This window comes from Olea europaea, chromosome 11, assembly GCF_002742605.1.
Source record: "Olea europaea var. sylvestris chromosome 11, O_europaea_v1, whole genome shotgun sequence".
Classification (NCBI taxonomy): Eukaryota; Viridiplantae; Streptophyta; class Magnoliopsida; order Lamiales; family Oleaceae; genus Olea; species Olea europaea.
Window position 1 is genome coordinate 35,085,830 of NC_036247.1, and position 72,089 is coordinate 35,157,918.

The 72,089-nt window shown below is 35.4% G+C and overlaps 3 protein-coding genes and 1 pseudogene across 3 annotated transcripts; all 4 read right to left on the bottom strand.

Moving 5' to 3' along the window:
• Nucleotides 1–7,456: 7,456 nt before the first annotated feature.
• Nucleotides 7,457–8,218, bottom strand: LOC111404795. Its single transcript, XM_023033550.1, has one exon. It carries the CDS (start codon nt 8,216–8,218, stop codon nt 7,457–7,459), a length of 762 nt encoding a protein of 253 aa, XP_022889318.1.
• A 1,373-nt stretch (nt 8,219–9,591) lies between these two features.
• On the bottom strand, nt 9,592–10,353 carry LOC111404796. Its single transcript, XM_023033552.1, has one exon. The coding sequence runs from the start codon at nt 10,351–10,353 to the stop codon at nt 9,592–9,594; it is 762 nt and encodes a 253-aa protein (XP_022889320.1).
• Nucleotides 10,354–25,584: 15,231 nt separating this feature from the next.
• On the bottom strand, nt 25,585–27,251 carry LOC111404994 (phospholipase A2-alpha-like). Its single transcript, XM_023033712.1, has 4 exons — nt 27,001–27,251; nt 26,831–26,873; nt 26,631–26,756; nt 25,585–25,939 (listed from the first exon to the last, which is right to left on the bottom strand). The coding sequence occupies exons 1-4, from the start codon at nt 27,121–27,123 to the stop codon at nt 25,767–25,769; spliced, it is 465 nt and encodes a 154-aa protein (XP_022889480.1). The 5' UTR covers nt 27,124–27,251; the 3' UTR covers nt 25,585–25,766.
• A 31,481-nt stretch (nt 27,252–58,732) lies between these two features.
• On the bottom strand, nt 58,733–61,936 carry LOC111404798 (annotated as a pseudogene).
• Between the last annotated feature and the right edge of the window lie 10,153 nt (nt 61,937–72,089).

Below are 72,089 nucleotides of genomic sequence, written 5' to 3' on the forward strand. Positions count from 1 at the left end.
AACGTGGGCGGCCCTTTGAGAAAATAATTGATGAAAATAAATATTTAAATTTTAGAGAAAAACGATAATTTTCATTTCAAGTAGTTTCGGTCGACCGGTTGTAGTCCGGTTGACACTGCACAGTTTTCAGTGTTTCTATCATAACTTCTTCTCCCGAAATCCGATTGAGGTAATTCAAAGTGTATTAGAAAGCTAACTTAAAGAGCTACAACTTTTATTTAGATATCATTTTCCAAATCGAATGTTTCCTATATCGAAAATGGGTCTCGAATGAGACTAAAAATCTGAAATATACTTTAGTCATCCAATATTCATGTCTTAGTGCCACTAAGGTGTCTAGAATTATTTGGGGTTCTACAAAATATAACTCATTGCCAAGGCAATCAAATGAATAATACATTGGATATGTTCATTCACCCTGTTCATGTTCTTCCTATATATGCATACTTCCTGATATGGCACTTCTTGCATAAATCAGAATGTGATAATTGTTTCACCACTACTATCTTCGGGGCTATCCTTGTCATCGAATCAAGATCAATCATTAACATTGAATTGATATTGCTACAAGTTAACATTTTCTGTTACATGCCATGGATGTGCACCCAGGTACTTGAAAAGAGAAGAATTAGAAGACCCGCAGACAAACAAAAAGTAAACTATTTAGACTTCAAGGAATAGAATAAAACACATACAACAGTTTTAAAACGGTGCAGAGTTGTTCTTGTAAAATCTGCCAAATACCTTATTTGCTCTTTAGACGGTACTAATGAAATTGAGAAAATACAGCTAAAAATGGACACAAGTATTTACGTGGTTCACCCAATTTTGGCTACGTCCGCAGGCAAGTATAGGAGGATTTTACTGTAATATCCACACTTCCTTCTTCCATCTTTTCTCGAACAAAGTGATACTGGACTTGAATATGCTTTGTCCTCTGATGAAATGCTGGATTCTTTGCCAAATGCAAAGCGCTCTGACTATCACAAAATAGAGCAATCTTCTCTTGTTTGTGTCCGAGCTCCTCCATTAACATTTCTAACCAGATTGCCTCTTTGCTGGCTTGTGTAGCTGCCACGTATTCTGCCTCCGTTGTAGAAGTAGCCACGATAGACTGTAGTTTTGAAACCCAGCTTACAGCTCCTCCAGCAAGAGTAAACAAATATCCTGTGGTGGACTTGCTTTTGTCAAGATCACCTGCATAATCTGAATCAACATAGCCTTTGACAACAAAATCTGATCCTCCATAACATAATGTAGCATTTGAGGTACCTTTGACATATCTCAGGATCCTCTTTACAGTACTCCAATGCTCTTTACCAGGATTTGCCATGTATCGACTAACCACTCCCACTGCTTGTGCAATGTATGGTCTTGTACAGATCATAGCAAACATCAGGCTACCCACTGCTGATGCATACGGTACTCGAGACATCTCCACTTTCTCTGCTTCATTACTAGGACTCATACTTGAGGATAACTTGAAATTAATAGGAAGAGGGGTAGAGATTGGCTTACAATCTTGCATATTGAAGCGACGCAAGATTTTCTTCAAGTAGTTCTTCTGATTAAGCCAAATCTTCCTATTATTTCTATCTCGGTAAATTTGCATCCCTAGAATCTTGTTTGCTGGTCCCAAATCTTTCATTTCAAACTCCCTAGCCAACTGTGCCTTCAAATTTTCAATACGATCTTTGTTGGTAACATGGTATCAGAGCAAGGTTTTGTGTAGGGTCGTTGTTAAATCATAGTATTGGTGAAAAAAAATGGCGACAAAGTATGAGGATGAAAAGCTCAATGGGAACAATTTCTCATTATGGAAAATGAAAATAAAAGCAGTTTTGAGAAAAGATAACTGCTTGGCGACAATTGGACAGAGGCCCGTGGAGATCATTGACGATGTTAAGTGGAACGAGATGGATAGCAACACAGTTGCTAATCTGCACCTTGCACTAGCTGATGGAGTATTGTCAAGTGTGGCAGAGAAAAAGACGGCGAAAGAAATATGGGATATGCTGACAAAGTTGTACGAGGCCAAATCGTTACACAACAAAATCTTCTTGAAGAGGAAGCTTTACACCCTTCGGATGATGGAGTCAACTACGGTGACCGACCACATCACCTCAACACTCTATTTTCACAGCTCACATTAATGGAGCATAATATAGAGGTGGGTGAACGTGCTGAAATCTTACTTCAAAGTCTGCCAGATTCCTACGAACAACTCATCATCAACATTGAAACTCTAGTCTTCGATGATGTTGCAGCTGCTGTTCTTGAAGAAGAAAGTCGGCGAAAAAACAAGAAGGATTGAAGTAGTCAACAAAAGTGACTTTAAGTGGGAGAAATGTTGAAAATTAAAGCCACTAATGTTGACTAAAAAAAAAAATGACATTTTCCTGCAAGCATTTAATACAACAGGTGGTGGAATTTTCAGCCGCTTTCTTCAGGATTAAGACTCCCACATGCATGGCTATTAATTGCCCAACAAGTCTCCAACAAGCAACCTACCATCCTCTTGCATCACCACCTTGTTGGGAGTTTTTGGACCAAACAGTTTGAGACGGTTGCAGCCAAATTTCTCTATAAATAGAGAACCACCATGCCAAGTGAAATAAGCCAGCAAAGAGAGGAAAAAATAGAGAGAAAAGAAAAGAATAAGTGGAGAGAAAATTGTGAGTAGAGAGATAAAAATAGAGAAAAAAATTATTGTTTCTTCCTAAAGTATTTCCTACTTGGTTTTTCTATTACAAGAGAGATTAATTGTTGTTATCTCCTTGTATTTAGAGAGTTGTTGTAATTCTCCTATTACAGTAAAATCCTCCTATACTTGCTCGTGGACGTAGCCAAAATTGGGTGAACCACGTAAATACTTGTGTCCATTTTTAGCTGTATTTTCTCAATTTCATTACTTGTTAGCCAAAGTCGACCCACGCGTTTTCTCCCTAACAGGTACTGCATAATACTTGTGAAAAATTGAGAAAAAGCAAAATCCGTGTTAGGTCCAATGGACAGACCAAAACGATAATTTAATCAAAATGTAGGAAAGAGAAGAGTGCTTACATGTCCGCATATTTAATGCTTCCAAAGGATTTAATTTTCACTATCCTTTCCCAACCAGGAGGGGGCTGCGGATTGCTGGTTTGTTAATAGCTCAGCACCAAATGCAATCTCGTGTAAGATCCGTGGGATCACTACAGAAATGCGGACGCCATTCTCTGGCCGTTTTTCAAAGGAATTGGAGTTCATGGATGTGCTTATTAGATTCAGAATGGGGAAGAAAATGAGAGGTTTATTATTGAACCAAAATCACGTAAATGTAAGTACAAAGCTGTATAAATAATACAGAATTCCCGCCAAAAGATGACAGTTGGTTGACAGCTGGAAAACTAACTAAACAAACCATTCAGATGTACAATTGATCTAACTGAACTAACGGTGCTGTGTAGTTTACAACTCTAATACTCCCTCTCAAGATGTAGTGCAAATGTTCTTTACAGACATCTTGGATAACAAAGGAAGAAGTGTTGAAGCTGGAAGGGGTTTAGTGAAAATATCAGCAATCTGTTGCTGTGATCGAATAGGGAGGAGTTTAACCATTCCAGCTGCAAGTTTGTCTTGTATGAAGTGGCAGTCAATCTCGATATGTTTTGTCCGTTCATGAAAAATGGGATTTGTAGCAATCTGGATGGCAGCATGATTATCACAAAAAAGGACTACAGGAAAAGCTGTCACCATGCCAAATACGGATAACATTCAAGTTGAACTTTTAATAAAGAATACCCTTACTTTATGTAAATTTAAGTTTTTATTTTGGGATAAAATTATTTATAGTGTAAAATGATTTTTAGAGAATGTGTGGATAAAAAGTATGAAAAAATTATAGGTCTACATGTAAATTATGTTATTAAAAAAATTGTGATAGAAAATAAGTTTAAATAAAAAAGATTTTGAAATATGTTGCATGGATGAACTCTAAATATGTTATAATAGTTATAATTAAGTATGCAAACAAATAATTAACAAACAATTAGCTAATTAGTAACAAAGTTATGATAAATTAAGGGTTGGATGAACAAATAATAAGAAATTTTCTATCTTCATATTTCCAAGTTATAAAAAAAAAAAAAAAAAAATCCGGGGGGGGGGGGCCCCCCCCCCCCGGATTTTTTTTTTTTTTTTTTTAATTTGGAAAAAAAAAAAAAAAAAATTCACGGGGCGGGGCATCCCCGCCCCGCGACGGGGCGACCATTTATGCCCCGCCCCGCCCCGTGCCCCGCGACGGGACGGGTTTTTTTGCCCCATTCGGGGCGGGGCGACGCCGGGATGGGGTAAATTGCCATCACTAATGCCAAAGTCCCTCAATAGCTGGTTAATCCAAATGAGTTCACTAATGGTAGCAGCTAGAGCTTTGTATTCTGCTTCAGTTGAAGAGCGAGACACAGTAGATTGGCGTTTGGCTTTCCAAGATATTAAGGATTCACCAAGAAATAAACAGAATCTGGTGGTGGACTTCCGTGTGTCGAGACAAGCGCCCCATTCTGCATCTGAAAAGGTTGTAAGTTTGATGGGCAGGCTAGAATCAGATTTTACAGACAAGAATATGCCTTGACCAGGACATCCTTTCAAGTACTGAAGGAGATGGTGCACAGCTTTGAGATGTGGCATCCTAGGTTGAGATAGAAATTGGCTTAATTTGTGGACTTCAAATGTAATATCTGGACGTGAGATACTCAAATATATCAACTTTCCAAGTAAACGCCTATAGTGAGAAGCATTCAGTAGTAAGTCTCCATCATGATTGCTCAAAGAAATCTTGGGATCCATGGGTGTGTTTGTAGGTCTGTAGGCAAGATAGCCAGAATCTTCAAGTAGTTGTAGAGTATAGTGCCGTTGTGAAATGACAATTCGTGAGTTTGAACGAGCAACTTCAATGCCTAAAAAGTATTCCAAATCGTCCAAATCTTTCAGTTTGAACTGGGAATGGAGAAACTCCTTCATTGAGTTAATGGCTTGAACGTTTGGTCCAGTGATGACAATGTCATCAACATACACAGGTAAAGCCACATAATCATTTCCAGATCCTTTAGTGAACAAAGAATAATCGACCTTTGACTGAGTGAAACCATATTGAATTAGTGCTTGTGTAAATTTTGAATTCTATTGCTTGGAGGCCTGCTTTAGGCCATAAATGGATTTATGCAGCCAGTAAACCAGCCTCTCCCACTGTTTAGCAGTTTGGGGAACCTCATATCCAGGTGGAATGTCCATATAAACTTTCTCAAACAAGTCTCTGTTCAAGAAGGCATTGTTAACATCAAGTTGAACCAAATGCCACTTATGGTAAGCTGCTAGTGCTAGCAATACTTTGACAGTTACAATCTTCGCAACTTGGGAAAATGTGTCAAAATAGTCTAAGCCTTCTTGTTGGGTATATCCTTTAGCTACAAGGTGAGCTTTGTGTCTATCAATAGACCCATTGGACTTGTATTTAATCTTGAATATCCACCTGCAACCAACTGAATGCTTGCCATTGGGTAAAGAGACTACAGACCAAGTATGATTCTGCTCCATGGCCTTTAGCTCATCTTTCATGGCTTCACACCATTGAGGATGTTTGATAGCTTGGTGGAAAAATTGTGGCTCAACCTGAGATGATACATTTAAAACAAATTGTCTATGACGTGAAGATAGGTTTTTATAAGATATGAAGTGGTCAATGTGATAGGGTGGTTGGTCAGTAGGTTTGAGATTTTGTGAAAGCAAGTTACAATGATAGTCTTTTAGATATTTACGAGGTTTAGCAGTTCTTTGGGATTGACATGTGGCGGTTATAGGTTGAGGCTCAGGTATTAGTGGTTGATGAGTATGCTGGACAATATCATTTAGAGTTGGTGTTGATGCAGTGGATGATGATGGAAGAGATGATGGATCAGTAGAAGGTGAGATGTGAGTATGATCAGATGATTGTTTTGATAGGGAACAGGTAGCACAAAATCAGGGAAAGGATCCAAAAGATGATCATCTGTTGTGACAGTATGAAAGGGAAATATATTTTTATGGAATATAACATCCCTTGATAGAAATATTTGTTTTGTTTTCACATCATAAAGTTTGTATCCCTTGACCCCAGAAGGATGTCCCAAGAATACACACACTCGAGCTCGTGGTTGGAATTTGTTTCTATGGGCAATCAATGTAGATGCAAAGGCAAAGCATCTAAACACCCTCAGAGAAGAGTAGTTAGCAGGTTTGTTATGTAAGATTTCATAAGGTGTCTTGTGCTTCAATATAGGAGATGGATTTCTATTAATAAGGAATGTTGCAGTTAATACACAGTCAGACCAAAATTTTATGGGAACTCCTGACTGAAAAAATAGTGATCCGACCACATTTGAGAGATGTTGGTGTTTCTTCTCGACCACAGAATTTTGCTGTGGTCTTTCAAACGCCAATTCATTGGCATTGTCTGATCTGAACATTTTAATTTTAGCATTGAACTGAGTACTGACCATATTGAAAAATCTAGAAATTATACTTATAACATCAGATTTTTGCTTCAGCAGATATAGCCAAGTGAATCTTGAACAATCATCCACCAAATTTAAAAAGTATCTATAACCCAAGTATGAAGTGAACTGGTATGGCCCCCAAATGTAACAGTGTATGATGTCAAATGGATTATTTGAAAGGTTATTATTCGAATCAAATGACAGCCTTCTCTGTTTTGCAAGGGGCCAAATATAACAAGGCATGTGTTTATTGAATTTGGAAACATCACATAACAATTGATCCTTCAAGGAGTCTAGTTTCTTAAAGGAAAGATGGCCAAGCCTGTTGTGCCACACATTTACAGAAACATTGTTAAAAAAGAGATAGAAAGAGAATTCAGAACTTTGACATCAAGAACATATAAGTCTTGTAGTCGATCACCCCTGCCAATCATCTTCTTGGAGTGGATATCCTGAATGATGAAGCAATCATGAAAGAAACTCAATGTGAGTTGTGATCCAAGAGTCAAGGCACTAACTGACAGTAGATTAAACTAGAATTCCGGGACAAACAATACATCACGCAATACCAGTTTTGAATCATATATAGTTCTCATGTTCATGAATGCAGCAGCAATAGAGCAAATGTGCTTTGTAGCACTAGAATCTACTATCCAAATATCTTTGGAGGAAAGTATGGGATTAACAGACATAGAGTAACATATAACTGCAGCCTGAGATGCAATATTAGTGTCCTGGTGATCATTTTCTGTTGCACTGGAGCTGGATGCCAAGTGAGTGGACAACATAGACATCAACTGTTAGTATTGAGTAGAATTCAAGTTTTGAACAAAGTTCCCAATACCATGTTGTTGTATACTAGGTTGTTTGTCTTCATTTTGTGTAATGAAGGATGCAGATATCTGATTGACAGAGTTGTGACCAGAAGAGTTATCTTCTTAGTTTTAGCCTAGAGGATAACCGTGAGTTTTGTAACATTTATCGATGGAATGTCCATGGATATTGCATTGTGAACAATAAGCCCTCTCATTTTTCTTAATGTAACCTGTGCTTCCAGAACGTGGCTTATTGCTGTAAGCTCCAGATCCAGTTGTCATCTTGACATTGTCAAATTTAAAGGCAGATGCAGCTTCTCTATTCTGATAAGTGTTTATTTGTGTGCTTATCCTTCTTTGATTTTCCTCCTGAGAAACCAAAGCAAATACCTTATTAATTGGGGACAGTGGATCCATGAGTAGCAATTGGCCTCTGATTTGGGAGAATGAGTCGTGTAGTCCCATGAGGAATGCCATTATGTATTCCATCTGGTAGTAATTGTTCAATTCCTTCACTCCACCACAAGTACACTTACCACAGCTGCATGTTGGGTGATAATTGCTCAATTCCTCCCATATGGTTTTAAGCTTCGTGAAGTTAACATTGCTTTGATCTTGAGTTAAATTCATCAAGTCTCTTCTCAATTGAAATATGCGTGGACCGTTCTTTTGTTGAAACCTATCTTTGAGGTCATTCCAAATTTCATGTGCTGTGGATGCATAAATCACACTAGCAGAAATCTCCTTGGAGATGGAGTTAAGATTCCACGAAATTACCATATTATTGTTCCTGATCCATGCATTGATCAACTCAGCTTTTGAATCGGCTGGCTTTGTTATAGTTCCATTAATGAATCCAAGCTTGTTTTTCACGGATAATGCAATTATCATTGCTCGGTTCTAGGGGGCATAGTTTTCTCCTGTGAGCAGTTGTGATACCAAAACCAATCCTAGATTATCATAATGATGAAGGAAATAAGGGCTTGAAAATTCATCAATGGCAGACACACTGGTGGACGATCTAAAATCAGATCTATCTTAAGGTTTTGTCAACTCCATTTTAGATCTGAATCGACGATCAGATTAATCGAAGAGGATGAAAAGGATTGTGCAGAAGAAGACTTGCTCCGATACCACATTAGATTCAGAATGGGGAAGAAAATGAGAGGTTTATTATTGAACCAAAATCACGTAAATGTAAGTACAAAGCTGTATAAATAATACAGAACTGCCGCCAAAAGATGACAGCTGGGAAACTAACTAAACTAACCATTCAGCTGTACAATTGATCTAACTGAACTAACGGTGCTGTGCAGTTTACAACACTAATAGTTCTCTCGTATTTTCATGTACTTTTCCATTGTGAGGATGAGCTTCAATTTTGAACAAATGGAACATTGAACAGCAAAATTCTTTATAGATTCAAATCAATTGAGCATGCTGAATGACCAACGAAACTGGAAAATATTCAGCCTTCGAGTTATTCTATTCTTCCATTTTTTTCAATATCTGTTATTAAAGAAAGCACCATGCCACCATTTTATTATTTCTTTTATAGGATGACAACCTTTTCCAATCCTACTTACGTGGGTGTTTAACATATAAATATATGCGCTTTTGCATTTAAGTGATATTTTATAACATGTTTATTCAAGATGAAAATGAGAAATTTGCTGTGCGGTGCTCAAACGAAACACGTGCTATGCAAACACGATACACATGAATTATTTATAATAGGATATTTAATATATTTGATTTAATACTATTAATTTTTTTGAATAGATGTAATACATAATTTGTAAAGGGAAAAATAGAAGTGGATATGATCCGATTTGGTTTGGTATCAAAGGGAATTGATTCGAACCAAGTACCAATGAAAATCTTAGAAATGAAAACCATTGGTTCTATATCTAACTATGGAACCAACCTCACCAAACCAAGCAATTCGAGTTCATTCCAATCCGATTCTCTGAGTCATGTCAAAACTTCCATATTTGTGGATTCCCGATTGTGCCTTTCATGATGAATCGTTGTTCTATATTCTTACGTCAAAAATATGAGAACTCAATGGAAAATATGTCTCATGGCCAAGGCAATCAAATGAATAATACCATCAACTGTTAGTATTGAGTAGAATTCAAGTTTTGAACAAAGTTCCCAATACCATGTTGTTGTATACTAGGTTGTTTGTCTTCATTTTGTGTAATGAAGGATGCAGATATCTGATTGACAGAGTTGTGACCAGAAGAGTTATCTTCTTAGTTTTAGCCTAGAGGATAACCGTGAGTTTTGTAACATTTATCGATGGAATGTCCATGGATATTGCATTGTGAACAATAAGCCCTCTCATTTTTCTTAATGTAACCTGTGCTTCCAGAACGTGGCTTATTGCTGTAAGCTCCAGATCCACTTGTCATCTTGACATTGTCAAATTTAAAGGCAGATGCAGCTTCTCTATTCTGATAAGTGTTTATTTGTGTGCTTATCCTTCTTTGATTTTCCTCCTGAGAAACCAAAGCAAATACCTTATTAATTGGGGACAGTGGATCCATGAGTAGCAATTGGCCTCTGATTTGGGAGAATGAGTCGTGTAGTCCCATGAGGAATGCCATTATGTATTCCATCTGGTAGTAATTGTTCAATTCCTTCACTCCACCACAAGTACACTTACCACAGCTGCATGTTGGGTGATAATTGCTCAATTCCTCCCATATGGTTTTAAGCTTCGTGAAGTTAACATTGCTTTGATCTTGAGTTAAATTCATCAAGTCTCTTCTCAATTGAAATATGCGTGGACCGTTCTTTTGTTGAAACCTATCTTTGAGGTCATTCCAAATTTCATGTGCTGTGGATGCATAAATCACACTAGCAGAAATCTCCTTGGAGATGGAGTTAAGATTCCACGAAATTACCATATTATTGTTCCTGATCCATGCATTGATCAACTCAGCTTTTGAATCGGCTGGCTTTGTTATAGTTCCATTAATGAATCCAAGCTTGTTTTTCACGGATAATGCAATTATCATTGCTCGGTTCTAGGGGGCATAGTTTTCTCCTGTGAGCAGTTGTGATACCAAAACCAATCCTAGATTATCATAATGATGAAGGAAATAAGGGCTTGAAAATTCATCAATGGCAGACACACTGGTGGACGATCTAAAATCAGATCTATCTTAAGGTTTTGTCAACTCCATTTTAGATCTGAATCGACGATCAGATTAATCGAAGAGGATGAAAAGGATTGTGCAGAAGAAGACTTGCTCCGATACCACATTAGATTCAGAATGGGGAAGAAAATGAGAGGTTTATTATTGAACCAAAATCACGTAAATGTAAGTACAAAGCTGTATAAATAATACAGAACTGCCGCCAAAAGATGACAGCTGGGAAACTAACTAAACTAACCATTCAGCTGTACAATTGATCTAACTGAACTAACGGTGCTGTGCAGTTTACAACACTAATAGTTCTCTCGTATTTTCATGTACTTTTCCATTGTGAGGATGAGCTTCAATTTTGAACAAATGGAACATTGAACAGCAAAATTCTTTATAGATTCAAATCAATTGAGCATGCTGAATGACCAACGAAACTGGAAAATATTCAGCCTTCGAGTTATTCTATTCTTCCATTTTTTTCAATATCTGTTATTAAAGAAAGCACCATGCCACCATTTTATTATTTCTTTTATAGGATGACAACCTTTTCCAATCCTACTTACGTGGGTGTTTAACATATAAATATATGCGCTTTTGCATTTAAGTGATATTTTATAACATGTTTATTCAAGATGAAAATGAGAAATTTGCTGTGCGGTGCTCAAACGAAACACGTGCTATGCAAACACGATACACATGAATTATTTATAATAGGATATTTAATATATTTGATTTAATACTATTAATTTTTTTGAATAGATGTAATACATAATTTGTAAAGGGAAAAATAGAAGTGGATATGATCCGGTTTGGTTTGGTATCAAAGGGAATTGATTCGAACCAAGTACCAATGAAAATCTTAGAAATGAAAACCATTGGTTCTATTTCTAACTATGGAACCAACCTCACCAAACCAAGCAATTCGAGTTCATTCCAATCCGATTCTCTGAGTCATGTCAAAACTTCCATATTTGTGGATTCCCGATTGTGCCTTTCATGATGAATCGTTGTTCTATATTCTTATGTCAAAAATATGAGAACTCAATGGAAAATATGTCTCATGGCCAAGGCAATCAAATGAATAATATGTTGGATATGCTTATTCACCCTATCCATGTTCTTCCTATGCATACTTCCTCATATGGAACATCTTAGCTTAAATCAGAATGTGCCAATTGAACCACCACTGGTATCTTTGGGACTCTCATTGTCATCAAATCAAGATCAGTCATCCATTAGTCATTCACCATTCCAGTTTATACTATGCTTTGAAAATGTAGAGCATATTTAGTGTAGCTTGAATGAAGGAATTTGACAAAATAAAATTGAAGACAGAAAGTTTCATCATAACTATATAGAGTCAATCTAGAAATCAGAATGATAACTATATAGTTGAACACAAAATTAATTTCGTTGTCCTCAAACGCTATTTGCCTCCTTTCCAAATGCTTTTAATAATTTTTGGCAAACCGTTCGTAAGATTAAACAAGCCTTGATGTGAAGAACACCAAAAGCGAAGATGTAACTTCACAATGAACAAGTGAGAATTAGAATGATTATGTGATAATTTTCTCAATATTTGGAAGAACAATTTGGGGATAAATTTCAATGGAATTCAATATTTTTTTCTTGCACTTGGATCACTTATTTATAGGCATTGGCAAGTTTTTCATGAAATGGTGCAAAACAATGATGAAAAATCACCAATTTCAAATAAAAAGGTCAAAAACGGTTCTCAACGGTCACAAATATCAACCACGTGACTGCATGGTTATAGTTATGCAGCCCTCCCATTCTCGAGAGGGCCTCATGCGACGACATGGACTTAATCAATGCGGTCGCATGGTTAAACAATTTTTTTTTCTTGATTTTGAACAACAAGTAAATAAATTTCAACAATCTCCCACTTGTTCAAAATCTGGATTAATCACATAATCAAATTCAAAACTTATGCGTAAGACTTAGATATCTTTTGATTTGAATCTATTCATCGTGTAATTCTTATAAAGCATTATCAGAATTCCGAGTGGCTAGTGTGCTTTGAACCAATTATTCTTTGTGACAATATCGATGAAATCACACACACAACTGTTGAACTTTTCACTGGTTCTTCTAACTCGCTTAGCGCTAATATGGCCTTGCACTAATCCTATTTCATTGAACTTTTAAAGAGAGAAAACTACAACTCTCTAATGAGGTAACACTATCTTGAAGTTCACATAGGTGAAGTTCTTCTAGTATCTTTGTTACTTTTACAGATACTAGTACTTCGTACTGAATTTCATTAAGAGTTTATTTTAACTTATTCCTCTAACAGTAACAACCAATGCTATTTCCCATAGATGGTATTTGATTTATTTAATAGTGTTAAATCTATCCACTTGTCGAATAACTTGTTGTTACCTCTTGAACCTATATATATACTAGTTTAGTATATTTTGGTGAGGTGTTGCAGTTATTGGTGAATCTATTTGAGGAGTTTTAATCCCATTTTACTTGATGTTGATCTCACTAACTCTTTTGTGAGAGGTTTCGTAAATGGATTGGCTAAGTTCTCTCTAGATTTAACAAATGTAAGAGAAATTACTCCATGCTTAATTAATTTCCTTACATACTCGTGTCTTAAACTCATATGTCTAGACTTTCCATTATATATTTTGTTATATGCTCGAGGTAGAATGGCTTGACTATCACACAAGATAGGTATAGAAGAAATATCCTTTATATTTAAAGGTATTTCATATAATAAATCTCTTAGCTACTTAGAATCTTTCATGGTTTCGGTTAATGCTACAAACTCCGATTCCATAGTTGAATGAGTAATACAAGTTTTTTCTTAGACTTCCAAGAAATTGTACCTCCTCCAAGAGTGAATATCCAACCTAAAGTAGATTTATTTTCTCCTGCACTCGATATCCAACTTGCGTCGGTAACCAAGAACCCTACCAATGACCTTCCAATGTTTTGAACTTGGATTGCTCGTAAACCTACTTAGTTTACTTACAACAGAGCTACATCAGGTCTTGTACATTGTGATGCGTACATAAGACTTCCAATTGCACTTGCGTATTCTATTTGTGCAATTGTTCTACCTTCATTTTTTTATCAATTTAATATTTGGATCTATGGGAGTGTTAGCCTCCTTAATATTCAAATGTTTGAATTTGTTTATCACACTCTCAACATAGTGTGATTGACTTAATGTAAAACTCCTACTATCCTTTTTAACTTTGATACCAAGGATAGTATCAACTTCTCCAAGATCCTTCATTTTGAAAGTAGAGGATAGAAACAATTTTGTTTCTTTGATCCTGTCTATATTATTGCTAATGATTAGCATATTATCAACATATAGACATATGAACATGAATATATTATCATTCACTTTTGTGTAGAGGCATTTATCTACCGAATTGTGCTTAAATCCATTTGACATTATTTCAGAGTTAAATTTCTCATGCCACTTTTTGGGAGCTTGCTTTAGTCCATATAAGGATTTAATTAATTTGCACACCTTATGTTCATTTCCCAGTAGAACGAACCCTTCTGGTTGTTCCATATAGACCTCTTCTTCGAGATCTCCATTTAGGAAGACCGTCTTGACGTCCATTTGATGAACATGTATATCATAAATGGATGCTAACACAAATAAGATCCTGATCGAGGTTATCCTAGCTATGGGTGCATTTGTGTCAAAGTAATCAATTTCTTCTCTTTGACGATACCCTTTAGCCCCTAATCTAGCCTTGTAGGTAGAGCTGTCAATGGATTGGATTTTGATCCTAATACGATGAAATTAACGGGAGATAGATTTAAGGTTTCTAGTGAGCTTTTAAATATTGAAATATTCTTACTATTATTTTCAAATTTCTTAGCCACCATTATATCCTTGAAGAATTCCACATGTTTTGATTCTATTATAACATATGTTTCTAGATTTAATAATCTATAGGCTTTGCTGTTAAGAGCATATCCCACAAAAGCACATTTGATACTTCTAGGACTTAACTTGGTTCTCTTAGGATCCATATTCTTACAATAGGCAAGACAGCCCTACACTAATAACTAATATTTGGTTTTCTATTTTTTCAATTTTCATATGGAGAAATTTTATTCTTTTTTTTTTGTTTTTTTTTTTTTCAATTTTCATATGGAGAAATTTTTTTTTTTTTTTTTTTTTTTTTTATAGAAATCCTATTTGTTATATAGCAAGCACTAAATAAGGCTTCACCCCATAAGTTAAAGGGTAATTCAAAATTTAACAACATTGCATTTATCATTTTCAGAAGAGTTCTATTCTTTCTTTCTGCTAATCCATTTTATTTTAGGTGCAGAAGCTTGATGTATTATTCCATTTTGCTCACAAAACATGTTAAATTCATTAGAAAAATATTCCCACCTTCTTAAAGTCTTTAATTTTCTTCCTAATTGATTTTCAACTTCAATCTTATAAGTCTTAAATGCACTAAAGGCTTCATCCTTATATTTTAATAAGTACACATAGGTATATCTAGAACAATCATCAATAAAAGTAATAAAATATCTATTACCACCTCTAGTTAACATTCCATTCAATTCACATATGTCGGAATGAACAAGTTCAGGTAGTCTTGTTGTTCTTACTACGCTATGAAATGACTTCTTATCATTTTTTATTTAACACATGTTTCACATTTTTTCAAGTTGTCAATATCACATTGTATTAATCCACATTTCATCATTCTTTTCTTAGTATTAATTCCTATATGTACTAATCTACCATGCCATAAATTAAATGAATCAGTAACACATGCAAAATATTTAATTTTATTTGAGTTATCCTCAATATTACATAGTTTAATCATTTCTTCGGTGGAATAGCCCTTTCCAAAAAAGTGTCCATTATGGGTTAATACAAGCTTTCCAGATTCAAAAACAGATTTAATTTCAGGTTTTCTCAAGAGTACACTACTTGCTAAGTTTCTATTCATTTCCGGTACATGTAAGACATTTGTCAAAGTGAGTTTTTTTCCCAAAGAGAAAATGAGTTCCACATTTCCTTTGCCAATCACTTTTGATCTTCCTTCATTTCCTATTTGTATCTCTTGATTGTCTTCAATGCCATAATAAGTTTTGAAGAGAGACTTATCATAACATACATGAATTGTAGCGCATGTATCGTACCACCAGTCTGGAACTTTGCCTTGGATTGCATTAATTTCGCTCACCGTGGCGATAATCTCATCAATGGAATTCACTTGTCCTTCCTTCTTTTGTTGTTTCCCATGTCTACAATTCTTGACAAAGTGTCCTGATTTTTCACAAACATAGCAAGGTCCTTTGACTTTGTTTTTGAACTTTCCTTGATCTTTTCTAGGAGTAAGAAATTTTCCTTTCTTTTTAAATTTATTGGAGTTGTCCACATTGTCCACGGCATTGGTCTTTGAAGAGCCATCATAAGAATTTCAATCTTATCTCTTACCCTTGATTCTTTCTCAATATGAAGATGTTTTTGTATATCTTCCAAAGAAAAGTCTTCGAAATTGTGAAAAATCTTCTTCCTATATCCTTTCCAAGAACCAGGAAGCTTAGCAATAATTGCTCCCACTTAAAAAGTTTCGGGAAGTTCGATTTTCACCTCTTTCAGTTTGTTCACAATTATTTGTAACTCATATACTTAAGGCAATAATGGTATATTATCCAAAAATTTGAAATCAAAATACTTAGATATTAAGAACTTTTTGGTACTTTTCTCCTCGGCTTTGTATTTGCTTTCTAGCTCTTACTAGATTTCTTTTGTCGATGTAGTGTTGGTGTAGAGATTATAGTGGTGATCAGATAATGCATTTAAGATATGGCCACGACATATTAATTCGTCCTCTTCCCATCTCTTCCTTTCTGCGTGAATTTCTATGGTATTCTTGTCAGTTGCATCGGGAATGGGCTCCAATTTTGGAGCAAGTACGTAGAAAATTTTCAAGGCCGTTAACAGAAATTTAAGTTTATCTTGCCATCTTGTGAAATTTGCGCCATCGAATCTATCCAAGCGTACCAGGTCTTGATTCATCATTTTTATAGTAGCCAACGTAGATTCTGTCTCCATTGCAATAATAGTAATTAAATAATGTTTGAGATTGTTGAAAAATTAATGCAAAAGAGAAGGAGAAATGAAAGAAAAACAAAGGAAAAAAATACAGAATAAATAACGAAGACTTGAATACGAAATTAATCTCGCTGTCCTCAAACGTTCTTTGCTTCCTTTCCAAATGCTTTTAAGAATTTCCAACAAACCGTTCATATGATTAAATAAGCCTTGGCAAAGATTTAACTTCACAATGAACAAGTGAGAATTGGAATGATTATGTGATAATTTCCTCAATATTTGGAAGACAATTTGGGGATAAATTTCAATGGAATTCAATATTTTTTTCTTGTACTTGGATCACCTATTTATAGGCATTGGCAAGTTTGTCACGAAATGGTGAAAACAAGGATGAAAAGCCACCAATTTCAAATAAAAAATGGTAAAAAACGGCTCACAATGGTCACAAATATCAATCATGTGACCGCATAGGCTATGGCCATGCGGTCGTATGGGCTTAATCCATGCGGTCATATGGCTAAGCAACTTTTTTTTTCTTGATTTTGAACAAGAAATAAATAAATTCCAGCAATTGATAGTTACCATATCACTCCATATGATCATCAAGAATACCAATTTTCAAGTTCCTTTTTAAAATGAACTCTTGGATGATTCTTTTATTTGTGAAATGTGTTAAAAAGGTTACCAATATCATCTTTTAAGGTTTGGCTCTAATTTTTTGTGTTTCTGAATATGATTTTGAAGCTATGAATAATTTATTTGCTTATACAATAATATTATTTTATGCAATAATGCTATTCATAGTTTTAGAAATGCTAGAGCTGCTGCGTGCCCAATTTATCACACTATTTGGCATAATCAAACTTTCCGTATTATATTATCGAAAAACAAGGTTTTACCTGAAACATTCAATTTTATCATTTTGGCTATATAACACTAGCTTTTAGCTTATAACTTAAGGAATTGAAAAGTGGGAGCTTATTAGTTCATAATAGAGGATGCCTTTGGCCACCAAATAAATTGTGCCTCGGTCAGATGAGGACTTTCATTATTAATGAGATTATATTATTGCACGCTTGCTGTGCAGCAAACTGAAAAGAGAATATCTTGCTCAAAATTTCATATTTTTTAACAGGGAATTGGCCATTGCAGAGCATAACGGACAAGGAGTTATACTAAGTGCTGTTAGGCAATTTGTTGTCAAACAACCTCCCAGGAAATGATGTAACCTTGGTTTATTTATTATCCGTTGGCCTTGGCCATATAATTGAACTATATGTCGACACTATCATCGAGACAACCCAATCCAATTTTCTACAGACCGTTAGAAGCAACCTATTTTAATAGTGTTGCTCGTGGTCCGCCCCATTTACTTTGATGGCTACGATATTTATTTGGAGTCCATTATCTTTGTGTTGAGCCTTTTTTGGACCACTAAGTTAACCTACCCTAACTTACCTTTTTTGGTCGCTCCCTTAGTCTATAACTCTCGGCTCCTCTATGCCTCCAATAAGCCGTCTTCTCCACCTCTCTCTCTGTGATCTCTTCTCTGCTGATTTTCGGCCTCTTTTCTCTCAAGCAACCTGTGTGGTTTTCTCTTGGGCTATATTGTTTTCATCTTGGCCGACTCTTTGTGGGTATGAATAGCAATCGTAGGTGGGAAGAAGAAAAGTGAAAGTTGGGCGTGTCTCAATCGTGGTTGTGTTCGATTATAGTGGAAACTGAGCCCGGTATCACCTTGGATATTGCTGGATTTTGGCCTAACAACTGGTATCAGAGCGTTGTGGTAGAAGATTGGTTCAAAAATAGGGCAAAATAGCTAAGAGGAGCTCGATTTTTTGATTTTGGCCGAACTAAACTTTGTCAATTCCGACCAAATGTGACCTCCGTTGGACAAATGGAGGTCGAACCCATAACCAACAGGTGGAGGCACCTCCAGTAGTGAGGCGCGTGGCGATGGTGACAGCGGCACGTGGAGGAGCTCCTGCGTGGTTTTTTCGTGCCATCCATTTCACTTATTTTGATTCCCTGAACGTACTAATGTGTTTGGTTTAGTGTTTTAGGTTGTGCAAAAATTTTGGATGATTTTACCCCTAATTACAATCTGCATTTGTTGCTGAACGAACTGTTATATTTGTTGAATCTTTAGGGCGAATAGTAGTAGCCCTAAAGCAGCAAATTCGCATCTCTCGACATTACGGACTTAGATAGGTCCGCTTTGGTAAATTAGCTGAAACTTTTATATTTTGCACTAACAGATCATCGTGTGGGGTGATCATTAGGTTTGGGGGTTGCTATTGCTTGGCAACTATTGCTTGCGCTAGAAATTAGGGTTACGTGCTCTTAATTATTTGATTGAGTATTTGTCTTTTAGTTAAATTAGTATTTGAGCCTCAGTGATATAACTGTTGTGAAACTAATTATTTGTTAGACGTTGTTTTCTGTTGCATTGTTATTTTCGCTACTTATCCATTCCGTTAGAATTATCGCGACCTTACCTGTTTCAAACATTCATTTGATCTAAGACCCTGAATCTTACGAAACCCTGGGAATCTAGAACGGCGTATATTGTCTGAAACCCTAGGACTACTTTGTGTGGTTTGATTATGTTTTGTGCACTCTTTGACTATTGTGTAAAGATGATAACTCACAACTTTGATTTGGAGATTTTTAATGGAAATGGTGATTTTTCTATTTGGTAACAAAAAATGAAGATCATTTTAGTCCAACGAAAAGTTTCAAAGATCATTGAAGGCAATTTTTCAACTGATTTTTCACAAGAACAAAGAGAAGAAGTTGATGAGCTTGCTTATACCTCAATCATTTTACACTTGTCTGACACCATTTTAAGAAAGGTGGGTAAATTGAAAACCACTAAAAAATTTTGGAAAAAATTAGAAGACTTATATTTGCTTAATTCTACACCGAATAAATTTTACTTGCTCAAACGTTTTTTCAGTTTTAAAATGGATCCTTCAAAGAATCTCGATGACAATTTGGACGTGTTTAACAAATTGGTGCAAGATATAGTTAATTGTGATGAGGCTGTGTCCGAAACTTATAAGGCTATAATTTTGCTCAATACTATTCCTAATTCCTATAAGGAAGTTAAGAATGCTATTAATTATGGCCAAGATACATTGACACCAAAAATTGTCATAGACTCCCTTAGAAGTAAATAAATGGAAATTAAGGTTGAAAAGCACGATAAAAGGAGCGGTGAGATATATATGATGCGGGGTAGAACTCAATTTAGGCAAAATAGTCATGATGGATATCAAATTGGTGGCGAGTTAAGTGGCAATGGATGGAAAAAGAAGAGCAAAGGTGGGTCTAGATCAAAATCTAGGACTAAGGCAAGAAAATGCTATGGTTGTGAAAACACATGATATTTTATAAAGGACTGCCATAAGGAGATGGGTAAGCTAGAGGTTAAGGAGAGAGATGAGGTCAATGTGTTAGCATCTACTTCCGATATAGATGGTGGTGAGGTCTATATGATTACAAGTCTCGTTGCATACACTGCTGAATTAAATCTAACTGCTAATTCCCGCATGCATGAGTGGATACTTGACTCTGGTGCATCTTTTCATGTGACATTTGAAAATAATTGATTTTATAAATTGCATAAATCTAATATTGGGCATGTTGTGCTGTGCGATAACTTTGCCTATACTATTGCTGAAATTGGTGATATAAACGTAAAATTTGACACAGGTTTTGTGTACACGTTAAAAGATGTTAGATATATTCCTGAATTGTCTAGGAATCTGATTTCAGTAGGAAGACTTGAAAAGGATGACTTCACTGGTAAAACTGGAAATGGTATGCTAAAAATGATCAAGGGTGCTTTAGTTTCCATTAAGGAAACTAAGAAAAACGATATCTATATCACTACTGGGGAAGTGATTAGAGGTTTGAGCTCCTCTATCTCTTCTGCCAAGATTGATCACACACATGGCATAATAGACTTGCTCACGTAGGCATCAAGAGACTTAAACTACTTAATGAAAAAGGTGCATTTGGTAATGACTGTGTGTCAGATTTGTCATTTTGTGATCTATGTGTGCTTGGTAAGCATCATAAAACTTCCTTCTCCATGAGTGTTAATAGAGTTAAATGCATGCTTGAATATGTGCATTCTGATCTGTGGGGTCCTGCTAGTAATCCCACATCGAGTGGGAATAGGTATTTCTTGTCTATTATCGATGACTATACTAGGAAAGTGTGGGTCTATCTATTGAAAGATAAATCTGAGAGTTTTAATAGTTTTAATAACTGGAAGAGACAAGTGGAAAACCAAACTAGCAAGAAAATTAAATTTTTAAGGATAGATAACGGCCTAGAATTCTACAATACTAAATTTGATAGTATGTGTAAAGAAAACGACATAACTAGACATAAGACCGTTTCTTATACTCCCAGCAAAACGAGTTAGTGAAAAGGATGAATAGGACCATACCTGATAAAGAACGTTGCATGATGTTAAGTTCTAGTGTTCCCAAGTCGTTTTGGGATGAGGCTGTTATGACTGCTTGTTATTTGATTAACTTGACTCTTTCTGCTGCATTGAATGGTGACACTCCACGTGAGAGATGGTCGGGTAAACTGAGTGATTACTCGATACTTAGAACTTTTGGCTGTACTGCTTTTTCTCATTAGAGTGAGGGAAAGTTGGGACCTAGAGCTAGGAAGTGTATCTTTCTAGGATACCCCGAGGGTGTTAAATAGGTTATGGGATAGAAGCCAAAAAGGGGTTAAGATCTTCATAAGTAAAGATGTTACATTTAACGAGAATGAGATATCGTGTATTAAAGGGGAAACCGAACCTGAGAGTGAAACTGAACCCGGTGAAGAGAGAGACCCGTTTAAGGTGGAGTTAGGAAAACTCAGTACACCTGTCCCTACTGCTCCTAATGAGGTGGAGATTCAGGTTCAGGAACCTGAGGTGGAGAATAGTAATGAAGTAGTGATAGAAAAATACTACGAGGAAGAAAATCCTTTAGCTAACTACAACTTAATTAAGGATAGAGAGAAGAGACAAACGAGAGAACCTAGAAGGTTCGGTTTTGAATCTGAATTTGCTTTTGCCTATGATAGTTATGAAGAATTAGCTGATAAAGAGCCAAAAACCTTTGTAGAGGTGATAGGTAGTGATCAATCTAATGAATAACTTAAGGTAATGAAAGAAGAGATGAGTTCTCTAGAAAAAAATCATACTTGGAAGCTAGTACCTAGGCCTAAGAACAAATCGATTGTTGATTGCAAATGGGTCTTTAAGGTTAAGGAAGGTACTAGTAGCTCGGAACTCTTAAGATTTGAAGTTAGGTTAGTGGCTAAAGGTTACACACAGAAGGAGGCAATGATTATAGTGAAATTTTCTCACCAGTTGTTAAGTACACTACTATTAGGGTCATGCTCATATTGGTTGCACACTTTGACTGGAAACTTGATGTAAAAATTGCCTTTTTACATGGTGAGCTTGATGAACAAATCTTCATGAATCAACAAAAATATTTGATTATGTGTGTTTTCTGAGAAGATCCTTGTATGGGTTAAAACAATCTCCTAGACAGTGGTACAAGAGGTTTGATTCATTTGTACTCACTATAGGGTTCCAAAGAAGTAAATTTGATCACTGCTTGTATTTTTAACACAATGAGACTGATGATAATTATCTGTTTTTGTTGCTCTATGTGGACGACACGCTGTTGATTGGATCCTCCTCTAAGTGGATAAATAACATAAAAGTAAAACTAAGTGGTGAATTTGACATGAAAGACTTAGATAAGGCTAAGAGAATCTTAGGCATGGAAATAGAAAGAGATAAGTCAAATTTCGTTTTGTTCTTACATCAGTCTTCATACATATCTAAAGTATTGAAGAAATTTAATATGAGTGATTGCAAACCTGTCACGTTGCCTCTTGCTAATCATTTTATTTTATCGAAAGAAGAATCTCCTTTCAATGAGCGTAAAGTAGAATATATGAGTAGAGTGCCTTATCCAATGTGATTGGTTCCATAATGTATTTGATGGTTTGCACTAGACCAGATTTAAGTTTTGCTGTTAGTACTCTCAGTAGTTACATGGCTAATCCGGGCCCTAAATACTGGGAAGCGCTAAAGTGGCTATTAAAGTACTTGAAGGGTACAAGTGACATAGGTTTAAAGTTTAGTGCTTATAAAGAAAGTGTAAAATTAAAGGATTTTGTAGATGCTGATTATGCTAGAGATAGAGATGATAGAAAATCTACTTCGTCTTACGTGTTTACCTTATCTAATTCATGTGTTAGTTGGAAATCACAATTACAACACATTGTTACATTATTCACTACAAAATCAGAATATATTGCCACCATTTAAGCTATTAAAGAAACTTTATGGTTTATAGGCCTACTCCATGAACTATGTGTCTTGAATGATTATGTGGCATTGTATTCTGATAGTCAGTAATCTATACATTTGTGTAAGAACCCCATTTTTCATGAGCGCACTAAACATATTGACGTTAGACTCCACTTCATTAGAGATATAGTATCTCAAGAGTTGGTAAGACTTGAAAAGGTCCACACCCACTACAATCCTTCTGATATGGGCACGAAGGTACTGCCACTGGCAAAGTTTAGAAGTTGCAAAGAACTTCTAAATATTGGTACAGGTAAATGACTTCCAATTTTATTGATTTTCTATTAGAGGTGTCACTAATGAGAGACATTTTCTTTTGCAGGTCCTTTGACACTAAGGTGGAAGTTGTTAGGCAATTTGTTGTCCAACGACCTCTCGGGCAAATGATGTAACCTCGATTTTATTTATTATCAGTCGGCCTTGACCATATAATTGAACTATATGTTGACACTATCATCAAGACAACTCAACCCAATTTTTCGTCCCATTTACTTGGATGGATACGATATTTATTTGGAGCCCATTATCTTAGTGTTGAGCCTTTTTTGGACCACTAAGTTAACCTATCCTAACTTACCTTTTTTGATCACTCCCTTAGTCTATAACTCTAGGCTCCTCTACGCCTCCAATAAGCCGTCTTCTCCACCTCTCTCTCTGTGATCTCTTCTCTGCTGATTCTCGGCCTCTTTTCTCTCAAGCAACCTGTGTGGTTTTCTCTTGGGCTATATTGTTTTCATCTTTGCCGACTCTTTGTGGGTATGAATAGCAACCGTAGGTGGGAAGAAGACAAGTGAAAGTTAGGTGTGTCTCAATCGTGGTTGTGTCGATTTTGGTGGAAACTGAGTCCTGTATCACCTTGGGTATTGCTGGATTTCGGCCTAACAAGTGCAAATGGTTATGTCCTCAAAAAGAAAAGAATGATCCCTCATTCACTAAATCCTTAAACATAGCGTAAATTTAGCAAAAACTTTGAGTTGTAGCTGCTGCTTCATTCTTTATTAATTTTGTTTCTTCTGCAGAAGGGAAGCAGTTCGATGGATGTGTCTTTTTCTCGTTGCGTATTCGCCTGGAGTATCTAATCATCTTTGTTGCAATGATTTGATAGCCTAATTACAAAAATAGACTAAAGACCATTGAATAAATCACTCGGAGGATTCGACTGAGTTGCTTGATGATTTATTCTGACGACCCATTTATTGTAATCTGATTGCCTATTATATAAGGGACTTGTTCCTTTGGCTTTTGTACAATACAAAGGCTTTTCCTCTGTTTTTTTATGAGAACTTGCAGCTGCCTCCTTTGCTGTGCATACCGTACCTCTGCCTTCATTTCTGTGCTCGGTTTCTTCCTTCTTCGTGAAGCCTCCATTCATATCTGTGTGGAACCCTCAGCGGGCTGTTCAGTTTTGGTCTTTGGTCCTATTTGTGGAGATTGGCTTGTGATCTGAACCCCTAATTATACCATCATTACAGAGCATATTAGAGATTCAGTTTAACAGTTTGGTTTCTTCAATTCTTTGTTTTTGCTTTTCCAACTATAATTTTTAACTTTGTGATTTTGCAAGGTTAAATCTTACTGCTATCTAATAGAGTTGGCAAACAATTCAAGTAGGCAATACGCAAGCTAATATTACACAAAATAGCCTCTACGCGAAAGGATTATATGGGGGCAAGTCCATTACAGAAGAAAAGTATGAGCCCATTGTATATAAATGCTGGCCATCACGCTTGACAACAATTGCAAGGGTCATTTGTGAAATTGGCAGTGCCGATGTAGGAGCCATCAATATTTCATTTTTCCATCCAAAATCAAGGCCATATAATGGAAGTTTCATCCACTTTACCCCTCAATATTTGGATTAGGCTTGTTCTTGTTCCTTATTGCATCAATATGTTGAAACCGCGATAAATTTTTCAATGGCCGAATCCACATAATCCAAATAAATAATTAAAAACTAAATTAAAAAAAAAATCATTTTTTTTAAAATTATTTATTTGTATTTTTTTTTTTGAAAAATTTGGAGTATAGTTGTAATTTGTTCTTTATTTTTGTTTTACTTAAAATAGGAGGGTATATTGTCATTTTATAGCTTTTATTTGAGAAAATTGATAAAAATGATGATTTTTGCAATGAGATGTGAAAATGAAGGTGGAGTGTCAAAAAATGAAAGGTGGAGATGTTTTACACAATAATATTGAAATGTAAGGACGTTTGTGCTATTTACCATTTTAATAATTTATTTGGACTCATTTGCACTTTTTAAAAAGTTCGGGAGTATGATTGTAATTTGTTCTTTATTTTTTTAAAATTTAAATAGGAGGTATATTTGTTATTTTACATTTTTTTTATTGAGAAATTGAATAAAAATGATGATTTTCACAATGAAAAGTGAAAATAGGGGTGAAAATGTCAAAAAAATGAAAGGTCGGAACTTTTTGCATAATAATATTGAAAGAAAATGACATTTTGTGCTAATTACTCTTTTATTGGAGGACAAGTTTCCACGATATACATAAAATATAATCTATTATCTAATCATTTCACAAAAAGTACAAAAATAAATTATGTGTTCGGATCCCACGACGTCACCTTATAAAGCAACAGACAAGTATACATTCATTCGTCTATAAAAAACATTATTAATTTCATACTGGTGACAGCCATTTCACAGATGGCATAGTTTAAGGATTAAATACAAGCATAATTCTCAATAATTAATTCTAGACAGATTTGTAGTCACAATCAAATAATTGAACTCTCCTTTTTAAATAATCACTATCATTTTACTTAAATTTAAGGTTTACCAATAATTTTTCCAGCAACAATGGCGGCACTCATGACCTTGTTAATGACTTGAACGACTTCATCGACTTTACACGTGTTTCCTTTGAATGTGGGGGCTCTCGATTTCTTAAATCTTGCTATACAGTTTAGGAAATCTTGATTGCACTGCTTGTTTAAGTAATCTGCAGCAAAATGGACGTTAATTTTTATTTTTTTTAAAATATCATATGCAGTTGTGCACAATTTTCATAAATAGATGACAAAAGAGATTTGAATTTAAAATTACTTCCATATTATGTTAATCTCATGTAATTTGCGTTAATGACAACCAGTTATCATAGACACGAAAACCACACAATAATCGAAAATGAGAGTACTATCATTGAACTATTTTAATTAAAAACTGTGTTGGTAAGTGACACACCTTAGGTTAAATTCAGTATGCCACAGGACCCCATAGCTATAGGTACACCAAAATTCATCTTTTATTTTTTTTATTAAAGGTCTTATATCAAATGTTCAAGAAACGGGGCAATGATCCTTGATGGTAAGATGTAAAACTATGTCACCTCAACATTTAACTTGTTAGAGAGATGAGACAAAAAATTATTTAAACTTAGTCTTGAGCAAGTATGTTGGCAAATCAAGTACTGCACACAGTGATTCTTATTTGTCTCTCTTGGTTTGACTGGTGCCTAAATCAAGTTTATTTTTTGGTTTTTTTTTTATTAACATGTTTGATATGATAGATCGAACCGAGCTAAATTTTCTTTGTACGAAAATAACATGTTAAATTATGTAGTTAGGTTCAAGGGTTCCCATCACCAAGAAAGTATATTCTAATAGGCTTAACTTGTAGAAACAAAAACTTACTGCCTTTAATTTGTATACACTGATCATGCTTCATGCAGCAAGTATCTAAGCGGTCACAAGGCTGCTCTCCTGGACATCCAGTGTATAGAATTCCACAGTATTTTCCATATCTTAAAAATGGGGGCACTGCAAATAAAATTTATTGATTTATTCAATAATAAAATATAATAATAATGGTTTACAGAGGACGAAGGATTCACCTCCACAAAAACTTGATTCACATGTTCTACTGCATTCTTTATTCTACAAAAGCAAGAAAAAAATCATTTAAATTATATGGGTTAAAGAAAAAAACTAGGTATGAACACTGGCACACTGCATGCAGTCGAGTAGGCTGGATCTCACGATCTGCTGATAAAGATTCACTAACCAAGGATAGCTGGCCTCTATCTGCAAGGATACCGATGTCAAGGGCGTGAATTGGAAAAAAATAGAAAATGGAAACCAAGACGAGGAGATACAAAAACTTCAATGAGTGCTGAGGAGAAGCCATTGAAAAGTGAAAGGGGAGAAAGAGTTGCGGAAACTAGTACTGAAAAATGGAAGCTTTGGTATGCTTAAAAGCTCTGATTTATAGGGAGATGTAATTGGAGTGGGAATTGTGTGAAGGGGAGATTCAAGTCTTGTTATGTAGAGTCCCGTGACATGTTTCTTGTACCATGGTTTCATATATATTTTCTGTCACCTAATGGAATTATAAAATATTATAATTTTTATATTAAGTTACCTCCAAAGCTAAATTATTCTATTTGTTTGGGGGTTTGTGAGTGGCATTTTGGACCTCTCCTTTTCTTTTCTCAACCTACTCTTTCAACGTTACAAGAATGGGACACGGCGCATGTTTGATATAGGATTTTAACAAATAAAGTTGATATATGTTTATAGATCTCATGAAATATGTGATTAAAAGGTGTAGATGGAATAACATGAGGTAAAAATAATCTTTACCAGTTCCTAGCAAAAAGTAACTATATCAAACAAACCCTCAATTTAATGACCAACAACACGATGTCACATAGCAAGATTGCTTATAGTGATGGGAGATTTGCCTTTTATCTGTCTTTGTGTGAAGTAATATTATTTATCACCATTGTAAGCATATATCTAGGTAGTAGAGGATCATGCATCGTACAATTATGATTCGACAATTGTAATCAATTGTGTGTGTGTATATATATACACGAAAATGATCTCCTAAACACCTTTCTTTAGGTTATGTTAAACACCAATGACATGACACAATATTTAATTGATGAATAAGTTAGATTCCATGTATTTAATTATTTACCAATTAAATAGTGTACCATATCACCGACACTTAGGAGATCATTTCTTTGTGTGTGTGTGTGTGTACAAGTGTGTGTGTACACACACACACATAAACGTAGGGTGTAGAATATGAGGTCAACTCCAACTTGATTAGTGCTACGCACCAATTGTGTACACACACACACAGAGACACACACACACATATAGGGTGTAGAATATGAGGTCAACTCCACCTTGATTAGTGCTACGCACAAATTGTACTAAATTGCATTATTCATTTATGAAGTTTGGGTTCAATGATATAGGTCTAGATTGCCTATAATGGCACATCTCACTTTAAGTGCTCATAAGAGAAATTATTGGCATCTATTCCAGATTTGACCTCAGTTTATTAAACCTTGACATCTCGTTAAATTACGAATCTTCAAAACGAATCACGATTTTTAGGAGAAAAAGTCTCGGCCAAAAAAAATTTCAAATCACTCATTTTAATCCTAAACCCTTAGATGATCCCGGCAAAGCTAAAATGGGAGGGAACCTGAAATGAATCAAGCTCTAAAAGCCTTTAGTCCATGTAAATGTTTAACAAGTTAATGAAGTGACCAATTATTAATATTTAACTTTAGAGACTAAATGGGTCATAAATATACTTAATGATAATTTATTAATTTTTCTTGAACTTCTGTACCAAGTAGTAGGATTTAACTGAAAATTCTAACAGTTTGATGACTTGACACAATAACAAATAGGGGTTTCAGTTAAAAAATGGATGCTGAAGTTCAGTACGAGTCTGAATTAAATTAAAGTCTAGTGACTAAGATGAAAATAAGTATGAAACTGGATGTCCATTAGAAAATTAACCCCTGTGCATGTTAAGGGAATAAATTCTACATCGATTAAGTACCTCAATATTGATTGTTCACGAAATAATTCTTTCAATTTAAAATTACCGCAAGTGTACGGTTTGTAACAAGTAATAAAGTGGATTTTTAAAAGTCCGAATATCGTCCCTCAGAGATTGAATAGTTCAATTCTATATAATCTAGCCTTAACCGAATCTAATTGAGTGAAAATATGGTCTAAATGTAAAAAGCCCTAATTTCAATTAAAAACCCTAATTTCAACTAAAAACCCTAATTTCAATTGAAAACCCTAATTTCTCAATTAGAAACCCTAATTTTGAAATTTCTCTAATTAAACGACTTAAACACTAAAGTAAATGAAATTAAGCAAGTTTAAAAGCTAATTTATTAAAATGAATCAAACTAAAGTCACTAAAATCACGAATCCACAATTGAAGTTATAAAGAAACCCTAATTTCATAAAATTAATGATTCGATGAAAATTTGCCAACTCAATGTTCCTAATTCTATCCAATATACTATCTCGATATATATTAGACCTATTCTTGCACACCATCAGCCTATATCTCTATGGATGATGCAAACATACAAGAATGCATGTAGTTTTGTGAACAATTTAAGAATTGCATAAAGCATAAGGGTATATCTCTATCCCCTATCGGACCCTATGTTAATTTACACCTTATCGAACCTATTCCACTTCTCTCGAATATAAAAAATAAGCCATCAACACTCACACAATCATTGACCACTAATAGCGGAATAAAATTAATGCATGTAAATCAATCAAATTATCCAAACGAGTCTTTATATTAAATTCATGAAATATAGAATTAAAATAACAAACAACGGTTCATCGATCACCTAGCAATTGAAAATCTAGCCTAGCATAATGGGAAATAAAGAAAAACAATAATTAAAATCAAGGAAGAACATCACCCAATTGATTCTTGAAGTGAAATCTTGAATCTTGAAGTGGATTGCCTTGTTTTTGCCTTGTTCTTCCTCTCTAAATCCTCCAAAATTGTGTATATTCCCCCCTCTTTATGTTTCAGGGTCATCTGGTATTTATTGGAGGCGGAATTAGGTCAAGGAAGTCGCCCAAAATCTTACTAAATTGTGTTTGAGTTGAATAACGAAATCTGAGATTTCGTCACATTTTTATACCATGCGACCGCATGGTATAAAGCCATGCTACCGTATGGTTCAGAAGTTTCAGCTCAGATTTTTCTCTGTACTGCCTTGTGCGACCGTAAGGAATTATAACCACGCAGCCGCATGGTTATAGAAATTTTTCCGTCTGATAGCTTTCAATATTTTGGTCATAAATTTCTCTCTCGATCTTCGATTGAAGTGATTCAAAGTGAATTGAGAAGAAAACTCAAAGATATACACTTTTGATAGAAATAGGCTTCTTCAAATTCTGATGTTTACTATGGCAAAAATGGATCTAAAGTAAAGACTCAAAATCATGAGCATAACTTTTTTGCCTGAAAGTTGATACTTGATAATACTTCGACCATATTTCACCTCTTGACTCCTTTCATCATCCAATTGACCTCTAATACTCTTGAATCTTCATTCCATTTCCCGTCTCATCTATGAATTATTTGCAACTTGGTCCCCGAACTATCGCTTTGTTCCGTTTTGGTCCTTTTTCGGTTCTTTTCTTCTGAATTCCATCTTTTCCATAGAAACACCTACATTGCATGAATTTAACGAGATTAAGTCATAATTCAACTACTTTGTTCATGTTGAAGTCATGTTTGCGGGCTAAATAAGCGTGTAAAAACACACTTATCATTGATCAACTTAAATAGATCTTGAACCACTTCTCTTAATAAGGTTGATCTTCTCAAGATAGACCCCAAATTTTAACATGGTATCAGAGCCCAGTAAAGTTCAACGAGCTATTCGATCCGATTAAGTTTAAACAATGAGCACACGAATTTCAAGATTGGTCTGCTAAAAAAGAGCTACCATCTTGCGGGGACATGTTAAGGGAATAAATTTTACATCGGTTAAATACCGAAATATTGACTAATTTAAATAGATCTTGAGCCACTCCTCTTAATAATTTTGACTTTATTAAGATGGACCCCAAATCTCAACATGGTATCAGAACCCAGTAAGCTCCAACGAGCTATTCGATCCGATTAAGCCTAAAAAATGAGCACACTGATTTCAAGATTGATCTGTTCAAAAAGAGCCACCATCTTGCGGGGCATGTTAAGGAAATAAATCTCATATTAGTTAAATGCCAAAATATTGACCAACTTAAATAGATATTGGGCCACTCATCTTAATAAAGTTGACCTTATTAAGATGGACCCCAAATCTTAACATGATATCAGAGTCCAGTAAGCTCCAACGAGCTATTCGATCCGATTAAGTCTCAAAAAATGAGCACAAGAATTTCAAGATTGGTCTACTCAAAAAGAGCCACCATCTTGTAGGGGCATGTTAAGGGAATAAATCCCACATCGGTTAAATACCGAAGTATTGATCAACTTAAATAGATCTTGGGTCACTCCTCTTAATAAGATTGATCTTATTAAGATGAACCACAAGTCTTAACATAGTATTAGAGCCCAGTAAGCTCCAAGGAGCTATTTGATCGGATTAAGTCTCAAAAATGAGCACACAAATGTCAAAATTGGTCTGCTAAAAAAAAGTCACCATCTTACGGGGACATGTTAAGGGAATAAATCCCATATCGATTAAATATCGAAATATTGATCAACTTAAATAGATTTTGGGTCACTCCTCTTGTTAAGAGAATAAATCCCACATCAGTTAAATACCGAAATATTGACCAACTTAAATAGATATTGGGTGACTCTTCTTAATAAGGTTGACCTTATTAAGATGGACCCCAAATCTTAACACTGCATTCACTCTAAATTCGCTCATAGTGCCCATTTATGTGTATTTTAAATTTGTGCAGTATATACACATAATTATACAGAATAGCACGAAGGGGTATGATCCGATAAATTTATTCCTGCCCGAAGAATTAATGCTGAAAATATTCTAGTATGTGGAGCTGGTTAAGAGCCGAGAAGCCGTCTCTAGTTTGCAAGCGGTGGCCCAATCTAGAGAGGCTGAGCTGCAGTACCATCAGCACCAGCGTCTCGGCCAGGCCCGACAACCTTGTCAAATACATAGCTCGTTGTGAACTTTTATGTACATAGATGTATTAAGTGAAGCGAGGCACATGAAGACTTGCTCATGCCTGCATGATTCGGCTAGCAGTGAATTTCTCTAGTGGCTTGCCTGAATTGGCTCATGAGCCAGCTCATTTGGAAGATCGCCAGTTCTTGTGCTAGCTGAATTGTCACAATGAGTAAGACATACAATTTCAATAAAAAAATTGTGGTTCATGAGCCAGCTCGTTTGCTCGTCTCACCCCATCAAAGGACTAGCCTAACCATATGTTAGTTGATCGAGTTCAGTTGAACCTAGCAGTATTTTAGTCGATAGGGCCGACCCTGAAAATTTTGATGCCCTAAACATCTAATTATTGCGAGGCCCTTAAATTTTGTACATATTCGGGCACCCCCAACAATTGGCCTTCTTTTCTACTGCAAAAATATATGCCCTTCTCTTTAGCATTGTAAAAAGAAAAGAATGCATTTTCATGAAGCTGAATTATTGGTCAGTAGCCATGATGAGTTTTCCCTCTTTCTAAATTCTTACAAAATTTTATAGTAATCAATCTCTCTTCATCGACAGTACTACCATGCATAAGAATAATAATCTTAGTCCAGCAAACAAAAATCAAAATTTCCCTTTTTTCCTTTGCTAAATGGTAAGAAAATATTGAAGGGATAAAAGAGTCATCAATCACTTTATAGTATATTTTAATTTGGGCCATTTGGGTAAGCAACACTATAAACTGGCTTCAACTTTGTAAATCCATAGTGTGGAGTGAGTAAGAAATCTATCATAAACTAAGGAAAACAGTTGGCACTGAAATATTTTAAAATTTACAATATTACAGACCCAATTTGTACCTAACTAATTATGCTAAAATGGGATTTACATTCAATCTTTAGCGAACATTGTAGGAGTAAGTAATGTACTTTCACATGATTCAAACTTACCAAAAGAAATAAAAAACGAACCATGGTAGATCGTATAAAACAAGCTTCTTACTTAAAAATATTGTACCCTAGATGAAAGAGCAATTCAACATCATAAACACAATGGTTGTTTCTGAACTTTTCAATTTCCTCAAAGTGGTAAACTCTTAGACCTAAAACTTTACAAAATAGTTACTTCAAACTGCAAGGAGTAGGTATAGAATTTTAAAAATTTAAACGAATTCCGGCCTTTCTTCCTTCTTGCCCTTGTTCTTCTCTGGTGGCAGTGGTCCTCTTCCTTCTTAGGCTCCTCCGACGATGGTGATCTGACGGAATTTATGATTTGAATTCAATAAATCAAAGTTTCACCTTCTCTTCCAATCTTTCCCTTACCCTGGAAAAAAAAGATGTTTTTATGAGATATTGGGATGGGTTTTTGATGGGCTCTATTTAGCCCAAAATTTTTTATGAGGCCCCTCAAAATCTTGTGGTCCTAAGCCATTGCCTAGTCTGCCTTGGGCCAGGGCCACGCATGTTAGCCAAGCAGCATTTAACACCCTCATATGTACATCAAAGAACATATCTTCGATTCCACCACTATTAAGCCTCAAAGGTCTATTTTGCATCGTAATAAGTTAGTGTCAGGGTATTTTTAGAAGTGGTTTTGAAACAATCGAATCCATGCTTGGGACATGTGAACGTTTTTTAAATGAATAAAATTACATATATGTCTATGTAAAAAAGGTAGGTATATTTTTGAATGATTGTTTTAGAGATAAAGAGGTTTTCAGAATAATTATTTTAGAGAGGTTAAAATTTGAAATAATTGTGTGGGAAATAATTGTCATAGCAAGTAAAATCTGAAGCGTAGATTTAGAAATAATTATTTTAGAGAACAACTGGAAGAATATTTCAAAAGGATAAAAATCACCGGTTTGGTGAGTTGTGAAATACAATCCAAATTATGCTACAATGAGTTTTTAAACCAATATAAATTAATGTACCACAAACTAGCAAGTACTAATTTTTCCCAACTTTTCATCAACCGTGAAAGTTTAGATTTTCCAAATATTTATTTAGACCAAATTACGAAAATAATCAATTAAAAGCAATAAGTCACGTTTTCATTGTTTTGAGATGATTAGATAAAACAAGTCAATTTATCCTATGTTTGAATACCCTAGTTTGCAAATTGTGTAAAGACAATAACACCAAAATGATGACGGAGAAAACCCTTTGCAAATGATCAAAAACTCCGAGAACTTTACCAGAAAACAATCCGCTATAAACAATGAAACTTATTGTATGGTCCAAACCCAACTAATCTTAGTCTCTTCTAACCTTTGTCCTGTAATCATCTTGGCCCTCATGGACTAAATGCTCCTCATGCCAGCTCTTGACCGATGTATCATTTATTTCACGTGGATCTTTAAGAGCGAACCTAGCTCTTGCAATGAAACCTCATTCCATAGCGCTCGAACTCCAAGCACCTCTTCCCAAACATCCAATAACTTTGAAGGGTAATTGACAAAGGTAGGTTTAATGTTTGATTAATGATCTTGTGTATTTTGATATGTGGTTTAATATGAAAGTTTGTAGGTCGATCAACAAACCTAAGTTTGGTTAAATCTTGAAATCAATGAAAATGATTTGAATCTTTAAAGGAATGATCTCTATGAAATAATTATGATTCAACATATTTTGGGGTGTTCATAGCATAGGATATATATTAGGAAAGTGTTTGGGATGAAAAGGAATTGAAAAACCAGTATTCAAATTAAAACAAAATATTGGACATCGACCTATCACTCAAGCGCCAAGTGGGAGGCCAGCGAGCGTTTTCTGAGTAGTCAATATTTTATCATATTTTTTTTCTTGATGTCCGATTGAGATAATTCAAAATACATCAGAAGGCTAACACAAAGGGCTAAAATTCATCTAGAAATAGTATTCTACAAATTTTAATGTTTTCTATGTGAAAAATGCTTTGAAAGTTGAGATTAAGAATTTGGAGCATAACTTGTACGGTTCTTTGGACTTCTAATTGCATTTCATTGATTATATGTGATTTTCTAGGACATTTTTGACATTTTGGACTCCTTCAAGAACTATAATATCAATCCTATCTCTTTTGACTTTAATCACAACTTAATTTAACTCAACTAACTTAAATTTGGGATACGGATAAAACCAATTATAATTAGGACTCTAACAAACTGAACACCATAATGCATGTTTGAAGCCTTTGAGTTTTAGTTCTAAAGAGGAATAATTCCATAACTTAGTTTCCCAATATCACATAAAATTTAGAATGAAGTTCAATTATATTCTAGAATTGCAGTGCTCCTATCTACAGGAAACTAGTTGAGCACGTAACTAGTAGATTTTAGTACAAGAAACCATAACCAGAAGCAAATTTGAAAATGTGTTTTTAGGAATTGTTGAAAATGTTTCTATTGCTTAAAGTAGAAGACACATCTATTTATCCATTTGGCAAAAGTTTTCGTACGTTTTTTCGTTTAGCAATTTCCAAATATTATTTTGCACGCGTCACATTTTGTGGACTCCGAATTTATCACTTAGACTTATGTATACTTTACTATATATGGATTATGTATGTGTCTTTTTTTCTTGGGAATTTTGATGATTATTAAAATTTAGTCTAACATATTTGCCAATAGAGATAATTTAATCAGTCAGCACTGAACTTTGCTATTGTTACTATTTTCACACTGATCTTTAAGAAGTAACTCGTTGCTCACCAAACTTTGTTATAAGTTACTACTTGGTTTCCAAAATTTAAAAGGTTGTTCATTGAAATTTGCTATAAGTAACACTTATAGATATAATATAGGTGATTGATGGATAACTTTGTTCAAATTGGAGTGAGTAATGAGTAACTTTTTAAATTTTGGTAAGTAAGTAGTAAGCTATAGCAAAGTTTGGGAGCAAAGAGTAACTTTTGAAGTTTCAATAAGCAAGTAATAACCTATAACAAAGTTCAGTGAACATTAATTAAATTAACTATATGCTAACACATTGCAAAATAAAAATGCATTTATTTACCTTGCGTTCTATTTTTTTTTAAATGCCAGTCTAGGACTCTTTTTACCAAATTTTAACCAAAATTCAACCATTATATAGTATATGATGTCAAAAAGCAGCCATAATCGACTGAGGCTACAAGTAAGATATTACCAAAAATACCCATTGTACTATGTTGTAGAGAATATGTGGAATTTTTATAAAGGGGTATTAAAGTAATAAACCGTGCATAAATTCGAGAGAGGAAGTCAATTCATGTCAGAATTTCAAGGACCAGATACTATATAACAGAGATATTATTGCTTAAAATTCTATAACAATTGCTTCGAGACACGGTCTAATACTTATTTGACGTTTCTGTTTTCTTGGTTTAAAAGATTAACAAAATTGTTGATCTCAGAATCGAATATTGAGAGATTTAAAACAAAATAACAGAAAATAAAGATGAACACAGGAGATTTTTCACCACGAAGGCTCGGATGTTCAGCTTAATAGCCTACTCACCCGTTAAGCATCTACACATAGATATTGCTCGATTCCAGTAAGAAATTTCTCAAGAATAGTACAAATGTCTGAAGAGAGCACAAGTCCCTTCAATTTTTCTCTCGCCTCTCTCTTCCAAATTACAGATCAAAACTAACAATCTATTTTCTCAAAGATTGCACACACTAACATCTCACAATCTACACTCAAAGATTTTCAGAGAAGAAATACACGAAGTATGAGAGAATAGAAAACCCTTAAGAATAGACGAACCCTAGAAGGTTTAAGAGACGATTAACTCAAGCGTTGTGGAGAGAGAGAGAGGCAGATATATATATATATATATCAATCATAAACACACTGATCCAATGAATAAGGCTTAATTAGATGAACGATTAGAATTAATGGCAATAGGAAGTCAAAAACGTGTTAACCAAAAACATGTTTTTATCTTGGGTCTTAAGAACCGGGTTAACTTGAGGCCCAAAAGAACGTCTAGCCTATAAACAATTGCTGGAGTCCATTAATAGTGAAGCACCAGCCCATGTCCAGCAATCTCCACCTTATTGAACTATTCATTGAATCATTCTAGTGGAATCAAACACAACTAACATGTTTCATTTGCTCTAAAGTACCTGCAAAGTTAAAAAGAAAGTTAGAAAACAAAAAAAATAATGATCATACATTCTACTGTCTTTAAACAATATTCAAAATTATTAGGCAATTCCTAAATTTGTTTAAAGGCAAGATTTTAGTGCCAACATCAGATGGATTATAATCAGTAGGAATCTTGATCAGTTTTATTATTCCTGATTCAACCATATCTCTCACAAAATGAAATTTAATAGTAGCATGTTTGGTTCTATTATGATACACAGGGCTTTTACTCAAGTTTATAGCACTTTGATTATCTATAAACACATTAACAGATTCATTATTAAAACCAATTTTAGTTAATAGACCCTTCAACCACAATCCTTCTTTCACAGCATCACAAACTGCTATGTATTCAGCCTCTGTTGAAGATAGGTCAACAAGTTTCTGTAATTGAGATTTCCAACTTACATAGCCATTACACAAAGTAAAGACATAAGAAGAAGTAGATCTCCTTTTATCAAGATCACCTGCAAAATCAGAATCACAGTAGCCCTTTAAAATTGCCCCTTCATTACAATATCCAAATTTTAGACCTAAGTCAATTGATCCCTTTAAATATCTAAACATTCATTTTATAGCAAGCCAATGAGTTTCACCAGGATTGGCCATATATCTACTCAATTTACTGATTTCATGTGCTAGATCAGGTTTGGTACATATCATAAGATACATAATTGAACCTACAACATTAGCATAAGTTACTTTCTTCATCCTATCAAATTCTTCATCAATTTTGGGGGATTGTTCATTTGACAACTTAAAGTGGTTTGCAGTAGGTAAAGATATAGGTTTACATTCAGACATAGAAATTTTTTTAAGAATCTTTTTCACATAGGCAGTTTGGTTAATATAGAGCACACAATTATTTCTGTCTCTTGTTATCTCCATTCCTAAGATTCTTTTTGCTTGACCTAAGTCTTTCATTTCAAATTCTGCCATAAGTTTTGATTTAACTAAATCAACTTCAGATTTATTGTGGGAAGCCAGAAGTATATCATCAACATATAAAAGCAAGTAGACAGAATTTGGTCCACCAGAATCTTTAAAATACAGATTTTGGACATATGAATTAAATTTCTTATACCATTGCCTAGGTGCTTGTTTTAGATCATAAAGCGATTTTTTCAAAAGGCAAACTTTTTCAGGTTTGGTATTCTGTTTAAAACCTTTTGGTTGATTCATATAAATTGTTTCATCAAGATCTCCATTTAGGAAGGCAGTTTTGACATCAAGTTGATCTAATTCCCAATTAAAATGAGCAGTCAAGGCAAACAATATTCTAATGGAAGTATATTTTGCAACAGGTGAAAAAATTTCATTATAATCTATTCATTCCCTCTATGTAAACACTTTTGCTACTAATTTGGCCTTGTATATCTTTTTCCCAACTGTAGGATCTCCTTTTTTTATTTTATAAATCCACTTACAATCAATACCCTTTGATCTTTAAGTTTATTAACCAGAATCCAAGTTTGTTTTTGGTTAAAGAGTTCATTTCTTCTTTCATAGCCTCTATCCCTAACTTGGATTCTCTACATTTAATAGCTTCTTCAAAGGTTGTTGGTTCAGAATTAGTAGATTCCATTTCAGAATAGAAGGTAACAAACTCATCGGTATTAATTCTTGTGGAAGGAATTCTATTTCTTTTGGCCCTATCTCTGGTTCACTGATAATCTGAAGGAACAAGGGTCTGGTTATTGTTTTCAGATTCAGATAAAGGTTGGTCTAGTTCAGATTGTGAGGACTCCACCTCAAGAGTATCATTGGGCTCATCAGAGTGATTTCTTTCAAGAAGGGTTTCCTTTAAAACGACAGATTTAGATTGATTCTGATTTTTAGAGTCCTTACAAGGGAACACATCTTGATTGAAGATGACATTTCTACTTATTATGACTTTAAATCCATGTTGTTCCCTTACCCAAAGTCTAAAACCCTTAGTTTCTTGACCACAACCCAAGAAAATGCATTTTAAGGATCTGGGTTCTAATTTTCCTTTATTCTGGTGAGAATAGACAGCACAGCTAAACACTTTAAGTCTAGAGTAGTCTAGATATTTTCTTGAACACAATGCTTCAGGGATTTTAAAGTCAATGACATTTGATGGAATCCTATTTATCAGATAGGTTGTAGTCTTCAGGGCTTCACCCAAAAAAACTTAGGAAGGCCAGAGCTCGATAACATGCATCTAACTTTTTCAAACAAGGTTTGGTTCATCTTCTCAGCAACACTATTTTGCTGAGGGGTATAGGTAGTGGTTCTATGTCTTAATATACTAGCTTGTTTACAAAAAAGATCAAATTCGGTATTACAGAATTTAAGTCCATTATCTGTTCTAAGAGCTTTTATCCTTTTGTTTGTTTGATTCTCAATCATCAACTTCCATTACTTAAAATTTTGGAAAGTGTCAGATTTGCTTTTTACAAGGAATGTCCAGATTTTCCTTGAATAATCATCCGCAATCAATAGGTAAAATCTGAATCCACTTAAAGTACTAACTGATGCTGGTTCCCATAGATCAGCATGCAGGTAGTCAAGTGTAGATGTGGATTTAAGAATACCAGTTTTAAATGGTAGTCTATTTTGTTTTCCAATAACTCAATTTTCACAAAATTTTAAACTTTTAATATTATCTTTACCAAAGCATCCAAGCTTGTTGAGAATCATCAATCCCTTTTCACTAGCATGACCCAGCCTTTTATGCCATATCAAAGTCTTATCATTTTGGGAATTATTAACAACAGACAATTTTGAGGAAGAAATTATCTCTTTTGAATCTAGGCTTAGTTTAGTGAATCCTTTATGGATCTTGATTTCATATTTATTATCCAATTCTCCTAAAGAGAAAAGATTCCTTTGGAGTTCAGGGACATATGTGGTTAAAGGAAGCTCAAGTAAGAGACTAACTCTACCAATTCCCTCAATTTTACAGGTCATATCATTTCCCATCAGAACTTGACCACCATTAAGCTCATCAAATTCAGTAAACCACTCATTCACAGGACACATATGAAAGGAACATCCTGAATCAAGAACCCACTCTTTGGGGTATCTATTTGTTGAAGTCACAAGAACAACTCCTTATACTTCAGAATCATTGTTGTAGACAATAGCTGCAGAGCCATCAGGATTTGGTTTACCCTTCATATCAGACTTCTTTTTAAAACATTCTTTTATAAAATGACCAGTTTTGCCATAGTAGTAGCACTTCCTGGTTTGAGTTTTAGATTTCGATTGACTCTTATTTTGATTTCTGAATTTGGGAATTTGGGGTTCCCCCCCACCTTTTGGGAATTGAAATTACACTGATTTTTTTCTTAGTAGGAATGAGTTTTTCTTTGATATTTAGGCCTTCCCCAAATTTAGAATGTTTTATCTCAGTTTTTCTATTTCTTAAAGCTGAGACAATAATGTCAACAGTGAGAGCGTCTCTACCATATTCTAGGGCATTTCAAATCTCCCTATATCTATCACCCAAGGCATATAACAAGGCAACAACTTGTTGATCCATCTAATAGCTCTTCATCACAGTAACTTAGATCTTGAATCAGTTTTGTAAATTTATCAATATTTTCTTCTAAAGTGGAAGAGGTATCAAATCTAAAATTGTAAAATTGCCTCAAAAGGTAGCACTTGTTTGGCATTGTCTTAGTTAAGTATAGGGATTCTAATTTGGTCTATAGTGCTGCAATAGTAGTGGTTTCCCCTACAGTTCTAATTACGTTATCTGACAAATGCAAAAAGATTATCTCTAGGCAATTTTATCCAGTTCTTGTCTCCTATAGGCACTAATTTCAGTACCCAATGTCCCATTTAAGGCACCAACACACCTCTGCTATAACAGCAGAGCCCTCATCCTTTGACGCCAAAGATTAAAATCCCCAATCCCCTTCCAAATTTCTACTTCAAACTTATGTGTAGTAGTCATGATTAACAGATAATCCACAAAAAACAAGATTATGCAATACACTAAGTATAACAGATTGAATTGACATAACAGAGTTGTAAGACGTGCAATTTTGAAAATAGGACAGAAATGTTGTAGATCAAGAAACACTTTCCTATAATGAAAGATCACACACATTACAGGATGCAGTTAAACAATTGAAATGATTCAAGAATACTATATAACAGCAAAGTGATCAATTAAAGCAGGAATATCAAAAATATCAAATGTCCAGTTTAACGGGTTTAAGGGCTGATGACCCGTGTATCCACAACTCCCTCAGATTCCCAGATCTTCGCAGGAGATCTTGGACAAATGTAAGTTATGGTAGATCAATTACCTTAATAACCACGTCAAACCTTCACACGAAACAATATACCTTACTAAGCACATGTTATAAGTGTGAAAGGATTATACCAGAATTGAACACCCTTAGGGTTTCAGTAAAAGATTACATTGGGAGATACAGAAGCAGTAAGGGAATTTGAGGAATGTGACCAATACACCACGAATCACAATGACTCAGCAGAACTCAGCACTCAACACCAACTAACTCGGAATGATTCAACTCGACTCATCAGCGTTCAGGATGAGTCATAACCACCACACCAACTTAGTAGCGAGTCACGAGTCAAAATTAGTTTGTAGACTTAAAGAACACCAAGTTTTTCAGATCCACAAAAATTAGGATTTTTCACTTAGAAATTTTTCAAGATCCGTTGATTTACAAGAAAAAATTCAAAGGAAACTTTCAGTATTTCAAGATTCAATCAAAGATTGAATCAAGCATTTATTTTACTAAATCGCATTTGAGAAGCACCGAGAGAAAAAGTTAAAATTGAAAACACTTAGGGTTTCAACAAAAACAGTTTTCGAAAAAGAAAACTTAATCAAACGATTTTCCACAGCTCTGATACCACTTGTTGGTCTCAGAATCAAATATTGAGAGATTTAAAACAAAATAGCAAAAAATAAAGATGAACACAAGAGATTTTTTTGCCACGAAGGCCTGGATGTTCAGCTTAATAGCCTACTCACCCGTTGAGCATCTACACGTAGATATTGCTCGTTTCCACTAAGAAATTTCTCAAGAATAGTACAAATGTCTGAAGAGAGCACAAGTCCCTTCAATTTTTCTCTCGCCTCTCTCTTCCAAATTACAGATCAAAACTAACAATCTATTTTCTCAAAGATTGCACACATTAACATCTCACAATCTACACTCAGAGATTTTCAGAGAAGAAATACATGAAGTATGAGAGAATGAAAACTCTCAAGAACGGATGAACCCTAGAAGGTTCAAGAGACGACCAACTCAAGCGTCGTGGAGACAGAGAGAGAGAGAGAGAGGCAGATATATATATTCCTTCAAAAACACACCGATCCCATGGCTGAGGCTTAATCAGATGAACGTTCAGAATTAATGGCAATGAGAAGTCATAAATGTGTTAACCAAAAACACGTTTTAATCTTGGTCTTAAGAACCGGGTTAACTTGAGGCCCAAAAGTATGTCCAGCCCATCAACAATTGTTGGAGTCTAATTAATAGTGAAGCACGAGCCCATGTCCAACGAAAATACTATTAAAGCATTTATAAAACAACAACAAACTAAACTATATTTGAAGAATACTTGAGATCAATAATGTAAATCCCTTTTCGTCACTCCATTCAGTTCATTGCGTGTACATTTACCATAAGATTTCAAAGGTAATTAGATCATTAGCAACCCCAACTCACCATGCTTAATTAGACATACCCTTCTAAGCCTCCTCTCTTTGAACATATTCTGCTTAGATCGCGACTCTTATTAATAAGAGTCTTAAGTCTACACAAATCACATCTAATCTTCAAGTTAGTTTTCTTGATATTGTCCTCTATTGGTGCACTAGTGTTGATGGCACAATGTGTATGAGGATTTGTGTTATAAGATATCACAAATTTTTATGTAGGCTATTGAATCATAGCCATCTCCCCCTAATTCTGGATTGAGACCGACAATTATAAACAACATAGGTGGAGTTGAAGGATTCATAAAACTGGGACAGAAAAACAAGTTTTCAGTTTTTCACGAAAGAACCAACATATGATAAAAAGCCACGACATTTTCCAACAATTTTTTGTACATCTTTTCAAGCTATTGCCATTTCTTTTCCCCTTGAACTCCGAAATTGTCCCTAACAAATTTATGCCTTTCGTATTTGTAAATTACCGAGTGTTAGGATCCTTGGAGTTCAATCAAACAATAAACATCAATCAATAAACGATTCCAAGGCAAAAATCAAGGAATATAAAATGGAAAAATACAACCCAATTTTCGGCCGAAAGTGGACAACCCTTTCTCCTCTTCCTTATGGCTAATTTATAGGCTCAGGAATTACTCCCATGTCATGCAAATCACCTTCCAAAGAGAGAGAGAGAGAGAGAGAGAGAGAGAGAGAGAGAGAGAGAGAGAGAGAGAGAGAGAGAGAAATCGGCAAAGAACCTCACTAGAAACCACCACCAACGAACCCTCAACCTTTTACCAAGAAGAAGGTGCAAAAATGGAGAGAGTGATTAACCGAGAAGAGAGAAAAAGACCTGTCTGCCAAAAACGTGGGGGGAGCTCCTTTTGTGGTAACTATCAATTCAAAACATCTCCCCCAAGACAAGGCAACAAAAAATATCTCAAATAGATTAAATCGGGGCCGTCGATCCCATCCAATGGTCCATAATAAAACTAGACAAGCACAATCTATGTGAATTACCAAATAGCACTTAAGTCTAATAGAGTTAAGAGAACCATATTCTTCCATTCTTCACCTTGGTTCTCATAACACTCTCTCTTGGTTGCGAATTTGCACATGGAAGAACTGTTCATCATCATCGCCCACTACCTGCAAGAAAAATTAACCAGTGTCAATATGTAATAAAGATAAACACAATTTAAATTTACCTGCAGGTAGAATTTTTGTTCTCACATCAGAGGGATTCCTTTTAGTGTGAATTTTAACAAGATTAACTTCACCTTGAGACAGTTTTTCAAGAATAAAATGATACTTCACCTCAATATGTTTAGTTCTTTCATGATAAACAGGATTCCTACAAAGTGATAAAGCACTTTGACTATCAATAAACATAACAGGTGTATCATCCACGAAGTTCAATTCCTTTAAAATTCGTTTTAACCAAGTACATTCCTTAACCGCCTTAGTTATGGCAACATACTCTGCCTCAGTACTTGACAAAGTAAATAAAGGTTGTAGCTGTGATTTTCATGTTATACAATTGTCACCAAGTGTAAAAAAGTAAGCTGTGGTAGACTTTCTGCTATCCTTGTCACCAGCAAAATCAGAATCTACATACCCCTTTAGAGTATGTTTTTCAGATCTTTTTTCATACACTAGACCCAGATTTAATATACTAACAATGTACTTTAACAACCATTTCAAACCTGCCCAATGGGGCTTTCCAGGGTTGGACATAAATTTGCTCAAAAAACTTATAGCATAGGCTAAGTCAGGCCTGGTTGTTATCATAGAGAACATAATGGAACCTATAGCATTAGAGTAGGGTATGTTCCTCATTTCTCTAAATTCCTCCTCAGTTTTAGGAGAATGTGCACTAGAAAGATTCATGTGAGTTGTTAAGGGAACGTTCACAGATTTTGATCCATTCATACCAAATTTAGTTATGACTTTGTTTAGATATGCTTCTTGGGAAATGACTAGTCTATTTTCAGCTCTATCTCTCTTTATAACCATCCCCAAAATCTTCTTAGCACTCCCCAAATCTTTCATATCGAATTCTAATTTTAAAAGGTTCTTCATCTTAGTGATTTCAGTCTTACTTGAGCTTGCTAGAAGCATGTCATCTACATACAGCAGCAAGTAGACCTCACAGCCCTCCTTACTATTATTATAGTACAGGCATGCATCATATTCACTCCTTTTAAAACCTATCTTCAGTACATAGGTATCGAAACTTATGTACCACTGTCTAGGGCTTTGTTTAAGCCCATATAGAGATCTTTCTAATTTGCATACACAGTTTATTTTACCTTTCACGTTAAAACCTTGAGGCTGACTCATGTAAATATTCTCTTCCAATTCCCCATGTAGGAAGCAGTCTTGACATCTAGTTGTTCCAGTTCCCAGTTGAATTGAACAACCAATGCAAAAACCAGCCTGATTGTTTTGTACTTTATCATAGGAGAGAATATCTCATTGTAATCAACCCCCTCTTTTTGAGTGAACCCTTTCGCCACTAATCTTGCCTTATACCTAGGGGGATCACTAGGATTATTTCCTTCTTTCAATTTGTAAATCCACTTACATTGAACTATCCTATGATCCTTAGGTTTGTTAACTAACTTCTAAGTTTTATTCTCCATTAAAGATTTCATTTCTTCCTGCATAGCTTTTAGCCAATTTTTAGAACATTTTCCATTAACGGCTTCTTCATAACTAGAAGGTTCTATCTGTTCAAGGGCTTCACCTGAAACCAAGGCAAAATCAGTCAAGTTTAGGGAGTCATATCTAGGATTTGGCCTGATCTGCCTCCTTCCCCGATCCCTAGTAAGCTGATAATCTTGATTAGGTGGCTAATCATTAAAATGTTCAACTTCAACTGGTTCAATGTTATCTTGAAGTTCAGTCACCTCTTCGGGTTCAGTTTCAATTTCAATTTCATTTTCATTTTCATGATGTATAGGTTCATTTTTGTCATTCCCGGGTGTAGGTGAATTTAGCCTAGTCAGCTTTATCTTAGTCTGAATACTCTTCTCAGTTTCAGATTTGTTAGTTTCTTTGGTTTTCTGTTTTAGACATGGCATCTCAGATTCATTAAAGACTACATTCCTGTTGTTAATAATCTTAATGCCTTGGACCCCTAAAACCCATAACCTATAGCCCTTCACACCCTCGGGATACCCTAACATCACACACTTGACAGCTCTTGGCTCAAGTTTCCCTTCAGATTGGTGTGCATATGCAGCACATTCAAACACCCTCAAGTGTTCTAGATTTAGAGGCTCTCCCGTCCACAACTCCTGTGGGGTCTTAAACCCTATACTACTGGACGGAGACCTATTAATCAGATAAGCTGCAGTACTTGCAGCTTCAGCCCAAAAACCTTTCGCAAGGCCAGAGCTAATCAACATGCACCTAACTTTGTTCATTATGGTCCTGTTCATTCTTTCAGTGACCCCATTTTGTTCAGGTGTGTATTTAACAGTTTTGTGTCTTGTTATACCTTTCTGCTTACAGAAGTTGTCAAATTCGATATTACAGAATTCAAGCCCATTATCAGTTCTTAATGTTTTAAGTTTCTTGTCTAACTGATTCTTAATAGACTTTAACCAAACTCTGAATTTCCCAAAAGATTCTGACTTAGCCTTAAAAGGATAAATCCAAAATTTTCTTGAGTAATCATTCACTAAGGACAAGAAGTACTTGCTTCCACCAAATGTGGAGTGCTTCTCCGGGCCCCATAGATCAGCATGGACATAGTTCAATGGTCAGCTGGTCCTATGAGAGCTAGCTTCAAAGCTCACCTTATGGGACTTACCTAAGACACAAGTTTCACAGAATTCCATAGTTTCGATGTCATCTTTTCCAAGTAATTTTTGATTACTTAAAGATTTTAGCCCTTTGAACCCAATGTGACCCATTCTGTTATGCCAAAGTTTAGTTTTGTCTTTACTCACAGTAAGAAGGCTAGAATCAACTGGTATTTCAATTCTACCCTCAAGATAGTACAGTCCATTCCTCTTAGACCCTTTCATAACTATGAGAGAACCCTTCATAATTTTCAAAATCTTGTTACCAGACTTGAAGGTATATCCCTCATCTTCAAGAGAACCTAAGGAAATGAGGTTCCTCTTTAAATTTGGGACATATCTAACATTTCTGAGTTGCGTGACGGCCCCATCGTACATTCTGATGGCTATGTCACCAACTCCAACCACATTTTGAGAATTATTGTCTCCCATGTAGACCTTCCTAGGTTCAGTCTCTCTATAGTTATAGAACCAATACCTATCAGGACACATATGTCAAGTTTCCTAAAAAGAGGAGCTTAATCAACATTTTTACTCCAGTGATGAAACTTCTATCTGTGGCTTATACCATTACGCTCACGAGCAGAATATCCACGTCTCAATCATCCAACTACAGGTGCCGCGACAACCTTTACCAAGTCCGAACGATTGTCGACCACCAGATCCGCTGGTCTGCAATATTCACCCCGGCCCACAAGGAGTTGCACTCTTGTAAGACTTGCTATTCTTTCTTTGGAAGTCTTAGGAGATATAGGAAGTCCATTCTCCTTCATACCCTCCCGCTTTTTGGGCTCACGGGAGAGCTTCATGTTCGGTAGCTCAGAGTGAGGAAGACATCGTTCGTGCGCCCCACCCGGGGCTCAAAGTGCACCCTGTGTCTAGAATCCAATTTTTGTCAAATACTTCCTCAGACACATTCATGACATGCAAACTATTAAATTCAGAAACAATAGCACCATTATCAACATCAAAATTGTTCGGATCTTTTTGTTTCCTTTTCCAGTCGAAGCAGTCTTTCTTGAAATGTCCTAACTTTCCACAGCGATAACATTTCTTACCGCTTTTATCTTTAGATTTAGATCTCATTTTAGATTTTCCTCTCCCCTTTTTTTTATGCAAGTTAAATTCTTTCTTTTTAGGTCTTTCCCTAACAAATAGACTCTCTTTCCTTAGAATGAGTTCTGTTGTCTCTTTTTAATTCAAGTTCTCTTGATTTTAAAGCATCGGAAACAATAGCTTGAGTGAGAGTGTTCCTACCATATTTTATGGCATTTTTCATTTCTCTGTAAGATTTGGGCAAAGAATTTAGCAATATGACATCTAAATCCTCATCGTCAAATTTTTTTATCATTATGAGCTAGACTCTTAACAATTATGCTAAAGTCACTCAAATTCCCCTCGACATCCTTCACCAGGTCCATCTTAAAACTAAACAACTTTTCCAACAGGTATATTTTGTTAGGTAAAGTTTTAGTTAAGAACAAGGCATCTAAAGCAGTCCACAAAGTTCTAGCAATTTTAGCACTATCAACTTGTCTCACAATGTTGTCAGATAGATGCAAAATTATAGAACTTTAAGCAATTTCATTCATGTCTTCAATTTCAGTTGGTTTAGCTTTTAACTCATCAGAAAATGTAGCGGGATCATCGAGACCTTTAGCAACTCTCTGTGGGACTAAAATGGCCCTCATTTTCTGTTTTCATATCGAGTAATCTCCCCTTCCATCGAATTGCTATAATTCGACCCTTGAACCCATTATAGATTCTGTAAAAGAGTGGCCTGTACTCGTGGACGAAATAGAAAAGGATTTGAAAAAATTCTTTTCCAGATGATCAATATAAAAATATGAATACCGAGTTTAAAAACAATTTTAGAAATGAAGCACAACAATCACATAATTCGTTCACGAAACACAGGTACATAATGCAAGTCAATATGCTTCTAGGTTACAAATTAATCACAAGAATTCAATCAACGGAATTCACAAATAGGCAACCAAGCAATAATCATGCATAAATCGGTAAGGATACCAAACCTAACCTAACGGAGAGTTTGGAATAATCTTACCAAACTACTGTTGAAAAACAGTAAATATACCACCAAGTTTCTGAACCGAATTGCTGTAGGCGTCAAGCCAGGGACAAAATCGTTCAACTTTTTCTGTAAGACCTGAAATAGAAAACAAACGACATCAGTGTGTTCAGGACATCGAAATAAGTAAACTGCAGGAAAAAAACTGGCCGGAATGTCCAGCCACGCGCCGTCACCGGAGTTCAAGCGCCACCGATCGCGGTCATCGCTCTGGTCACGCGCCCCTACCACAGGGAGTGCCTTGGTCTGCTGGTCATGGGTCCAGGGCCAGTTTCGCCAAAAAATCAGTAGTTTGGCCGGAATTTGAAGTTTCAGATTCGGCCAAAAATGGGAATCGCGATTTCCTTGGAGGTTTTGATCGATTTTTGGACAGATTTCATTCTTCCTTGCTCTGATACCAGTTTGTTGGGATCCTTGGAGTTCAATCAAACAATAAACATCAATCAATAATCGATTTCAAGGCAAAAATCAAGGAATATAAAATGGAACAATACAACCCAATTTCGACCGGAAGTGGACGACCCCTTTTCCTCTTCCTTATGGCTGATTTATAGGCTCAGGAACAGCTCCCATGTCATGTAAATCACCTTCCAAAGAGAGAGACAGAGAGAGAGAAACCGACAAAGAACCTCACTAGAAACGACCACCAACGGACCCTCAACCTTCTACCAAGAAGAAGGTGCAAAAATGGAGAGAGTGATTGACCGAGAAGAGAGAAAAAGACCTGTCTGCCAAAAACGTGGGGGGAGCTCCTTTTGTGGTAACTATCAAGTCAAAACATCTCCCCCAAGACAAGGCAACAAAAAATATCTCAGATAGATTAAATCCCGACCGTCGATCCCATCTAATGGTCCATAATAAAACTAGACAAGCACAATCCATGTGAATTACACAAATAGCACTTAAGTTTAATAGAGTTAAGAGAACCATATTCTCACCCCGAGATCTCTGAATTTATAAGTAATCGCACAGAAATTTCTAGTACTGCCATGTTCGAGCAGTACTCTAGTTTTTATTGAAACAATTACGTGCTCTCTCTAGATCAGTGCATTCTATGTGAATTTGAATGATGAAACTGGCTTTTGTACTTGGACTTGCGCCTTGGCTTATAGCTGTTGAGTAGCGATCTAGAATCAATTTGCATATTTACTTAGGCTATGGCATGAAAGAAGTTGCATGGAGTGGGACATGGAGTGGAAAGCTCCTGGGGAATTGGCTTCCCTTTGTTTGACTACAGGGGAAGGCTTTAAAGGATAGGAAGTGGGTGGAAAACGATTTTGTTTTTCTTTAATTTAACTGAGATATGTTGATTTTTTTTAACAACATTCACTGAAAGAAAGCAGAAAAAGATTGTTTCCATCTTATCTTACCTCATCCATATCAATCAAGATGGAAAATAATTTTCTTCTAACTGTAGTTGGAAAGTTCCATCCCTCTTTTCGTTCCACTCGTCTACCAACATAGTCTTAGCCGTTTATTTGATTCTTTCAAAATTTTAATCATTTATTGATCATTTATAAAGGTTATCTGATTAACTTATGATTGTTGTTTCGCTATGACTATGCAAGTTTTTGTCACATCCTCTTCTTAAAGGACTACTATGTTGGAGATAAAGGTCTTGGCGTCTTGCAGCTGTTGGAAAATATTGTATTCGACTGAGGCTTTGTATTTATTTTTCTGCAAAGATTGGACTAATACTGGATAGGTTCATCAAGCACTTGGTAGTGGGAGAACTTTGAATCACTTACCATTGCAGCCTATCCAGAGAATACTGATGTCTCACTAGAGCTGTGGGATTTCATTGCAAATGCTAGAAAATCTATCATTAGATTCAGAGTTCATCCACAACAAAGGCTTGCTTGCTATTGCCGCAACTCCACTGAAATCTCTGGGTATAACGTGTATAAATACAAACATAACAGATTAGGCTTTGCAAGATGTTTGAACTTTTTACCCATTAATGGAGTTATTGACTGTATACAACTTTATAATTTCACATACAAGTCAGTTTTTTATTCCAAACTTCTTATTCTATTGGGTTCTATAAGTTATCCTTTTCGACTTCAGAAATATGGAAATCCCTGTCCCTTGGGAACTTTAATGTTGCCACCCTAAATACTCTCTTGTTCTCATTACTATGTCCTATGATGTACATGATTAAAGTATTGTTGTGCATGTGGCTCATATAGAGTGGAACACAGGCCCTGGATCAAATAGGCCGATGCCGGCGCGGAGTGGAGTGAGAGGAGCGGAGTGCATCGAACGGAATGGAGCAGAGTGACGGCATCGGCCTTGCGCGGGTTTAATTCACTGTCTGGTATTGTCCCCGTAGTACGGTACATGGGTATTTTCTGTACGGGCCTTAAAATCTTTTATGGGCCCAGGTTAGGGTTAATATAAATAATATGTTGTAACCCTATTTTTCATAATTGAATAAAGAAATCTCCGCTTCGCTCTCGTGGACGTAGGCACATCGCCGAATCATGTAAAATTCTTGTCTTGATTTTCGTTTTTCATCTCTTTAATTTTGCGCATAAAATCCAACAACTGGTATCAGAGCCAGGTTCACATGGCAAGTTCTTCGATTGCAAAATTTGATGTGATGAAGTTTGACGGATTTGGGAACTTCGGATTATGGCAGCGAAGGGTGAAGGATTTGTTAGCACAGTAAGGGATGATGAAGGCACTATCTAGGAAGAGACCAGAGGGTCTGTCAGATGCCGATTGGGAAGAGCTCGAGGCGCGAGCAGTTGGTACAATTCGACTTTGTTTGGCGGACGAAATCATGTATCACGTAATGGATGTTGAGTCTCCGACGGAGGTTTGGGAGAAATTGGAGAGTCATTATATGTCGAAGTCTCTCACGAACAAGCTACATCTAAAGCAACAGCTGTACGGGCTGAAGATGTTGGAGGGTACGGATCTGATTCAACACACCAATGTGTTCAATCAAATCATCAGCGATCTATTGCGACTTGAAATCAAGTTTGATGATGAAGACAAGGCAATGATTTTGTTGTGTTCACTGCCTCCTTCGTACGACCATCTGGTGACCACGTTGACGTGGGGTAAAGAGACTCTTAAATTGGAGGAAGTCACATCAGCCCTGTTAGCCTACAACTAGTGAAAACTGCGTACTTGTGAAACTTCACAGGGTGAAGGGTTGATCGTAAAGGGCTACCAGGATCGTGGGAGAAGGAAGGACAGAGGTGTTTCTTTTAGAGGGAACACAAGATCAAAATCTAGAAATCAAAATAAGAAAAACATAAAGTGCTACAAATGCCATCAGATGGGCCACTTTAAGAGAGACTGTCTTAATAAAAAGCAGAATGATGAAAAGAAAGGTGATGGGTCCTCAAACTCAGCTAGTGTTGCAGAAGGAAACTTGGATTCTGGAGATGGAGATATGTTATCAGTCTCTGTAGGTAATTCTGTAAAATTAAATGACTATTGGGTACTTGATTCAGCCTGTTCATATCACATGTGTCCTCACCGGGATTGGTTTCATTCATATCGATCTGAAAATTTTGGATCTGTTCTGATGGGTAATGATGCATCATGTAAGGTCATTGGAATGGGGCCTATAAAATTTAAAATGTTCGATGGTGTGATAAGGACCTTGGAAAATGTTAGGGATGTACCTGAGTTGAAAAAGAATCTAATTTCTTTAGGCACTTTAGACAGAAATGGTTACTCTTATAAGTCAGAGTGTGGGGCTCTAACAGTGAAGAAAGGGGCTATGATTGTGATGAAGGGTCAGAAATTAGTAGGGAATATCTACAAACTACTTGGGGATACAATTGTAGATGGAGTTGCTACAGTAGAATCTGAGTCAGATGACACTCTTCTATGGCATATGCGACTGGGGCATATAGGAGAACGTAGCATGGTTGAACTTCACAAGAGGAATTTATTGAAGGGGGTAAAATCATGCAAGCTGAATTTCTGCAAGTTTTGTGTACTTGGAAAACAGTCCAGAGTACAGTTCAAGATGGGAAAGCACAAGACAGAGGGAATTCTTGATTACGTGCACTCAGATGTTTGGGGACCAGTTAGGGAGTTGTCCAAAGGTGGATCTCAGTATTTTATTACTTTCATTGATGATTTCTCTAGAAAAGTTTAGGTATATTTCATGAAGCACAAGTCTGAAACCTTTGCCAAGTTCAAATTATGGAAAGCAGAAGTAGAGAACCAGATGGGCAGAAAAATTAAGTATCTGAGGACAGATAACGGTACAGAGTATACAGATTCACAGTTTCTGAGATTTTGTGAGAAGCATGGTATTCAGCGGCACTATACAGTTCGCAAGACACCGCAACAGAATGGTGTTGCGGAAAGGATGAACAGAACAATTGCAGAACGGGCAAGATTTTTGAGGCTGAATGCAGGGCTCTCGAAGAGTTTTTGGGCAGAAGCAGTGAACATGGCATGTTATGTCATAAACAGATCACCACGAGCAGCACTAGATGGGAAAGTTGCAGAGGAAGTTTGGACAGGAAATGAAGTTAATTATTCTGAATTGAGAGTATTTAGTTGTCCGGCGTATGTGCATGTATCTAGTGATCAGCGATCCAAACTTGATCCGAAATTAAGAAAATGTATTTTTCTGGGCTATGTTAAAGGTGTAAAGGGATACAAGTTTTGGGATCCAGAAGCAAGGAAGATGGTGATAAGTAGGGATGCAGTATTTGATGAAGCATTCATGCTTAAAGCTTCTACAGATAAAGAGAAGCTAAATTTAGACGAGGGCAGAGGTAAGAGCCAAGTGGTGCAAGTAGAGCTAGACAATGTAAATAAAGAAATTAATGCTCAGGGAGCAGATAGTTCTGGGTCAGAGGTGGAGCAGTATCATAGTGTTGCCTTAGATAGACCACGTCGCACTACCAAACCACCAGCAAAGTATGGATTTGAGGATTCGATTTCTTATGCACTCATTACCAGCAATAGCGATCCTATAACTTTTCAGGATGCCATTGGTAGTCAGGAGAAAGGTAAATGGATAGAGGCTATGACGGAAGAAATTGAGTCACTGCATAAAAATGATACTTAGGATTTTGTGGAGCTTCCAGAGGGGAAGAAACAGATAGGGTGTAAGTGGGTGTATAGAAAGAAAGAAGCAATGTCAGAAAAGGAAGGAGAAAGATACAAGGCTCGATTAGTAGTAAAGGGATACTCACAGAGGGAGGGAGTAGATTATGATGAAATTTTCTCTCCAGTCGTCAGACACACTTCCATCAGGATTGTTTTGGCAATGGTAGCTAATTTTGATTTGGAGTTAGAGCAGCTAGATGTGAAGACTGCTTTCCTTCATGGTGATTTGGAGGAACCGATTTTCATGAAGCAGCCAGAAGGGTTTATGGAACCAGGAACAGAGAATCTTGTGTGTAAACTGAAGAAGTCTTTATACGGGCTTAAGCAATCTCCATGGCAATGGTACAAGAAGTTTGACTCTCATATGATTCAGATTGGCCACAGTCGTTGTGAGTATGATTGTTGCGTATACTACAGAGTTTCTTGAGGATAACTCATATATTTTCTTGATGTTGTATGTGGATGACATGTTAATTGCTGCCAAGAACATGGATGAGGTAGACAAATTGAAATCTTTGTTGAGCAGTAAGTTTGATATGAAAGATTTGGGACCGGCTAAGAAAATTCTTGGCATGGAGATCAACAAAGATAGAAAAATCAGAAAATTATGGGTGTCTCAGAAAAACTATTTGAAGAAAGTGTTAGAGAGGTTTAGCACGTCAGATGCAAAATCAGTTGCCACACCACTTGCAAATCACTTCAGATTGTCTAATAATCAGTGCCCAAAGAGTGAAGAAGATGTTGCAGAGATGTCAAAAGTACCTTATGCCAGCGCAGTTGGATGTTTGATGTATGCAATAGTGTGTACCAGACCAGATTTAGCACATGTAGTCAGTGTGGTTAGTAAGTATATGGCTAATCCTGGTAGAGAGCATTGGAGAGCTGTAAAGTGGATTTTCAAGTACTTGAAAGGTACAATGGAGTGCGGGATCATGTTTGAGAGACAACGTGGTGATATTTCAGTTCAAGGATATGTAGATGTAGATTATGCAGGAGACTTAGATGACAGAAGGTCCCATACAGGTTATGTTTTCACACTCGCAGGTGGGCCCATAGGTTGGAGGTCAATGGTGCAATCACTTGTGGCATTATCTACAACTGAAGCAGAGTACATGGCGGCAACTGAGGTAGCCAAGGAATTATTGTGGTTGTAAGGGCTTGTCAGGGAACTTGGAATCAAGCAAGATGGAATGAAGTTGTACTGTGATAGTCAGAGCGCCATCTTCTTAGCTAAGAATCAAATTTATCATGCAAGAACCAAGCACATTGATGTGAGATTTCATAAGATAAGAGAGTTGGTTACTTCAGGAGAGCTGTTGTTAGAGAAGGTGCATACCACAAAGAATGCAGCAGACATGATGACAAAGCCAATTACAATGGATAAGTTCAAGCATTGCTTGAACTTGATTAACATCTCTAACTGTTAGAGAGGATGTGTCCCAACCCATTGGTCTTAGATGGTGTAGTTTTTTCTAGGTTATGTTTTTTCTCCTAAGGGGTGAATATTCGCCAAGGTGGAGATTGTTGTGCATGTGACTCATATAGAGTAGAACACAGGCCCTGGATCAAATGGGCCGATGCCGGTGCAGAGCGTAGCGACGGCATCAGCTTTGCACGGGTTTAATTCACTGTCTGGTAGTTAGGGACGCTGAATGGGTTGGGGGTGCGGGAGCAACACCCACGCGGTACGGTACAGGGGTATTTTCTGTACGGGCCTTAAAGTCTTTTATGAGCTCAGGTTAGGGTTAATATAAATAATATGTTGTAACCCTATTTTTCATAATTGAATAAAGAAATCTCCGCTTCGCTCTTGTGGACGTAGGCACATCGCCGAACCACGTAAAATTCTTGTCTTGATTTCCGTTTTTCATCTCTTTAATTTTGCGCATAAAATCCAACAAGTATGCACTCTAGTTCATTGTGACTATCAGACTCTGTTAATTTCGGGGCCTGAAGAAATACTTTTTGTTTAACTACAATGCATTTTGGCATATTTTGTTGCTCCCCAGATTGATTTTCACTGAAATTCTTGCTATTGTAATCTTATTGAGCGTCTTTCTTTTCATTATGGTGCAGAAATTCAAATTGCTTCTTTTTTCCTTTTTAGTTTTTATTTTGAGATTCGGGAATTTATTGATTTTTGCATGACTTTTGGTATTGAGCATCCGTCTTGCTACAGTGACAGACTCAATAACGTGTTTAAAATTCTAGGGACACGTATCAACACTTGATTAAATAGTTTGAAAAAAAAAAAAAACAATCAATTGTTGCCACCCCATCATTTCACCCAATCCTCTGTCAACCACCTTGGCTAGGCAGCATTATTCATTGAGTGTCAGGTGCAGTTTAATACCCAAATACTGAATTTGTTATTTATTACTAATAAGTTGTCGGGAAAGCTTTACTTCAAGAGTTTTCTAATTTCAAATTTTATTTACCAAATGCATTGCATTGGACTCATCCTGTATCTTCATCCTTGGATGAAAAGTCTACAATATTATTTGTACTTAATGACTTAGCAGAGTCCATGTGATAGATTGCTTATATCTGTAAGTAGAACAACTTCAACTTTATTATGCATCAAAATTTTCTATTGTGTATGTTATTCTTGTGGTTCTTTTTAATTGTTTCCTTTTGTTTATGGGGTGGGAGTGCATTGCGAGAAAGGGAAAAGGGTTGAGTATTTCCGCTAACTCACTAATATTCTCTTATTCAGGAGCCTTTTTATAGGTCGCAACAACACGAGTGAAATGGGTTGGAATTCTATTGCACTTGGTCATGTTGAGCTTATGTGTTGGAAGCTATTTAGAGCCAAATATGTGAAATGAACACAATAATAGGCAACAAGTAAATCATCAAAGATTCTTCAATTTTGCACCCACACTTTTCAGCAACTTTGGGCTCCAGTGTCTAGAAGGCGGTTAGCAAGCTCTCTCTGATCAATTGTCAGTAATTTCATCATATCTTACTCTTCTGATATCAAATTGAGATGATTCAAAGTATGTTGAAAAACTAATTAAAAGACTACAACTCTTCTAGAAATTGCATGTTTCAAATCCGAATATTTTCTATGTGAAAAATACATCGCAACTTGTAACTGAGAATGTAGAACATGACTTATGTGATACTTTGACGCTCATTTGGTTTCTAATCGCATCTCATTGATATATGTGATATTTTTGGACATATTTGAGCTCTTTGAATCTTTCAAGACCTATACTACCAACCCATTTAATTTTTGACTTTAATTACAATTCCATTACTTTAATTTTGTCTAAGGAATAACCAATTATAGATAGAGAATTAACATTATGCATCTTGTAGTCCCGGCCCGGCATAGTATTGGAACAGGTGGACTGAAATCCATTGGAATATATTGCACGTAAGTGTTTGACCACCTCCTGCCTTCCATACGCTCCCTACAACCACCTCCGCTCTGGCTTGGTTTCTTGTTTTTATGACGTGAACTGTACTTCACCTCTGTTCCTTTTTTTTTTTTTTTGGAATAGTAAGAGGGTGCAGGATCTTGAAGGAGCTCTATAACTAACATATGTAGTGAGATTTTGTGTGTGTGTGTGTGTTTTTTTTTTTTTTTTTTTTTTTAAGGTGGAGCATCGCTTGTGGAAACTTTATGTTTACCAAGGCATCTCGTTTCCTTGTATTACTTATTTATTGTCCTTGAAGGTGAATTAATTTTGGTGTTTGGAAAACATCTCGTTTATTAGAGGAGCAGAGATTTGTTATTGCGATTACTTTTCATTATGGTCTCTTTTTCTCATTGTGGATTTTAAGGTCACGTTGATTTATGCAAGATTTATTGTCTTATCTTACTTACAATGAATTTGACAAACAGCTGAGGATAGGGGTCTTTATAATGGAATTTTATAAATAGCTTGTGATTGAACTTATTCATGTTCAGTCCTTTTCACCTATTTTTATCACTTATAATCCAAAACTATTAGTTTTCGAAACATTCATAGAATCTTTTACTATTCGATCCACATTACAAGATGAATGGATATTGTACTGTGTAACAACTAACATGGCTAACATTTTCTATAATTAATGCTGACGTTTTATTATACGTGTATTTAAATGCAAAATTGACGTATCAGTGGCAAGTTAGTTAGATGACTTGTAAAGTGCCAGTCGAGATAAAAGAAAGAAAATTTCAACCAACCACATTGTGGCAATTTGCTTCATTATGATACAAGTGATGCCATTCTCAAAAAGGAGTCAATCTTGGACAAGCTACTCTTCACTAACTTCAGAATCTAGATACGCCAAAGTCTGAGCATCATATGTACATTAGTGAAAATAAATATCATGTCTAGGTCCAAATTGATCATAGTAATAAGAACCAGATAATTGTAGGAGAAGGGGAAGGAGAGGGGAAGAAAGCTGAGAGAGGAGCCAAGATGGAGGGAGAGAATTAGAGGAAATATTTGTTTATTCAATCCATCATCAATAAGTTCATTCAATATAGCCACAAACTTCATTGAGCTTCATCCCTTGGCATTGTAGTCAAGATTGAGTCGAACACCATCTAGCTGGCGCAATTTTTTTTTTCTTTGTACTAGATTGCTTGTTAATTTGATTAGAAAATAAGTGAAATCGCATTCAAGGAAATAGTTAGGGTTTTTAAAGTTGTTTTGTAGGGGATGATGACGATACGTAGTAACATGGCGATGCAAGTTTAGTTATTCAATTATTTTATCATTTGTAGGATTTTCAAATTTATTCAAGAGGAGTAGTATCATAATGAACATTTTTTTTTCTTTAAATCTTGAACGATGAAAAACATTCTTCCATAATCTACATTCACAAATACAACTATTTTAAGACTAAAGATTAGAGATAAATTTGAAAATGTGTGTTACATTATTGTTTTCCATAACTATGATTCATTTGTCTACTAGTGGAATATAGTGTGTGAGCGAGTCAACCTGTTTTTGGCGTTGACTTAATTAATATCTTAAATAGTTTAAGGGAGAAAGAGTGCATTAGACATATAAACGACATTATAACCACCAAAAACGTGTCAACAAGTGCAATAGATTCAAGTTACTAACACTCATATTTTGGCCTATATGTACAGAATTTCACTCCATTGGAGGATTTGTGAACGACATACATTTCTCTTACAAGAGCTTCCATGCCTTACCGCCATTCATATTGAATTTTTTCAGTCTTCCAAAAAACATGACAAGTATGAGAATTATTTTACCCTCATCACTCCATTTTCCGGAGAATCCATACCATTTGTTCATGCAATTAGGTTCAGGCCGTAGCTGACGCTCACAGCTATAGCCTGTCGTGAAGCCTACATTTCCATAAGCACTGCAATGCAAAATCACAAGTTAATAAAGAATCAAATTGACTCAATTTTGCAGCTTCTGCCATCATCATATTATAATTTTAGTATTTTTTCTTTCTCGTAATTCTTAGGCCCGTACACATAAATTATTTATTTAGCAATACTGTGTCATTGGTTGATATTTTTGTGTCAGATAACTCATATAAGCATAGTAAATTAATCAATAATCATATCTCGGAATACTCCTTGAAATTTAATTATCACCTGATAACAAGTTTATAAATTGGTTACCCGATGGAGGCCTAGTCATTGCATTTTATATGAATAACACGTTTTTTCTCAAGAAAAAAGGACTTCTTTTTGTAACTATTGGTGTCGTGTCAATAATGGAAAGATGACTGATAAGCTATCAATTCGAGCAATTTAAATTGTACTCTAGTAGGTAAGATATAATCATGGTCAGGCCCGGTCCTGGAGCTAGGCAAATGAGGCCTATGCCTCAGGCCCAACATCTAGAGGGGCCTCACTCTGGGCCCAGAATTTTTATTTGTTTTTCTTCTCCCCCCTTTTATAGTTAAACTTGAATCAGATCCAATGATTCAGAAATACAGCCCACAACTTCAAACCCAAATCCAATTCAATGCCCTTAGCCTTAATCCAATTACCCAACTATATATATATATATATATATATATATATATATATATATATCATTTATCCATTGCATTTATATTGATTTTGGGAAGGGGGGTCCAATTTTTAGACTTTGCCTCGGGCCCTGACAATCACAGGACCGGCCCTGATCATGGTGGGTGTCCTTTCTTACCCTTGTAATGGTTTGATTTTACTCTGTCTGTCAATAATGGTCGAATTTGAGGAGGGAGAACAAATTCTATGATTAATCATTGTATGTCTTAAAAATCGAGAAGCAGAATTTTACCTTACAACTTCGATTACGATATTGAGCACACTGAAGTTGATGGGATCCTCTTTTATGCTTTTTCTTTCTGTAACGCATATGAGAATAATAAAGATGAAGAGATAAGAAAGCTGTGAAAATATAAGATTTTTTGCAATCCTTTTTCTTGTTCTCTTCGTCCCTTCAAACTTACGAGGGCGAAGTTCATCCCCATTAACGGGTAGAAATGATGTATATGGTGGAAGGTACCTGTCAATTAGTCCACAAAGATTAAGTCACTATTTGTATAAGCTCGTTGTAGTGACATTTTTTCCGAGCATACTTTTATCCTAATTGTATTATTTGTTGTTCATTTTTAGTATTACTACCCTACTCTAAACGGAGCACGAAGACTTTTACATTATTTTTTTTCCCTTTAAAATTCTCTAAGAAACATACTAATTATGCATAATTGAACATGTCAAGTGTATTGAAGGCCCGTTTAGCAGAGATATTGAAAAGCTTTCTCTGATTAAAAAATTACTTGCACGGACTAGTTGAAGAAGAAATCAGATCAATTAACAATTTCTTAGAACTTGTGTGGTTCTGCTATCCTTTGCTAAAGTCGAATTTTTGATGATGTTTAATTCATTTTAAATGTGTGTTAACTATGAACTTCCCAGTTTCATGCATGAACATGGCTTTAACTACATAATTTAGTTTTTCTTTATATGTTGCATCCTTGCATCTATTGTATGTTTTACTTGTCATCAAGATATAGAACAAATAAAATGTTTGCACATGCGTGTGTGAAACAACGAGAGAGAGAGAGAGAGAGAGAGAGAGAGAGAGAGAGAGAGAGACTAACATCATAACAACGAAGAACACCAAGATGGCTGGTGCAACTGTTGAGAGATCGACAATAGTTTCGCCGCTATGCCTTGCATTAACTGTTTCGAAGAGAACGCTGACGACTTTCTGATAAGTATTGAGTCTACCCAAGCCTTCTGAATTCCACTCCAGAGAGCAGAATAGTACGAACCCAGCGAGAATAAACCCTAACACCGTGGCTACTAGGAGCGATGAATGCAGGCTAGGAAGCAAGTGGAGGTACCCAACTTCTGTTGTATTCTTCAACAGGTATTTGGCCTCGGCCTTTTTTATTTTCTTTCCCAAAACCCATATAAAAAATCTCAAACACGATGGAAATAATGTGTTCCCAAGAAGGACTTGGGGAATGAGAATCCACAAAAGACCTGAATTCTTGCTAAAAACTATCATGTTTTCATTTGTTGGCACAAAACCACAACTAGCAAAGGTTGAAACTATTGTAAAGACAGAAAAAGTTAATGCCTTAATACCCCTGTTTCTTAGTACATCTTTTGTACTTGAAAAAAGGGCTAGATAAACTAAAACAGATGCAACACCTAATATTTGAATTACCAGAAAATAGCCTAAAACTACGAAGCTCAAAAATTTGATCGAATTGTAGTGGAGAATTGCATTACAATATGGTGATGAGACATTGTTTTGAGTCTCCAACCGCGGTGCTCTATATTTGGGGACCTGCTCTATAGTCAACTGAATTTGATCAGCAGAATCAGTGGGATCAACAGAAGAACCTTTTTCTTCGGAGTTCCATGTAATAATCTTGGACCTCTTCAAATGAAGTCCAACCATGGAAGTGAAAATTTCACCCCCTACGAACATCAAGATGGTCATAACAATTAATTGCGCGTTAGAGAACCTCCATTTCGACTGTGGACATGCTTGAGACTGTGGTGGAAGACACTGACGTGAAAAATAAATCTATGTTCCTAGGCCTAAACTCGCTTCTTGGCTTTAAAATCTTAAGAACCCAAAATCCTAGAAAGGATAGGAAGTTGAAATAAAAAAGCTGGATCAAAAATGGGTTAATGAGATGAAGAAGATCGCGGTAAAAACAACTGATAACAAAACACATTGATTGCCAAGAACAAGTTGAAAGATGTGGGAATTTCTTACCACAAGAAGAAATTTTATACATCTTTGATTTATTTGAACAATATTATTCTGTTTCTTATCAAAGAAACTTAGAAATGAGGTCACTTATATAAGAAGAATTGTCTTGTACTGCATCATTCCCTCCGAGTAGTTGAAAGTCTTGAACTTACTGTGCATATTATAAATGCTTAAAAATAGTCAAAAGTGCGCTGGGGATTAATTAAGCAAACACAAATTCTTAGTAGCATTGTTGAATGGTCAGTTGAGCCAATTAGTAACATTCACAATCCCATTTTAGCTCCCTAGCCAACTGGGGATCGATATGTGGGAAGACATGGATTGTATGACGGAAGTTCCTGTTGGGAGTTGAACTGCTGATCACCTTTGATTTAAATTGTGCTTCCACAATTTTAACTAAAAGCGTGTTTTGTAAAGTGACACTTTACTAATGGAAGGAGTTAACTGGATTGTGACACGTGCTGATCTCTTGGCTGTTGGATCTGATTCTATGCATTTAACCCTAAATGATTTGGGTAGCTGTTGGTCTTTTCATTCTACTCTATTCGGCTTCTTGAGTTCGAGGGTTTTGGAGTCGCCTCTCTTTCTCTCTCGATGAATCTCTCATTTTGGCTCCATTCTTGAGTGATTTTCAGAACTCTTTCTTGAGTTAATCCATAATATATTATAGATCTCCAACCTAGTGAACTGTTGTGTTGAGTTCATGGAAACCTGAGTGGTTTCATGTGATGTGCAGTCGGGTTTGATGAAATCTTGGTGATTTCTTGTATTTTCTGTGTGGAATAGCTTATATATTGTATAATGACTTGTGAAGTCATGTGATTCTTGGATGGCAGTTCCTGTGACTTAGTTGTCTGAGTGATCTGTGCGTGGTTTCTTTGTGAACCGTGGTCTACCTTGGTGAATTCTTATGAGATAAGTCTTTGTGACTTGTATATTGTAATATTCTGAAACATTGTATACTTATTGTCTGATTTTGAGGGCCTTATAGTGCAACCGAGCTGAATCCATTTATAGTGGATGCTCAACAGGGGATTAGGCACTTGTGCTGAACCTCTGGGGCTTCGGCCGAAAAAATCATTGTGTTTATTATTTTTGTACATTTATTTTCTGCATTTATTGGTTCGGTTTCTATGAATGTTGGTTAATCCTGAGTGTCTCAACATTTCAGTGGTATTAGAGCTTCTTGAAATATTGAGGACACCTGATTCTTGATGGAACCAGATTCTTGAAACTTGCTCCAAATTGCAGTGAGCACTGGCTGCAGGAATCTGAGTTCTTTGAACTCATTTGGTGAGATCTTTCCTATATTACTCTGCTGGTAATATTTACTGTAGAATTTCCTGAATATTTCCCTCGACTTACCTTGCATGATAAACCTACTGTGCTTGGTCTTTGTCCTAAGACTCTTGAAGTCATAGGAATCTGAGATAACAACGCAGTAAGGTGTGCAATTGGAAGGTCCTGCTGGAGAAATTCAGTTTTGAAATACATAGGAATTGTGAACTCTGTTTGATATCCCTGCTTCTTTACTGAGTGCTGTGCGTTCTTGAGATCAAACTTATGTGCTGTGTATTAACTTGGTGTTTTTGCAATGGCGGCCACTACTAAGTTTGAAATGAGCATGTTTGATGGAAGGGGGGATTTTAGTATGTGGAGTCAAAAAATGAAAGCTATTTTGATGCAACAAAGGTGTGCTAGAGCCCTAGATAATTCTTGGCCTGCTGAGTTACCTCCTGGTAGAAGAACTGAGTTAGAAGAAACTGCTTGGAGTAGCATTTTCTTATACCTTTCAGACAATGTGATCAGAACCATAGGAGAAACTAAAATTGCTTCTGAATTATGGAACAAATTGAAAGCACAATATGAACCAAAAACTGTTCCAAACAAATGTTTTTTGTTAAAACAATTCTTTTCTTTCAAAATAGATCCATTTGTTGACTTAGAAGAAAATTTGAATAGGTTTACAAAGTTAACCCAGGCTCTAGCCAACTGTGATGAAAAATTATCACAAGATCAGTTGGCTGTGGTCTTGTTGAACTCCATTAGTGATAGGCATAGAGATCTGAAGAATGCTGTGGAATATGGTAGAGAAAATCTTACCACAGACATCATAACAAATGCCTTAAGAAATAGGGTTCTTGAATTAATATCAGATTCTATTAACCAACAAAGCGGAGAAAATCTTTTGTTAAAGGGCAAGAATGTTAGTACATCTAATTTTCATTCAAAGTTCCAAAATAACCCTAGAAAAATGAAATTTGACAAAATGAAATCTAAATATAAGGCAAAGGGAAAGAAATGTTACTACTGTGGTAAGTTGGATCACTTTGCTAAAGACTGTTATAAAAAGCAAAATGATTTGAAAGAAAAGAAGATAAGTGAAGGCAACAATGTTATATCCTATGATAAACAAAATGTGAACTATGGCCTGGTTCTTGTAAATGTTGAAAGGAACCTAAATCAAGAATGGATTCTTGACTCAGGTTGCTCTTTCCACATGTGCCCTAACAAAAACTATTTTCTGGATCTTGAACAAACTAAAGGTGGCCAAGTTATCATGGAAAATAACATGACTTGCAAAGTAAAGGGTATTGGAACAATAAAACTACTTTTGGAAAATGGCATAATTTTACTTTTAAAGGGTACCAAATTTGTTCCTGAATTAGAAAGAAACTTAGTATCTCTAGGAATGTTGGATGACCTGGAGTTTGACATAAAATTGGGTCAAGGACAGATAAAAATCTTTAGGAATAGTGATTTAATCATTTCTATCCCAAAAAGACATGGTTTATACTTTTTAAATGCAAAACCCTTACTTGGATTTTCAGCAACAGTTTTAGATGATAAAAATAATCTTGCAAAATTATGGCACTGTAGACTTGGTCACATTGGGTTGAAAGGGTTTGGAAAACTAAACATTGGTGACTTGTCTAATTGTGAACAATGTTTGGTAGGAAAACAAGTTAAGTTACCTTTTCCCGTGAGTACTCATAAATCAAAGCAAATTTTAGAATATTTACATGCTGATCTGTGGGGTCCTTCATCTACCCCTAAATTGTCTGGTTATAAATATTACTTGTTGATTGTTGATGATTTTTCAAGAAAAATTTGGGTTTTTCTATTAAAAACTAAAGATGAAACTTTTACTATTTTCAAAGATTGAAAAACTCAAATTGAAAATCAAACTGACTTGAAAATCAAGACTTTAAGAACAGACAATGGTCTAGAATTTTGCAACTATGAGTTTGATAATTTCTGTAAATAACATGGCATTTTAAGACACAAAACTGTAACCTACACACCCCAACAAAATGGCATTGCAGAAAGGATGAATAGGACTATATTAAATAAGGTTAGATGGATGCTCTTAAGTTCAGGCCTGCTCAAATTATTTTGGGGTGAGGCTGTAAAAACTGCTGCATATTTGATTAATCGAAGTCCTACAAGTGCTTTAAACTATGATGTGCCTGAATCTGCGTGGACACAAAAGCCTGTTACTTATTCTTACTTGAAAACATTTGGATGTGCTACACTTGCTCATCAAAACATAGGGAAACTTGAACCTAGATCTGTTAAGTGTGTGTTTTTGGGCAATGCTGAAAATGTTAAAGGATATAGACAGTGGGTTTATGGGGAAAAGGGTTATAAAGTAATAATAAGAAGGGATGTGATCTTTAATGAATCATGTATGCCATGTTTGGAAGGGAGGAAAGGGAACTTAACTGAAAATGATGTCCAAATTGAGGTGGAGCCTACTAAATTGATGATATCAGTTTTGCCCCTCTAGAAACTGAATGTATAGAGGCTGACCAGAATGAGAATGAGCCTGATTTGACTGAATCTGATCAAGGTAATGACTTAATTCAACCCCTAGATGAGTACCAGCTCACTAGAGATAGGGATAGAAGGCAAATTAGACCACCTGCTAGGTTTAATAGTGATGACTTTGTGTCTTTGTTCACTTACCAAGAAGAAATTGAATCTGAACCTAGTTCCTATCATGAAGCCTTGAAATCTAAAGATTCTAAGCGGTGGTTGAGTGCTATGGAAGAAGAAATGTCCTCCTTATACAAGAATGAAACTTGGGAATTGGTTGACAAACCAAAGGATAAGAAACTAGTTGATTGCAAGTGGATTTATAAAATAAAGGAAGGGGAAGGTGGCACTAATAATATTAGATACAAAGTTAGACTAGTTGCCAAGGGTTTCACACAAAAGGAGGGTGTGGACTATGATGAGATCTTTTCCCCTGTGGTCAAATATACAACTATAAGATGTATTCTTGCTTTAGCTGTGCAATTTAAATGGAAACTTGATCAACTGGATGTAAAAACTGATTTTCTTTATGGTGAATTGGATGAAATTATTACATGAATCAGCCTTTAGGATTTATAAAAGGAAATCCTGAAAAAACTGTGTGTTTGCTGAAAAAATCTTTATATAGCCTAAAACAAGCTCCAAGACAATGGTATAAAAGATTTGATTCATTTGTCTTGAAACTTGGGTTTAGTAGAAGCAATTATGATACATGTCTTTATTGTAAAGGAAGTTGTTGTAAAGATTCTTTGTATCTTGCGCTTTATGTTGATGATATGCTTCTTGCTAGTGCCAATAAAGCTGAAATTGATGATATCAAACACAAACTAAAATCAGAATTTGATATGAAGGATCTTGGTTCTGCTAGGAAGATTCTTGGCATGCATATTAAAAAAGATGAAAAATCCGATTGTTTGATTTTATGTCAAGAAGAATATGTGAATAAGATTCTTAAGAAGTTTAATATGTTTGATTGTAAGCCTGTGACTTTACCCCTTGCTAATCACTTTATTCTAACATCTGATTCATGCCCTAAAACTGAAGATGAACTTGAAAGAATGTCTAAAATACCTTATGCCAATGCTATTGGTTCAGTCATGTACTTAATGATTTGCACCAGACCTGATTTGGCATTTAGTATTAGTGTTTTGAGTAGATTCATGGGGAATCCTGGTGAAACACATTGGGAAGCCTTAAAATGGTTAATGAGATGCTTAAAAGGTTCATCCAACCTAGGTTTGATGTTTAAAATGAATAAAGAGGGGGTAATTCTAAAAGGTTATACAGATTCAGATTTTGCTGGAAATAGAGACAATAGGAAATCCACTTCATCTTATTTTTACACTTTGTGTGGCACTATGATAAGCTGGAAATCTCAGTTACAGAAAATTGTTGCTCTATCTTCCACCGAGGCTGAATATATTGCAGCCACTGATGCCATTAAAGAAGACATCTGGCTGCATGATTTACTAAATGAACTTGGCTTTGTAGATACTAATCCAATTCTGTTTTCTGATAATCAAAGTGCAATCCATTTGAGTAAAAATTCAATGTTCCACAATAGAACAAAACATATTGATGTTAAATACCATTTTATAAGGGATATTATTTCAAAAGGATTGCTGAAAATAAATAAAATTTGTACCTTGAACAACCCCTCAGACATGGGAACTAAAGTAATACCTTTAAACAAATTTGAAAATTGTTTGAAGATATTATCTATTGATTCTTTATATTGAATGTACAGGTACAACCGAGCATATGAAACTGTAAATGTTGGTTAAGCTCATGGCTGCACTATATGCCTTAAAATTATGGAAGCAAGGTGGAGATTGTTGGGTGTCGAACTGCTGATCACCTTTGATTTAAATTGTGCTTCCACAATTTTAACTAATAGCGTGTTTTGTAAAGTGACACTTTACTAATGGAAGGAGTTAACTGGATTGTGACACGTGCTGATCTCTTGGCCGTTGGATCTGATTCTATGCATTTAACCCTAAATGATTTGGGTGGCTGTTGGTCTTTTCATTCTACTCTATTCGGCTTCTTAAGTTCGAGGGTTTTGGAGTCGCCTCTCTTTCTCTCTCGATGAATCTCTCATTTTGGCTCCATTCTTGAGTGATTTTCAGAACTCTTTCTTGAGTTAATCCATGATATGTTATAGATCTCCAACCTAGTGAACTGTTGTGTTGAGTTCATGGAAACCTGAGTGGTTTCATGTGATGTGCAGTCGGGTTTGATGAAATCTTGGTGATTTCTTGTATTTTCTGTGTGGAATAGCTTATATATTGTATAATGACTTGTGAAGTCATGTGATTCTTGGATGGCAGTTCCTGTGACTTAGTTGTCTGAGTGATCTGTGCGTGGTTTCTTTGTGAACCGTGGTCTGCCTTGGTGAATCCTTATGAGATAAGTCTTTGTGACATGTATATTGTAATATTCTGAAACATTGTATACTTATTGCCTGATTTTGGGGGCCTTATAGTGCAACCGAGCTGAATCCATTCATAGTGGATGCTCAACAGGGGATTAGGCACTTGTGCTGAACATCTGGGGCTTCGGCCGAAAAAATCATCGTGTTTATTATTTTTGTACATTTATTTTCTGCATTTATTGGTTCGGTTTCTATGAATGTTGGTTAATCCTGAGTGTCTCAACATTTCAGTTCCCTTCTTTTTTCAATGAAGTTCCCCTTGTTGTATAATACACTGAATTAGTCCCTATTTGACAATTATTATTTGAAATTTTTTTTCTACATACTCATTTTTAACTATACATATACACAATAAAATATTTCGTACGTAAATCCAAAATTTTTATATATTTTTTAACTATACATTCTCTTAAAAATCAGATTTCAAAACTTTATTTTCCTAAGTAGTGGCTGTCAAAGAGTGGCATCTCTCTTTTCTAGTACAATTTAAACTTCTGATTGAAAAATATACTCCATTGTGGACTCTAGTGTACGGAGTGTTTGGCCCCCATTAAAATTATAATAATTTTTATCTCTCTTCTTATCAAACACACGTTATCCAATAAAATAATATCACATATAAACCAAAAAAAAAAAAAAATTCTTCTTTCTCAACCACATATTTTTCAAAATAAAATTTGCTTACATAACCAAGAAACCTTCAGAATGTACACCACGTAAGTGAACAACACATGTATATGCATGCATGTTAGAATAATATAAATTGTTTATAACAAATTTTTGTTTCTATCATAAAGCAGAAGACTGCATTTATAAGGCTGTAAATAACTCTAGAAGGAAAGGTTTTAGAATCACACAATCAATTATTAAGGAAAATAATTTCATGTAATTTGAAAAATATTATGGATATTATTCTTTACAATATTTTCATATCTTCACCATCCTCCCTCAAATTCAGTATGGTGTAGCGACAATCAAATTAAGTTTAAAAATTAAATTGATTGAATCAAATCTTCCTCTGGATCAAAGGATACTTTAAAACTGCTTGCATGCCAATCAAGCCAAGCAAAAAACTCAAAGTTGGTATCATCATCCACCAATTTGACCATTTTAGATCAGAATTTTTATTTAAAATATGTTAATTAAGTTTTATCTAACTTATTAAGTGGGTTTCAACTAGTGATAATTAATTATTTTTCTCAATCAATTACATAGCTCTCAATAGCGTTCAAGTCTTACATTTTAACCGCCCCCTGCATTATTAATTGACCGTCGGACCATCATTTCTTTTCGCACCTCAAACCATCTCTCTCAAAATAGCTAGAAAGACTAGATTTCAGAATAGTAGGGAAATCTTTCCTTAAAATTTTTTTAGCAAAAGCTTTTCGAAAAATTTCAAGTATTACTGGTAGATTACTTTTCCATTGTTTATGCTTGTCATCTGCTTGAATAACCAATAAAACTTCAGGACAACATAATTTAGATTGAGTAGAGAATTTGGGAGATTCTGATAGTTTCTACAAGTGTAATGTTACCGAGTGCTGTAGAGGTGATATTCATAGGTTTATGCCCAATTAGAGTAGTGGTACCGACAGTTATAATTATTGTATTAATTATTAAAAAACGTGTGCGATGAATTCGAATGGGAATGGATGGTATGGTGTAACGTGTGTGATGAATTCAAAAATTTCCAAGGCTTTATGGTGCATTTGGTTTGTGTTTTTGTTTTCCTGTTTTCAAATTTTAATTCATTTTCTGTTTTATGTTTTAGGGGATTATTTTAAAATTGCAGAAAACGTGTTTGATCTGTCATTTTGAAAAACAGTTTCTCAAAACAAAAAAAAAAAAAAAAAAAAATTAGAAAGTGCATTTGGTTTAAAATTTTTAAAAATAATTTTATGAATTTTTTTTCAACTAATTTGATTATTTAGTAAAACATATCAATTTTATGCTCATATGTGATCCAATAATATAAATTTTAAAGTTGGTAAAAAAAAGAAATCATTGTAAGTGTATTTCCAAGAATCACATAGAAATCATGTGTACATAATAAATCATTGCCACTTGTATCATTAGTCCAGTTTCCATTATCATTTATAATAATACTCCGACAAATGTAAATGTAAATATAAAAATTCAATACATCTTTTAAAATAAAACCAATAGCAATTCTTGAGAATTACAAAGTTCATAATCAATATATGAAAAGAGCATAATCCTACATTAGAAGTTCAAAATACTCAACCCAACCAATCGGGGATGAGAGAGAGAGAGAGAGAGAGAGATGGATGGAATTTTTATTTGGGTGGGTTTTTTATGATTTTATTAATTATTTTAATTTGAGAAATTTTTAATTTCATTTTCCTTGTTTTGAGCTTCTTGAGTGTTTCCTCAAAATGTCAAAAAGTCATTTTGAATTTTATTTTATAAAATTTTCCTTATTTTCAAAAATGTGTTTTTAGTGTTTTTAAAAATAAAAAACTGAAAATGACCTCAAAACAGCAGCCCAAATGCAATCTAAATTGTTAGTAGTTGTTTCTAAACAAGTTATTTAATGCTTTTTATTACATTGTAGGCAAATAAAATTTGGTTTTGAGTGGTTGTAAAATAAAATTGATTTTGGTATATACGTATTATTGTTATTTTTGCATTTCTACATTTCAAACATGTTTATAATGATTTTATAACTTACCTTATGCATGTTGAACTGTAAAATTTTTGGACATATGTAATTTTTCAGTGTCTTACCGATTATAAATTATTTTGAAAGCATTCCCTCCAAAACAGTAGGATGAACACTAAGACATTTTCTACAAAATTGCTTTACAAGATAATGCACAAGGAAGAGATCTCACAAGTGAGGTTACTAAAGAAGCCCTCACGAGTGAGGCAAGTAATTATCTTGAAAGCGAGACAAGTGGCACGAAAAGGAAAGTCATGAAATTAGGGCAACTTCACTCGTGAGATTAGTGGCTTCAACCTCATAGATGAAGTCACCACTTTGCATCTAGCCCAACTGCACGACAAGTGTCCCCTCCTTGGGGAGGTTCCCGCTAGCATAGGTGTAGGGGCCTCAATGCTAGCCATAATATTTTTAAATTTTTCCGAATTTATATAGAATTTTGTTAATATATGAATAATACATATGCATTTACCCTTTAATATTTTTTGCCCTTTCTTCTGCCGATGACCAGAGTAACGGAAAATAATTGAGAGGATCAATGTTTGAAACTTATCAACAAGTGCTTCAAAGGTTCTATATTTCTGTAATCTACCCTTCTTAGAAATTGGTTTTTCACCCTAGATGAATTCCCTAGAGTATCAGAGGAAGTTGTATGTAAAAAGCTATAATCTCATTATAATTTTCAATCAAAGTCAAATATTTATTGAAATTAAGAATCAATCTACACCCTTATTATCCACTTGTTTAGTGATATTCAGGACTTCATTTTATTATAATGTCTCTCAAATAAACGTAAAAGTCCAAAAAATTACAAGAAATATATTACGTCATTTTCTTACTTATAGCTTCTAACTAGAAAATGGAGGCATTCAATACGGGCAAGAAATAAAGATTACATATGGAGAAGTCCGTTAAGTCAATCGGAACTTTTAAGAAATCACGTAGGTCAGGAATATTTTAAAAAGTCAGACATTTTAAATATAACATTTATTATAAGAACAATTTTTGGTGTACACCCCCAGAACACACACAAGGGTGGGTGGGATGGATATTTTTTGCAATTTTTTACTTACATGGGACACATCCCATATGAGTGTTCTGTAATTTTTCTGTAAAAAAATAGCATGTACATACAGATTAATTCTTATTATAGTTTGGTCTAACCAATCTGTGCCTTACTAACGAAATAACATGGATCAAAAGATAACTAATGTGATCTTTGATTAGAATTCAATTGTCTTT

Bases quoted from the DNA above. Each gene is read 5' to 3' on its own strand.
- LOC111404994 (XM_023033712.1), bottom strand. From the start codon at position 27,123: ATGGCTTCTCCTCAGCACTCATTGAAGTTTTTGTATCTCCTCGTCTTG. The intron at 26,757-26,830 runs GTGAATCCTTCG...TTTTATTTGCAG, and splicing joins TGAATCAAGTTTTTGTGGAG to TGCCCCCATTTTTAAGATAT. The intron at 25,940-26,630 runs GTAAGTTTTTGT...ATTTTGCTGCAG, and splicing joins GTGTATACAAATTAAAGGCA to ATTACTTAAACAAGCAGTGC.
- LOC111404796 (XM_023033552.1), bottom strand. From the start codon at position 10,353: ATGATAATTGCATTATCCGTGAAAAACAAGCTTGGATTCATTAATGGA.
- LOC111404795 (XM_023033550.1), bottom strand. From the start codon at position 8,218: ATGATAATTGCATTATCCGTGAAAAACAAGCTTGGATTCATTAATGGA.